The 72,089-nt window shown below is 40.6% G+C and overlaps 1 protein-coding gene across 2 annotated transcripts; it reads right to left on the bottom strand.

Moving 5' to 3' along the window:
- Positions 1-39,671: 39,671 nt before the first annotated feature.
- On the bottom strand, positions 39,672-69,576 carry si:dkey-7k24.5 (somatomedin-B and thrombospondin type-1 domain-containing protein). Of its 2 annotated transcripts, none has more exons than XM_043710370.1 (5): positions 68,977-69,550; positions 60,754-60,948; positions 57,486-57,564; positions 44,696-44,872; positions 39,672-40,611 (listed from the first exon to the last, which is right to left on the bottom strand). In XM_043710370.1, the coding sequence occupies exons 1-5, from the start codon at positions 69,197-69,199 to the stop codon at positions 40,494-40,496; spliced, it is 792 nt and encodes a 263-aa protein (XP_043566305.1). In that variant the 5' UTR covers positions 69,200-69,550; the 3' UTR covers positions 39,672-40,493. The 2 variants fall into 2 exon arrangements, with proteins under 2 accessions (XP_043566305.1, XP_043566306.1); XM_043710371.1 differs by lacking the exon at positions 39,672-40,611 and adding an exon at positions 44,103-44,528 and having other exon boundaries at positions 68,977-69,576.
- Between the last annotated feature and the right edge of the window lie 2,513 nt (positions 69,577-72,089).

Here is a 72,089-nt window from a genome sequence, read left to right as displayed (position 1 = left end):
AGGCATGAGAATACCAGGTAATTCATAGATTCTTAGCTGAAGTAATGGGACTGAACTGTACATATGCCCAAAAGTCTTTTGGCCGGCACGGGACTCGGACCCGGCCAGAGTCCCGGGTTCAATTCCTGTCTCAGGCGACTGACTATGTGGAGTATGCACATTCTCCCCGTGTCTGCGTGGGTTTTCTCTGGGTGCTCCGGTTTCCTCCCACAGCCCAAAAATGTGCAGGTTAGGTGAATTAGCCATGCTAAATTGCCTGTAGTGTTAGGGGGAATGGGTCTGGGTGGATTGCACTTCGGTGGGTCAATGTGGACTTGTTGGGCCAAAGGGCCTGTTTCCATACTGTAAGTAATCTAATATCATGCAAGATCCATGAACACTAGTGAAACATACCTCACACACCAAAATTGGCAATTGATATGTGCCAGTTTCTAAGATGTTAGAGTGTAGATGGTATCTATACTGGTGGAGCAGAAAAGGTCATTGACCTTCTTCCTATATTGCTGTGCATTCCTCCATGCAGCTGAGACCACACCCACCCAGGTGGTGACCTTGGACTAGATTGGTTTGGTCTGATGTTGTCATCTCCTCTGTCATTCCTGCGCCACACTGTGCACCAGGACCTCCAGATCCCTGTCAGCAAAGCGAAGTGCCAAATTTCCCTGGTCAGCCACGTCCAGGACAAATATTAGGAGCTATGCAGGATAGCTCCAGACTTACAGTCCTTCACATCCAGATGCAGAACGGGATTTCAAAGATGTGCCAAAGCCAGGAATGCCAGTCAGTTCTGGGATAACCAGCAGTGACAAGTTGTTCTGGGAATGGTGCATGACAAAATTGGGCTAAAATCAGCTGGGTGTGGGGCATGGAACACACTGCCTGCAACAGTAGTAGACTCGCCAATTTTAAGGGCATTTAAATGGTCATTGGATAGGCATATGGACGAGGATGGAATAGGTTAGAACAGCTTCAGATTGGTTTCACAAGGCGATGCAACATCGAGGACCGAAGGGCCTGTACTGCGCTGTAATGTTCTATGTTCTATGTTCTATCAGCACTTTTCAAATCACTTACCCTGAATTTTCAGACCCCTCAGAACAATGGTTTAATCACCATAGATTAATTCATGATCCCATGTTCCTAACATAGATTTTCCACAAGAAGAAATAGAGATGGGGATAACACCACAATATTAGAAGCATAGTCTTCTGACCCATGCTCCTGCAAGCATGGCTTGCAGGCCTTTACACTTTGATCTCTTTCATGATTTTAAATGCAGCATTCACAATTATTATACAATTCTGTAACAGCCTTATCTAATAGTTCCCACATCTAATTTCTGAAGGCTATATTAGGCTCTTTTTGTTGATCAGCAATCAGTCTCATTATTCCCTTGAACTGAAAGTGGAACATCTTTCCCCTTTTTATTACTAAGACAGTCTTCAAGGAAATTTGGCTGACTTATTTGTATCAAATATTAATTTCCTCAGTAAATTTAAACTTGCTGAAAAGCTCAGGTTCACTCATGGCTTGTATCTTGCCTCAATGTGGTAATACTCCTAAAATTTGGGAGCACTATTCATAGAAAAACTTAAGCTACATTTCCTTTCCAATTTATGACTGCAAATCCTTCTCCCTTTCCCTCTACATTCAACATTTTAATTATTTTATTTAGCCAATACCAGAATAGTTAGAATGCTCAGAATTTTCCATCCTTGTTCATTCCAAATTAGATGTAAAAGAACCCTCATCTGTTCTCCTAGTCTCCAGTATGTTAAAATAAAGATTTATGGCACCGAGTCCTACTCGCACTAATCTTTTCCAGTATCTAAAGTTATTAATCCACTCTGTTTTACCAAACCCCTAAAAGCTTCAGACTTTCAAAATAAACCATGAAACCAAATAAATGCTCCTTTCTGACTTCCCCATACCTTCTAATTGATAAAAAGGAGTCATGAGCATTTTTGTGCTGAATTTGTTGTGGTGTTGGTGGTAGGACAAGGTACGTTTAAGGTGCTTATGAGATGACAATTCCTGGTGAGGTCATTTACCGCCCCTCCCTTGAAGAGAACGTCTCCTGACCATGGACCATCCACCTGTATTAACCTCCCCACTCACTCTCCCCACCTTCCCCTCACCGCCTTCTCAGCCATGTTTTATTGTGTCCTCCCCAAGCAAATCCATTCAAAATTGTACATCACCCTGCACAGAACCTGCTGCCCAATCCCAACTTGCTGGGACATTAAACACACTTGCCACCACTATCACCACCCATACCTTCCTCCTCAGTCTCTGCAGACGGATCCGACTGACTAACTGTGACCCATTCCCTTGACTAACATGGCTGGAGAGCTACAAGCAAGATGTGCCCAGAGGCCTTTCTAGTCCCTGTACCTCTCTTTGATCATGTTAGCTCTACCCAGTGACCTCCCACTATGGAGTAAAGGCCTACTCCCTGGACAGCCGAGGTATGGAGCTTTTGATTGATAAAACCACGACCGGACGTCTGAGTTAAGGCCAATTCCTTGTGAGGTTGCTCTTCACTTACTATGCTGGATCCCCCTGACTAATGGGTGCCTCCATGGACTTCAGTGAGAACTGTTTCCCTAAGACGGCTGCTTTTTTGCGACACATGTAGTGTGTTTGCTGGTAAGTTGTTAGAATCTGATGCAAGTGTGAGACTTGCATATGGCTGCCTGCCATATAACTAGACTGAGGACTGCTGAGGAATAGGGCACATTTCCCATTTTCATGGCTGCATTAATTGGCATGGCAAGTCAAGTCAAACGTAAGTAGACTCTTGCTAGCTTGCAGGTATACTTTAAATGAGCAAGCGAGTATCCCTGAGTTGCGGCCTTGTCTAGTCTGGGTTCTTGTCCCTGTGTCCAAAGTATCCTTATTGCAGCCTTTCAATGCAAGTTGTGTTTGCACCCTGCTATGCAAGTCTGTGCTTCCAGAGTGTACTGCCAGTACATAAGAGAAGTCCCAGGATGGTAAGACTGGGTTGGCAGATACTAGATGCCAATGTCTTTGGAGCAAGAGTACAAGCATCTGTTGCCAATTGATTTTACCTTTGCCACCTTTATTTTCTCAGCCAACATGGATATTGTTCAGAGCAAGCAGCAAGCTGAATCGGCCAGGTGGCCAGCTCTGCTTTTCTTGTTGAGTTCCCGGATGTTGATCTTGTCAAGGTAAAAGGCTGAATATAGATTAAGTGAGTTGCGGTGTTAATAAGACATTAATCTCCATCAGTTGGCATCATGCTGCTATTTAGTGAGAATCTCACAACATCATTTGTGAAAAGTATGAAAGGTGGAGACAGATGATCCCAAAATCGAGATAGCCCTCGCTGGACTTTCTCATCCAATTTTGCCACACATATTGCCATAGGTCAATTCACTGAGACCCCTCTAGTTTCTGTATATTACTTTGGGTTCCCTATCCTTATGATGCCATCCTTGAGGTAACACAGCAGTGGACACTGCATCAACTTCCAACGACCACATGCTGTTCCATGAAAGCATTTTACATCAATACATCCTGTCCAGTTCGCAATATCAATACACAGTTCTGGACAATACTATACTCAAATCCAGATTCCCACATTAAAGGAGGTAAATGAGTCCCTTTGGTAAAATCTTAGCCATGACAATAGTGTGCTGTGTACCACATACTGCCCAGGATGCAGACAGGTGTTCTTATTGATATCCACAGTGGGCACCTCTCATACTGCTGCAGTTATCTTGAGAGTGTCCATCATTTCTGCTACCCACTTGCCGTCATTAATATAATAGTTCACCTGAAAGAAAGCAATTAAGAGATCTGCTTTTCAGACTCCTGTCAGCAGAAATGGAATGCGAGTCATACAGCATTACAGTCATTTGTAGCTGATGTTTACAAGCAGGCTTTAATAACCCATGTGGGCATGTCACTTTCATACAGGGCACTGCATTGCTATCCGCGCAATTAGGAATGGGGGTTTCTTAGGTGGTGACAACTAAACGTCTGAATTCCTAATCTCTATACTCACATACCCCTTGTTTTGTGAATCGATTCCAACAACATATTTTGTTACCTCCTGGTGAATTTTCTTCAACTCTACAACCTCGCCTTCACATACAATTGTACACATTCTCCTACTTACCATCATATCTCGTTCATTCACTCCTGGAGGAATTTTACAGTCCAGTAGATTATAAATATTATACACACAAAAACAAAAACAAAAACAGACATTTTATTTGATTTTACTTCTTGCTCTTTATCATAGATGGCATCTTACTTCTTTTCCTTACCAATAACTTGTTAAATTAAACTATATCTTTTGCACCTCAAAATCATCCCAAATTCAAATAAAAGTGTTCTTGTGCTGACAGGTTCCCTTCAATATTTAATTTATTTCTCTTCCAAAGAAACTGTCTTTTTCATATTCGCTGAAACAACTGACGCTGTGTGTGTTGATGTCTTTATTGTTTTCAGAAAATCTCATTAAACCCAAATGAACTTAATTTAGTTCATTGATTCCAACCCCTTTCAAATGTCTGATCAAATTCTTCAAGCTGCCAGGAAGCTTATTATACATATAGCAAAGGAATAAAAGGTCCAGTGGATAGAATTAACTTCACTTTATCTATTTCGACAAAGGACAGAGCAAAGCAATCTCCAATTCATACACATATGGCATTCTATCTATTTTTTAAAAAACTTTCCTGAACAATAGAGTGCAAGACCCCATTTCAAATGCTGCCTTTTCTTCCCAGCACAAAACTCCACAGTATTTTAGATTAATGCTGAAAATGTGTTGCTGGAACAGCACAGCAGGTCAGGCAGCATCCAGGGAACAGGAGAATCGACGCTTCGGGCATAAGCCCTTCTTCTTGAAGAAGGGCTTATGCCCGAAACGTCGATTCTCCTGTTCCCTGGATGCTGCCTGACCTGCTGCGCTGTTCCAGCAACACATTTTCAGCTCTGATCTCCAGCATCTGCAGACCTCACTTTCTCCTCCTATTTTGGATTAATGTCAATTCTCCCAAAAAGATTTTTTAGATTCTTTCTCAAACCAATATTTGCTTCATTTTAACACTTTGAGCCCACAATTTCAAGCTCAGACACTTGGTTTCAAGTTCCAGGTAGCAGCATCAAAATTTAAAATTCATTTTCCCAAAATTCTCAAATCTTTAATTTTGTAAAGTTTCTGACGCAAGATCAATACAACTCAGGATTAGTCATAATCACCTCAAACTTCTAAATTTACATAATCAAACATGAAAGAAAAATCATTCTAAATGTATGAATTATGAACCCAGATTACAAATCCCCTTATGTTTATCAGCATATCCTGGAAACATCATTGTATCCAGTAACCATATTTCAGGACTCTTGTTACACTTTCATTAATTACTCTTAGAACAAGTAACATTGCTTGTTGATTTTTTTTAAATGTCAGAAATGCCATAAGTTTCACTTCCAAGGGGAACCTTAATCTTTTAGCACAAACATAAGGTAGCCTGTAAGCTTTCACACACACTGCAATGGGTCTACAACTAAGCTTTCCAGAACATTAGACTGAAACTGGATCACTCAATCACTGATAGAATCTTCCTCACACTCACAATGTCTTCAATACTCCTTCAGTTTAACATGTTTGCTTCAAAAAAAATTTTCCAAGCTGATACCTCCTACAAACATTGGGGCAGGAAAGAAAAGGTGTGGTGAAAATAATAGCCTTTGACATCAAGTCTGCATTCAACGAAGTGTAGTGTCCAGGAACTCGAGCAAAACTGGAATGAGTATTGGGGGAAAATCCTCCACTGATTAGAGTCATACCTGGCACATTAGGAAGACATTTGTGGTTGTTGGAGGTCTGTCTTCTCAGATCCAACACATCTTTGCAGAAGTTGCTCAGGTTAGCATTTTAGGCCCAACAATCTTCAGCCGCTTCATCAGTGACCTTCCCTCCATCATAAGGTTCGAAGTGGGGAAGCTTGCTAATTATTGCACAATGTTCAGCACCATTCACGTCTCCACAGATACTGAACTAGATAACATTCAAATGCAACAATGTCCACACAATATCTAGAATTGTGCTGACAAGTAGCAAGCAACATTGGCATCACACAAATGGCAGGTAATGATCATCTCCAATAAAAGACAAACTAACCACTGCCCATTGACATTCAATGGCATTACTATCTCTGAATCCCCCACTAACAATTTTCTTGGGGTTACCATTGACTAGAAACTCAATTGGACTCATCACATAAACACAGTGCCTATAACCACAGTGCAGGTCTGAGGCTAGGAATACTATGGCAAGTAACTCATCTCCTGACTCAACAAAGCCTGTCCATCATCTACAAGGCACAAGTCAGGAGTATGATGGAATACTCCCCACTTGCCTGAATGGATGCTGCTCCAACAACACTTAAAAAGCTTGTCACCATCCAGGACAAGTAACCCATTTGATAGGCACCACATCTACAAACATCCACTCCCTCCATTACCAATGCTCAGTAGCAGCAGTCTGTATTATCTACAAGATGCACTGCAGAAATTCACCAAAGATCCTTAGTTTGCATCTTCCAAACCAACAACCACTTCATCTAAAAGGACAAGGGCAGCAAATGCATGGAAACACCACCACCTGCAAATTCCCCTCCAAGCTACTATCCTGACCTGGAAATATATCATTGTTCCTTTACTGTCGCTGGGTTAAAATCTCAGAATTTCCTCCCTATCGGCATTGTGGGTAAACCTACTGCAGCGATTCAAGAAGCGGTTCAAGGGAGCCTTCAAGAATTCTATTCACATCAAATGAAACAGTTGCTTTTGAACACCTGAAAATTAATTTTATTATGAATATTCCTAGACAATATAATTCTATACCAAGACATCTTACACACATTAAACACCATCAGCTTTTAAACATACAAGACCAGACCACAGAGGGTTAATGAAGGCAGTCAAACAGACAGAAACACACAAAGACAAGATGCATAAGTTTTATTTTAACAGTAATTTATGTTACCATTGTGGTTTTTGTTTGAAAACAATACACAGAGAATAAAAGTTAACTCCAAATTCTCTTTGATCTCTCAACTTTACTTGTGATTTGGTGGGAGTAAAAGTAACAAATTGATTTCTTTGTTGCTAAATGCACAAGCAGCTGGAGAGTTATATGCTGAGAAGATTGCCTCCTCTTAATTCAGCAGTTACCGGTAGCTGTTGCCTGTCCAGTTTCCCTTTCAATTCCAACATCCTCAGCTCACATACAGTGATTTACTTCCCTATGTCAGTCTCTCATTTGTCTTGTTCCTTTTTGCCATGTCTGGTGTTAAACTTCTCATTTGATTGTTTTCTCTCTAGGAAACAGTTCCCACATTTTACCCAGCCAACCTAGAAATAATCTCTCTTGTTTTACCCTGACAGTTCTCTCTCTCGGAAGTGGTCTTCTCCATTTAAATAGTGTTTATATCACGTAAGCTTCTCAAGAACCCTGTGAAAAATTGTTACACTGTGGCCATACATCTCCCACCTGCCTGCTCCCTTACTGGTTCCTGATTCTGTACTGGTTCCTTTTGCTCTAAGTGTCAATTTTCCTGCTCCTCGGATGCTGCCTGATCTGCTGTGCTTTTCCAGCACCACTCGAATCTTGACTTTGACCCCGAGCATCTCACTTTCGACTGCTCCCTTATTTGATCAAGTGTGTTACTCAGCTTTGAGAAAATGTTTTAACAACTTCCATTCTTAGCTAGATTCCCACAGAATTGGCCACAAATCAGATCATCCTTAGAAAATGTGCTCATAGCTACAGTTAGTCTATTCTAAAGCTATTAATATGCATTTAAATATCAATCTTAATCAGTTGTCTCACTTCTCTATGTAATAAAACAACAGTTTAAATCACCAACCCCGTGACTAAAATGCAACAGTTCTATCGACTGAGTGAAACCAAACAGAGATATTTGATTGTACACAGGAGCTTTCCTGCACCTGTATAGACTATGAAACTCTGCAACTGCCCAAAGCCAGAAAATATCAGCAGCCTGATTTTACTTCCAAGGTGACTGACTATGAAGGTGGAAGTGAGAGGGCTGACTGTGCAACTGTGCACTCAATTTAAACACGTCACCAGAGCAATACAATGGCAGCTATTTGACCCTGTGTGGTGATGTATCTCACTGGATGCCTTGATGTCCACATGGATGTAGTCAATGATGTCCTGTAGATGGGCGACTAGAGGAATGAATGCCATCTGGATGGAAGGAGAAAGGCAAAGGGTTGACACAGGAGACCTTGCTTCATTTGCACTGACTGCAATATCTTCTCTGAGACACTGAAGGAGAAAAGGGAGGTCTTCTTTCTTGACCTGGCAGGAGAAGACCATCGTCGCAAAACAAATAGGCATGGATTAAGGATTCTGATTAAAGTGTCAGAAGAAATGTGATCTTGAGAAACTGGTTCCAGCGCCAGAAGTGGTTCAGTTACACATTGTCCAAGGTCCACAGCTGATATTCAGAAGACACCAGAAGACAAGTGATACAAAGTGACAGTTTAATGGCAAGACATGGTGAGCAATGTCACAAGGCCTATTGGCCTGAATAGGTACAGTGTCCTATGGCATTGCCTTTTCAATACATCCAGTTCCTCCATTTTGAGCAGTTGATCCTATGCAGACAGGAGGATGTCCATTGCCTTTGTACCCCTAGTCCCTCTCCTCTGTCTGACCCTGCTGAGGATGTTGATCCTCATGCTCAATAGGCTAAGATCTCAGTCATATTCCTATTGCTGGCTATTGCCTTTTTTGTGCTTAGTTGGCCTCTAAATAATGTTTGCAAGTCAAATCCTTTTCTGTAATGCCCAACATTGTTGGGAGGATCATTACCATACTGCCCAAGTATGTAGATATTTTCTAATCAATCTATTCACAGGTGTTATGACATGCCTTTGGAGATAGTGGGATTTGAACCCGTGTCTCCTGGCTCAGAGGTAGGGACACTACCACAGCACCACAATGTCCATTGCTTGAGCACGTACATATTCTCCTCAAACTCTACTCATCTGATGACATCTGTGGGCCAAAAACTAAGTGTCTCTTTCGGCTGTGCTCTCTTTGAAGGACCTCCTACATTTAATATTACAGCTATGCAGTGTTACCACCTGAACGGAATGGTCTGTCCTCTGATCCAGCAGGCATTCTGTATGCTCCCAAAAAAATCCCAAATTGACCATTAATGACATCACAAAGAATTTGTTAACTAGTTTAATTGGCTTCATTGCAAAATGAGGCAGAGGTTTCCAGGGACCACCTTTCCCTGTCCTGACAAAACTTGCTGGCTGAAGGAATGGTGACAGAAACCTGAAAGGCTTGATAGCAGTGCAATTTTAGATCCCATCTACCTCTCTTCCCAACCCTGACAGCATCTAAAAATCCTGTCCTCAACACCTTCAGATTCACAATGACTCATCACCCCCCCTGCTGGCTTTGATAAATTATACACGCTTTCTGCAGCTCAATGAGCGAAGTAGGAGAGATTTTGGTTTTGAATTGAGATCGATGCAAGTTAAACAGTTTCCAGTCTGTCTGTAAAATTATCTCCATGCCTGTGGGAAAATTTTCTGGAGATGAAGAGCAGTATTGCATGAGGAAGATAGGGAAGTGGGTCATTATAGCAAATTTGTTTGACCTCAGATAGTCTGTGATGGTGCCAATTGGTGAAGGTCACATTTTGCATGGCATCATGAACTAAGTAAAGGAAGACAATGAATGATCAAATTTATGAGGATACTCCATAATACTTCAGATTTGTCAGAGAAGTTCATGAGGTTGGGAAAGGCCATGTACAAAAGTTCCTTGTTATTCATTGGATTTGTTGTGCAGTGATATTTGTTGGGCCTCTCGATGGCTGAGAACCCTAGTCTGATTCCAGAAGGAACTCTTCAGCCACTGGGATGAATTGATTCAGGACAATGCTTGCAATGATCTTCCCTGAGGCAGGCAACAGGGAGAATGCTCTAAACTTACTACATTAGGACTCAAACCTACTCATGAATACAACCATCCTGAGATTTAGATTAGATTACTTACAGTGTGGAAACAGGCCCTTCGGTCCAACAAATCCATACCTACCCGCTGAAGCGCACCCACCCAGACCCATTCCCCTACATTTACCCCTGCACCTAACAATACGGGCAATTTAGCATGGCCACTTCACCTAACCTGCACATTTTTGGATTGTGGGAGGAAATCGGAGCACCCGGAGGAAACCCACGCAGACACGGGGAGAATGTGCAAACTCCACACAGTCAGTCGCCTGAGGCGGGAATTGAACCCAGGTCTCTGGCGCTGTGAGGCAGCAGTGCTAACCACTGTGCCACTATGCCACCCACTGGCATGTAGTTCTCTTCCCTGACATGTGTAGACATGGAGAATATCTCAGCCATCTTTTTGAATTTCAGCAGGAATTCCATCTACTCCAAAGGTTTCATAGTTTCTCACTTATTGAATGGCTTTTAACACATTGCTGTAATTTGGGCAGCACAGAAGCTGAGCCTTACAGGAAAATTGCAACAGAGAACTGCAAGTAACAGAATTCACATTGAAGATTGAGTCTTATTTAAGAAGTTGTTTGAAATGTTCTCTCTACTGAGCACTGACTGCCTTTCTATCGTCAATGAGCCCCTTTTCAAGCTTGGCTATCAATGAGAGGCACTCACAAGAGCTTGACTCATAGATATCCCGAATATGCTGAAGGAACCCAACATGTCACTGGTGATCATAAGCTGTTGGATCTCTTGTGCCTTTCTTGATCTTTAGATGCCTGGAGGCCTTTGTTTTTGTTTGAGGTATGTTGAATTTCTAATCTGCAAAGCTTTTGTGCTTATGCTCAATTAGGACTTGCATAGCTCAGAAATTTTCATCAAAGCAGTTATGATGTTTCCTGATGGAGATGACAAGGTTTTTTAAGATCGACTTTAGGGTCAACTAGGGCCTCTGTGCACACTATGGCTCCTGTCGACTGGAGGGTCAGAGGTTGGCACTGAACTGATCACTGACAAGGGGCATCTTGGTGGAATCTTTGAAGTCTTCGGTGTTTGGTGGAACTTCATCCAGCAGATGACAATTGTGCATCTGGTCAGAAGCTGAGCTCCAGGTCTTTGTGAACCTCTTCTCTGAAGCATATGAAAAAACTGGCTGTCTCCCATAGCTCAAAACCTCCCCCCTTATCAATTAAGGTCAACAGCAAAGACTCTGGAAAATGTGAACTATTTCTGATTCTTAAGGGCCTTGTCCTAATGAAAGTAGAAGACAATGAATTTTATCATCCACTCCGATGTGCCAGCCCAGCTTTGAGAGGGGTTGACTTGGGGAAAGGGTAATTGAGAATCAGGATCTCAAACCCAGCACTGTGGTCATGGTTTCCAGAAAGCAGTGATGTCCAGGCTTCTACATGTTTCAGAGACATGAACAACATAGAGCAGGCATCTCAAAACACCAGTGAATTACTCTCAGTAATGCCTTTGCAAAATTCTCTAATCCTAGTAATGAAGAAAGATTGTTTACCAAATTAATCTGACCGGCATTAAGGCACCAAATACTTAATACCAATTTAACTGGCAGGACATGTCTTTCATATGCCTGAGACTAAACTCTTGAAGCAATTTTTTTCAGAAATGGCAGGGTATTCCCAAATTGATTCTGTAATTGCTTTAGGGATAGCGTCAAAGCATTCTTGAAGAGGTCAAATATACTCAATGACTCATGGAAGTCCCTGGGTTGTGGACAGACCAAAATGGAGAAAGTTTGTTTGGGAATATGAAAAAGTAAAGTAGTGAGGTCAAAGAGAGTACACAAACCTCCAAACAACCCTTCATGCACTGTCTACCCAAAGTGGCAGAGACTGCAGGTCACACATTAGACTTTCTGCCATCGAACTGAAATGGAAGAAAGTCATTCCAAACTTGACAGACTGCCAAAGAAGAGGAAAAAGAATGAATGCATAATAATCCTCCCTCAGTGGGCCACTGATCTACCACACACACAGGGGAGAAGTGTAAAGTCAGAAAAATCCACTTCTGAACTTAACTTGCCCTTTTCCTGATTCAATTGGCACTATTGTTCCTTGAGCCACAGCACCATCTTCTTCAAAGTGAGGACCTGGTGGATTCTGGAAGTAAGTGTTTTCATACTTTCGAATCGAGGTTCTCGCTCAGCATGCTCCATGATGTGTAACCAACCAAGCTTCTCTCCAGACTTCCAATCTCTGCCATAGCCACTTTGGGAATTGCCACAGTCCCAGTCCACTATAGATTTACTTTGTATGTAGACAGAAGCCCAAGCCTTATGTTGGTAGACATTTTTAACGGGGTTTGAGTCAAACAGTAGATTCTGCTGGAACACATTATGATTTATGATGCAGACTATTTACACAAGGACTTTTTCTTGTTTAATAGATTTAGGAAGATCGAGCAGTACTGTTATCATCCACCCAATAGCACATCAATTCCAACCATTTGCACAAAATTTGAAAAATCTGCCATTTGCAATCTGTGTCATAGTGTCACAGGAGCTGAAATGATTAGGAGCAGATCGAATCACTGAGTGAATCATTCATTGTTATGAACGTCAAACACAGGCATTGAACAATGAAAAACTGGTAAATCTATACTAGGCATTGACTGTAAAGTGATCAATAAACCAACCCTTCCAGACAAATGACCATTCAAGAACAGTCAACATCTTTTCATGACTCTACAGTCTTCACAACCTAGACCATCTTCAGATTCATCTCAAAGAATATGCGGGTTACGGCTGTTGTGATTCGTGAGGTGTGTTTCTGAATGCTCTGTGTGCTAAGGTCAGTACCCAGCCCATTCCAGAAGGTTGTTTCTTTCGTTTTGTCAACTGTTGAGGGAATGCACAACCTGTGTAAATACAGATAACATAATTGTTCATGAAACACAATAATGTAGAAAATTGCCCAGGTATGCCCTATCCATAAAAAAAACAGGATAAATCCAACATGGCAAATTATTGCACCATCGGTCCACTGTCAATCATTAGCAAACTGATGGAGGTTATTGTCACACAGTGCTATCAAGCAACATTTACTCAGCATTGAAGCTGCTTTATTTGTTGTCAGTTTGGAATTTCCCAGGACTACATGGTTCCAGACCTTACTCGTGTATTGGTCCAGACATGAACAAAGCAGCTAAATTCCAAAGGGAAGGTGAGAGTGATTGATCTTGACAGCATTTGACTGAGAGTGCATCAAACACTCCTTGTAAAATTGAAATCAGTGGGAATCTGGAGAAACTCTTCACTGGTTAGGGACCTCAAACAAAGGAAGAAAATGGCAAGTGGTATTTGTTTCACATAAATGCCAGTCAATGACTATCTCCAACAAAAGAGAATTGTAATTTCAAACAGTCGTTGGTCACTTTCCTACTTGCATTTGTCAACACATTCCTTTTGAAGACAGAATTCTTATGTCAGCCACACACTGGTTCAAAGAATTGATTGCTATGCTGCCACAAGTTTTCTAATTCTCTCTTTGTGGTCCTCAGTAGTAATTTGCTAAGTGCACTGAAGCTTGTCATTGTACTTTATATTTTAGACACCATACACCACAACAACTTCAGTGTTCCAACTGTGCTTGCTATCTGTGTGACTCATATCTCCCTTACAGATATCATTGACACTGCAGCCTGCATAATAACAGTTCGCAGAGCAGAACAATTTCAAAAAGAGGAATATTCAAGTACAAAGGCAAAAACAGGAGAGTGGAGAATAAACAGTGACATGACTTACTAAAGAAAACTACTGTGGATGATGAAATGTGAAATTAAAGCAGAAATATTGGTATTCTCAACAAATCAGACAGTATCTGAATCAGAGTCATAGAGTTATACAGCACAGAAACAGACCCTGTGGTCCAACTCATCCTTGCCAACCAGATATCCCATATAAATCTCATCTTATTTGCCAGCATTTGTCCCATATCCTTCTACACTCTTACCATTCATATACTCAAGCAAATGCCTATTGAATGCTGTAATTGTACCAACCTCTACCACTTCCTCTGGCAGCTCATTTCATATACAAATCTCCTCTCACCATAAACCTATGTCCTCTAGTTTTGGATACCACCACTCCAGGGAAAAACGTTGCCTATTTATCTGTCCATGCCCCTCATGATTTTATAAACCTCTATTAGATCATCCCTTAGTCATAGAGTCATAGAGATGTACAGCATGGAAACAGACCCTTCGGTCCAATCCGTTCATGCCGACCAGATATCCCAACCCAATCTAGTCCCACCTGCTAGCACTCAGCCCATATCCCTCCAAACCCTTCCTATTCATATACCCATCCAAATGCCTCTTAAATGTTGCAATTGTACCAGCCTCCACCACATCCTCTGGCAGCCCATTCCATACACGTACCACCCTCTGCATGAAAAAGTTGCCCCTTAGGTCTCTTTTATATCTTTCCCCTCTCACCCTAAACCTATGCCCTCTAGTTCTGGAATTCTCAACCCCAGGGAAAAGACTTTGCCTATTTATCCTATCCATGCCCCTCATAATTTTGTGAACCTCTATAAGGTCACCCCTTAGCCTCTGACGCTCCAGGGAAAACAGCCCCAGCCTAATCAGCTTCTCCCTATAGCTCAAACCCTCCACACCTGGCAACATCTTTGTAAATCTTTTCTGAACCCTTTCAAGTTTCACAACATCCTTCCTATAGGAGGGAGACCAGAATTGCACACAATAATCCAAAAGTGGCCGAACCAGTGTTCTGTACAGCACCAGCATGATCGCCCAACTCCTGTATTCAATGCACTGACTAGAGAGAGAAACAGATTTTAAATTTCAGGTCATGGACATTTCATCAAAACTAGAAAAAATATAAGCATAGCAGATTTACGCAAGTACAATGGTGCAAAATTTGGAGGAGAGGGGTGAAGGATGAAGTGCGGTGGATGGAAGAAAGAATAACATGAAAGCTCTGACATAAGGTGAAACACAGGAGAAAATAATTGGGACAATTAATTTAACAAAAGGTGGATATAGTAGCACTGAAAATGGCAGAAGCAGAATAATAGCAACTATTTCTGAAATGGTAGCGGCAATTAGGATCACATATTATCAGATGCCAATGTTGAGTTCAGAAGGCTGCAAAGTGCCTAATTGGAAAGTGGAAGGCAGTTCCTCAGACTAGCATTAAGCTTCACTGAAACAGTACAGGGGAGTGAGGTCAAAATGCTAAGATGGGAGTAGGGCCAAGAATTGAAATGACAAGTGAGTGGTAGCTGAATGTCATGCCAATGTATCAAGCACATGAATTAGAAACAGAAGGAGGCTATTTGGCCTCTCGAGCCCTTTTCACGATTCAAGATCATGGTTGATCTGTTCATATTTTAAATTCCACATTCTCATTAACCCTGATAGGCTTTGATTCCTTTGCCTTACAGCAATCTATCTAACTCCACCTTAAAAATATTCAATTTCCCAGTCTCCACTACCTTCTGACGCAGAGAATTCCAAAGTCACACAAATCTCTGAGAGAAAAAGATCTTATATTCTGTCGTAAAAGTGTGAACCCTAATTTTAAAACAATTTTCCTAATTCTGGACTCATTCGCCAAAAGAAACATTCATTCCACATCTACCTTATCACCACCATTCAGGATCTTACATACTTCAATCAAGTCACTCCTCACATTTCGAAACTCCAGTGGAAACAAGTCCAGCTAGTCCAACCTATTCTCATAAGACACCAATCAAGTTAAGGAGAAAGTGAGGTCTGCAGATGCTGGAGATCAGAGCTGAAAATGTGTTGCTGGAAAAGCACAGCAGGTCAGACAGCATCCAGGGAACAGGAGAATCGACGTTTCGGGCATAATCCCTTCTTCAGGAATCATTCCTGAAGAAGGGCTTATGCCCGAAACGTCGATTCCCCTGTTCCCTGGATGCTGCCTGACCTGCTGCGCTTTTCCAGCAACACATTTTCAGCACCAATCAAGTTAATCATACCAATCAAAGATAGTATTAATCTACTAAAACTCCTCTGAAGTACCTCCAATGTATTTACATTCTTCCTTATATAAGGAGACCAAAACTGTATGCAGCATTCAAGGTGAAGTCTTGTCTGTAAAATTAAAGCATAACAAATTTAGTTTTATGTTTAATTCCTTTCGGAATCAAGGATACCATTCCACTTGCCTTCTCAATTACTTGCTGTACCTGCATACTAAACTTTTGGAACCCATGAACTAGAGCACCTGATTCCCTCAGCCCCTTTGGAAATTTACAATCATTCTCTGTTTAAGTTTTTTTTAATCCTCCTGTCAAAGTGAACAACTTCATATTTTATACTCAGTATGCCAGATATTTGCACATACAGTCAACCTATCCATATCCTTCTGCTCTCTCCTTATGTCCACTTCACAACAAATTTTCCTACTTATCTTTGTGTTACCTGAAAATGTAGTTACAATGCCTTCACTTCTCTCATCCAAGTCACTAATATAAATTGTAAAGATCATTAATGATCTCAGCAAGTTAGTTGAGAAATGCGAAATGAGAAATGGACTTTTCTGACCTCCTGTGCCAAAGTTGATCTTCTCTTAGGATTGTTTTGAGTGGCTTCCAAATTTCTATTTCACTCACCATATGAATGGCTTTCTCGAGAATGAGGCCATCTTTGGATTAAAATAAATCCGGCAATGACTCATTAGCAATTCCTTTGATAATTCAATGTCTTAGGAATTCAGACTTGAAATCACCATTGTCACATTTCTCGACTAACTTGTAGAAATCATTAATGAAATAATCAATGAGTTCCCCAGGATGGAGAACTCTTCTCATTAAATCTTCCTCTTTCAACAATCTTAGTAGTTTGGAAATTGAAGTAATTGCAAAAGGTTTTCAGCATCTCTTCAAAAGTATCTATTGATACTTTTATCCCTTGATGAGCTATAATGTCATCAATTATACTTTCTCGTGCTGTGTAGATGTGTATTTATTTGTTCAGCTTACGATTTAATAATTAATTTGCAAGTTATTCTGAATCGCAGAAATGGTATTTTCCAACATGTCCAATCTTGTATTTTATGTGACCCGTCTCTAAAATTAAGACCTCTTGGCAATATTATTTCTGATGTCATGTCTTACTAATGTCATTATATATTTTCCTAAAATGATTTTATTTCACTTTTTCTGTTTTCTGCTGTCTTAATAGAAGAGTTTTCCTGCATTTTACAACTTAAGAAGATAACTCTTTCCTTATCACACCTAAAATTAAGGATTCCAACTTTAAACAGTGAATGTTCATGGATAAAATAGAGAACTCCCACCTTTATTGTGGCCTCACTGTATGAATCCCCCCCCCCCCCCCCGTTCACATCATTATCAACAGATTCCTGCTTTAATCATGGTTTAACTAAGTGGTTTGGCTCCTCATGGTGCTTGCCACGTCACAAATCTAAATCCACTGGTCAGTTGCAATGTCTCTGACAGCTAATCTCACAGCTTGTCCACATTCCTTACCGTATACATTCCGATTATCATGTGACTACACGAATTCCACTTCCAAAAGGTGTGTGGCTAGAGGAAAGTGGGCATTGCCGACTCGTTGCATCCTGTTTCAGTTTGTTCAAGGGGGGGTATCATTGCAGGTTGGGTAAATTTAGTGGTGGCACAGCAAACAAATAAATAAAAAATATTCTAAGAACTGTTAAGGTTTACAAAATTATGAGGGGCATGGATAGGATAAATAGGCAAAGTCTTTTCCCTGGGATGGGGGAATCCAGAACTAGAGGGCATAGGTTTAGGGTGAGAGGGGAAAGATATAAAAGAGACCTAAGGGGCAACTTATTCACGCAGAGGGTGGTACGAGTATGGAATGGGCTGCCAGACGATGTGGTGGAGGCTGGTACAATTGCAACATTTAAGAGGCATTTGGTTGGGTATATGAATAGGAAGGGTTTGGAGGGATATGGGCCAGGTACTGGCAGGTAGGACTAGATTGGGTTGGGATATCTGTTCGGCATGGACAGGTTGGACTGAAGGGTCTGTTTCCATGCTGTACATCTCTATGACTCTATGTTATGTGAAACCAGCACTCTACAGTACTAGAAATATGGGAGGCTATTCAGCCCAACATGTCCAAGCAGACTCTCTGCAAGAGTGGCTCTTCTAGTCCCATTCTGATGCCCATACTCTACACACCTGCAGTTTTTATCTTCAACTGCATATCTAATAGTTACATGCAGGAGGAAGAAGATTTATGAGGAATGCTGTTGCACCCCACATCCTTTGAGCAATGCACCCTGACCAAGGACCCTGGAAACAAATCATAACCACAGAGGTAACCTCCTCTAACTCTACACTCAAAAGCAGCCAGCAACATTCAGGATGCTCCAGCAGTGGGGTTCCAGAGGTCTACTCGCAGCATGACCAGCAGCAGAATGACATCTCAAACTACAGTGAAGCAATAATATGCAAGCGGTGACCTGGACCATCTAAGAAGAACCAAAATGTACAACATCCATATAGAATGGGAAAATGAATTTTTGTTCACAGTTCTAAATGATAAGAGCATTTGCATTATGTGTCATTGAAGTATATCAATAAATAAAAAAGAGAATTCAGAACAATGCTACACAATGATGCACAATAAATTCAAGGATAGAATTTCTCATTTTTCTATTTTTCAGTCTTTTTTTTAAACTAGTAGCAGAAGGTAAGGTCTGTGTTGAAGCATCATTTCATATTTGCCATCTTCTGGCAAAACATAAAAAATCATTCTAAGACAATAAAATAATGTATAAAGCTATGACTTGTGATATTGCCTCTTTATTCAAACATTTCAAGAGTAAAGGAGAAATAATAACAGCAATCCAGAGCATACTTCCACAGAAGCAGGAAGAATGGAATCATTGTCTGAAGATATCTTTCAGCAACTACAGCAGGACTTGAAGTATCATGAATGCTTCTCACTGCAATCCAATGAATCTATTGACATGATCACCACAGCCCAACTGTCTGTTTTTGTGTGTATGGTTTTTAAGGACATAACAAGTAAAGGGTATCTTCTCACACTTTTGCCTGTTAAAGAGAGAACAAGGATAACGATATCAAATTCAAAACAAATGTACTTGAGAAAAACCTTCCCATCAAAATCCTGGCTTCTATCACAACTGATGATGCTCCAGTCAGGCGTGGTTCAAATACAGACCTTGTTGCATTTTGTCAAAATGATCCTGATTTCCCTTCTTTTGTCAATTAACACTGTATAATCTATCAGCAAGCATTAGCAAGTAACATTATGTTATGTTAAGCTTGTAAATTTGATTTGAATAAATGCCCTCAGCATCACTTGTTTAAAACCTTACTTGATGATCTCAATGGTGCCGATAGAAAGCTAATCCTACATGCTGCTGTAAGATGGTAAAGTCAAGGGAAGGTCCTGCAAAGAAGTTTAGATCTTTTGCCAGAAATCATCACTTTTCTTTAATCAAGGAATAAAGTGTGCAGTGAGCTGTCAGGTAATGCATGGTTACCCAAATTTGGGTTCCTTATAGACTTAAAATCAAAACTGATCAAGCTGCACTGTGAACTGCAAGTACAGAAACTTAGCACATGTGATCAATGTTGTGAATGCATTCAAATTGAAACTGGGTGTGTGGTTTTCTCTGATTAAAAATAACCAAACAACATTACTCGAGACTGAAGAAAAGATGGACAAAATTCAAAGACAAAGATAAATGGTTCCACCCAGAAAACCTCTGTACCCACATGAAGAAGTTAGCAAAGGAATTCAACAAACAATTTCAAGAGTTAGATGTGATGGAACACGTATTCATATTCATCTGAAATCAAATTCAAGATGGCATTGACAGGTTAGCTACCAAATTCCATCAGGTGCTTGATTTACAGAGCAGTGAAGTTGAGAGGGAGATAATTACTATGCAAAATGAGGTCAGAAGTCACATGACACCAGGTTATTGAGCTTAAAGTCAACTCAAGGGACTTCAATTTTAAGATATTTGAAAGCAAAGGGAAATACCCACTCCGACCTTTTTTATTTACTCATGCAACATGGGTATCACTCCCTGGCCAGCTCTAATTGCCGATCCCTAGTTGCTCTTGAGCAGGTGGTAGTGAGCTGCTTTCTTGAACCACTGCAGTACATGTGCTGGAGGTAAACTCACAAAGCCCTTCAGGAGGGAATTCCAGGATTTTGACCCAGCAACAGTAAAGGAACAGCCATGTACTTCCAAGTCAGGATGGTGAGTGGCCTGGAAGGGATCTTGTGCTTTACAGATCAAAGTGCAGTCTCAGGTGTCATGCTCAGACTTGGTGAGTAGAGGACACAATGAATAATTCATATATACATATATTGGTTTCAGATTTATATAGCATCAAACATAAACTGTTCATCCTATGTTTTCTTCTGGCTAGATCCTAGGCTACATTCTCTTCTTACCAGTTTTTCCAGCTACTGTGTGAACCTGCAAGGCCCATGTGTGGCAGTGGCTTCAGGAACCAGAAGCCGCTGCATACTCACACAGATTAACAATGGCTGACCCTCTGACCAGCTGCCTGACTGGATAGCCGCACAACTTAGAGGGAACATTGATCCTGGGTTGCGCTTAAATTCAAAAAGTCATCTTGTACTGATAAAGGTTGGAGGCCACTCATTAAAAGAAATTCTTTCTGTCTTTATTATGACACTTCTTAGAAGAGTTTTCCATGGCCTGAATAAAGTCTATCAAACTTTCTGTCCATGTTAGAGTAGGTATGCTTAGACTTTATAAAGTGTCTAATATTATCACTTTGACTATTGACTTTGTAATGTCACTATGTTTGAGACTTTGGGTTACTGTTTATTTTGTGATCCTGAATTTCCATTTGTATGGCCACATGTTATGTTGTCAGCTCTTTAAGGCAGTGACATGAGATCTGGTCTATGAATGTTTTTTAACTTCTTGCGTTTCCAGTCTGGAATTCTGTACTTTTTTAAAGTTTACCCAGTCCACCAAGGATTTTAAGCTTCACTCTGATGGAAGTTTACTCACCCTGAACTTTCAACTTGGGAACTGTCCCACAGGCCACCACCGTATCGTGCAACCTGTATCTGCAGTATTGTTACCAATACTCTTTTTCTAGGGAGATGCTAACTCTCCTACCAGGTCTGAAATGTTTTTATCATTCACTGGTGTATTCTTTCTTATTAAGGATTGCCACAAGGCTTCTTCTGGAGCGTTCTTAAAGTTTCAGGTCTTCCCTGTATGTTCCCTACTGTGCCAGCAACATCAAGCTATGTATGAAGATCTCATATCGCTGTTCACCATGTGCTGTTTGAGCAGTCAAATCAAAACCTCACTACTGCGTACTATGTTGTATGACTGTTCCAGTTCACTACACTGCTTCTGGTGCTGAGGATTGCTGTTATCATCTTCTTTAAGTCTAGAAAGCTACATAACCTGCTTGCTCTTGTGTCATTGAGGAAAATTACTTCTTGGTCTAACTAGAGATGGCTCTTATAATTATCAAGAAATAATTTTTTGCACGTTAGCAACATATTGCAGATTTCAGTGATGCAATAGACATACTTTCAAAGAGTTTGAGGAGACCAGATATTAGGTATCACTCTGTTGAGATCCTAAACTGTTTTGCCACATGTTCATATGGAAACACCACTGTGCATGGTGCTTATGGCATTACTCAGTATTAACCATTTCAGACTCATAATCAATAGCATTATGTCAGAAGTAGTGAAAATAGCAGAGGATGATGTGACTGTGGAGGTTGCTGGGGTGGATGGAGAGGAAATAATCATGGAAGCAAAAGAGTGAAGGAAAAAGCGTAACAATAGGATAAACACGTTGAGCTTCATGATAAGGAGAAACTTGATTAGGGAAATAGGAGAAACATATCATAAGCACTGGTATGGAAGGTAACATTAACAAACAGATGTGGTAGAGATGGAGAAACAGGGTAAGTGAATTAATTGCTACAAAGAGCAGTGTGGGAGGAATTGGATAAAAAGGATAAGTAGGGTGGTCACTAGGACTTTAAACTTGTGAGTTGGGGGAAGGGAAAGGGAAAGCAACAGGGAGTATGGAGTCAAGTAGAAAGATAAGCAGCAGGTTAGCAGGTGTGCAGGGTTTCAGTTCAAGGCAGACTAGGAATCAAGCAAAAAGAAATGATAACTTAGGACATATTACGAGAGATGTTGGAAATCATGAGGATAAGAAAATTAGCATTAAGGCACTTTATCTAAATGCGCGTAGTATTCATAATAAAGCAGATGAATTAACTGCACAAGTCATCGTGAATGATTATGAGGTGGTAAGCATCACAGAGATGTGGTTGCAGGGGGTTCAGGACTGGCAGTTAAACATCCAAGGATTTACAACTTATCGAAAAGACAGGGAGACAGGCAGAGGGTGCGGGGTTGCCTTTATAGTTAAGAATGAGATTAGATCTATGGCATTGAATGACAAAGGGTCAGATGATGTGGAGTCTGTGTGGGTGGAGTAGAGGAACCACACAGGCAGAAAAACCATAATGGGAGTTATGTACAGACCTCCCAGCAGTGGTCAGGATCAGGGATGCAAGATGTACCAGGAAATGGATAGGGCATGTCAGAAAGACAAGGTCTCGGTGATCATGGGGGACTTCAATATGCAAACGAACTGGGTGAATAATGTTGCCGGTGGATCCAAAGAAAGGGAATTCATGGAATGCTTACACGATGGCTTTTTGGAACAGCTTGTGATGGAGCCCACAAGGGAGCAGGCTATTCTGGACTTAGTTCTATGTAATGAGCCAGACTTTAAAAAATATCTTAAAGTAGGACACTTAGGAGGCAACAATCATAACATGGTAGAGTTCAGTCTGTAGTTTGAAAGAGAGAAGGCAAAATCGGATGTAATGGTGTTACAGTTAAAAAAGGTAATTACAGGGGCATGAGAGAGGAACTGACAAAAATTGACTGGGAGCAGAGCCTAGTGGGGAAAATAGTAGGGCAACAATGTCATGAGTTTCTGGGTGTAATTGAGGACACAGTACAGAGGTTCATCCCAAAGAAAAGAAAGATTATCCAGGGAGGGGTTAGACAGCCAAGGTTGACAAAGGAAGTCAGGAAATATATCAAAGAAAAAGAGAGAGCTTATAAAGTGGCCAAGAGCATTGGAAAATCAGAAGATTGGGAAGACTACAAAAACAAACAGAGGCTAACAAAGAGAGAAATAAGGAAGGAAAGGTTTCTTTCAATATATAAGAAACAAACGAGAGGTAAAAGTAGAAATTGGGCCCCTCCAAACTGATGCAGGAAGGCTAGTGCTGGGAGATAAGGAAATAACTGAAGAACTTAATATATACTTTGTGCCAGCCTTCACAGTGGAAGACATGAGTAATATCCCAACAATGTCAAGGGCAGAATTGAGTATGGTAGCCATTACAAAAGAGAAAGTGCTAGAAAAGCTAAAAGGTCTAAAAATTGATAAATCTTCTGACCCCAATGGGCTACATCCTAAAGTTCTGAGGGAGGTGGCTGAGGAAATAGCGGAGGCGCTGTGATCTTTCAAAAATCACTGGAGTCAGGGAAAGTCCCAGACTACTGGAAAATCTTTGTTATAACCCCCTTGTTCAAGAAAGCATCAAAACAAAAGATGGAAAATGATAGGCTGATTAGCCTAACCTCAATTATAGGTAAAATTTTAGAATCCATCATTAAGGATGAGATTTCTAAATTCTTGGAAGTGCAGGGACGGATAGAACAAGTCAGCATGGATTTAGTAAGGGGAAGTCGTGCCTGACAAACCTGTTAGAATTCTTTGAAGAGGTAACAAGTAGGTTAGACTAGGAAAACCCAGTGGATGTTATCTATCTAATTTCCAAAAGGCCTTTGATAAGGTGCCTCACAGGAGGCTGTTGAGTAAGGTGAGGGCCCATAGTATTCGAGGTGAGCTACTGGCATGGATTGAGGATTGGCTATCTGACAGAAGGCAGAGATTTGGGATAAAAGGTTCTTTTCAGAATGGCAGCCGGTGACAATGGGGTCGTGCAGGGTTCAGTGTTGGGGCCGCAGCTGTTCACTTTATATATTAATGATTTAGATGAAGGGACTGGGGGCATTCTGGCGAAGTTCACCAATGATACGAAGTTAGACAGACAGGCAGGTTGCACTGAGGAAATGGGGAGGCTGCAGAAAGACTTAGACGGTTTAGGAGAGTGTTCCAGGAATACGGCTGATGAAATTCAATGTGAGCAAATGCAAGGTCTTGCACTTTGGAAAAAAGAATACAGGCATGGACTATATTTTAAACAGAAAATTCCTAAAGCCAAAGTACAAAGTGATCTGGGAGTGCTAGTCCAGGATTCTCTAAAGGTTGATTTGCAGGTGGAGTCCGTGATTTAGAAAGCAAATGTAATATTGTCATTTATCTCAAGAGGGTTGGAAATATAAAAGCAGCGATGTGCTTCTGAGACTTTATAAAGCTTTAGTTAGGCCCCATTTAGACTACTGTAATCCAATTTTGTGCCCCACACCTCAGGAAGGACATACTGGCACTGGAGCGTGTCCAGCAGAGATTCACACGGATGATCCCTGGAATGGTAGGCCTAACATACGATTATTGACTGAGGATCCTGGGATTGTATTCATTAGAGTTTAGAAGGTTAAGGGGAGATCTAATAGAAATTTACAAGATAATGCATGCCAAGTTGTTTCCATTAGGCGGGGAGACTAGGACCCATGGGCACAGACTTAGAATTAGACGGGGTCAATTTAGAACAGAAATGAGGAAACATTTCTTCAGCCAGAGAATGGTGGGCCTGTGGAATTCATTGCCATGGAGCGCAGTGGAGGCCAGGCCATTGGGTGTCTTCAAGGCAGAGATTGACAAATTCTTGATCTCGCAAGGAATTAAGGCTATGGGGAGAATGTGGGTAAGTGGAATTGAAACGCCCCTCAGCCATGATTGAACGGCGGAGTGGACTTGATGGGCAAAAAAGGCCTTGCTTCCATTCCTATATCTTATGGTCTTAATTATATTGTAGGTATTTGCGGGAATCATTGAGCCTATAGTGGATACTAGCTGACACCTTACTCACAGAAATAAAGAGAGAGGAGTTGGGAAGGGGAGAGTAGAATATGGGCCATATTAAAGTACAGGAGGGCTAATATCAGCAGCAAAATTGATTATTTTATCAGTTCGGAGCAAGACTAAGGGAATGGCTCTGGTACTATTATCAATGTATTGATGAATGAGAGATCCTGCATCTGGAACAATGAATGTTCCATGTATCCATATAAAAGGCCAAATGCGGTGTCCCAAAAACTGCTCACACCAACACCACTTATTTGAGAAAAGGAAGTGACGTTAAAGCAGATGTTGTTTAATATAAGATTGAGTCAGATTAAGGAGGTTGGTGGCAGGTACTGATTAGGCCTCCATTCAAAAAAGAAGCAGAAAGACCTCAGTCTATGCTAGTGACTGATTAACATATAAAGGAATTGAAGTTCTGTATGAAAATGATGAGGGTTGGGGAGCAGGGAGCAATGTCGAGTTAAGGCCACAAATAGATCAGCCATGATATTATTGAATAGCAAAGCAGGCTTGAAGAACTGAATGACCTCCTCCTGCTCTTAGTCTGGTGAACTTATGATCTAAGGAAACAGTTAGAGCCAACACACTGGAAACAGTTCAAATCACAGAGAGCATTAGAGGTGCTGCAGATGTAGTTGAAAAGAGACTGGACAAGGGAAGGGAAGGAAAAAAAGGCATGATAGAAAGAAAGGTTGCATTTGATGGTTCTTTGGACTGATTGTTGTACTATTCTAAAATTCTATGCACTAGGGAGTAGATCATTTCCCAATTGAGGTTGCAATCAAGACTAATCTGATGATATTCAGACTTCCCAAAAAGCAAATGACTACTGACTGTGTCCTCTGTTTCATAGCTGAATACCTCAATCACAAAGTGACTGGTGACGATAAATCTCCTGATACTAAAAACAAAACCTTTCATGCTCACATGTAAAATAACTGATCAACAATTTCTAAAGTCTGAAATTTTATAAACATGTTTTCCTGAACTCAAGAAACGGAATCATCAAAATTTAAAGCTACCCATTAAGAAAACTTATTCTAATGACCAATTTCAGAGGTCTTTCAAATCTAGAGTACTCAATATTTGATTAGCATACATACATATTCCTGAATTTAGATTGAGTAGCTGACCTTAATTTTCAATTGTTCTGCATTTATATGCTTGGCGACTATTATCAGTGTACAGATACCATCACATTAATAATCAGTTAATCAGTAACAATCCAAGAACTTTTTAAATTTTGCAAGTAGGGAAGAGCTGGAAAAACAATAATTTATCAATACTTGGCACCCAAGACTGATCCATGATAATTTATAATTTGCAGAAGATTCAGTCTTAAAGTTTATTATATCCAATTTAAAACATCCAGTGGAATGTTTAAACATACCTCAAATTTTCATTACATAGCAATCTTAATTTCATAAACCATTATATTCCAGCACAACCAGGCAAAGATTTTTATAAACAAAATTGAACTGGGATAGCTGGTATCTGTGGAAATCCAGCTTCATTAAAGGACTTGACCATTGGTCTTGTCTAGCCTTGCATTTCAATCAATATGTTTATCCTAAATTGCTACTTACACTTCCCCTGAATTGTAAGCATTGTATAAAAATCAATTGAAAAGATTATGCTAACAGATTACGTAAATTATCTTTATAGACAATAATTTTATCCACTATAACTGACTGCATATATGTGCACTCTTACATCTGACCTTTTGTTCTGTTCCAATGACAAACATGGCAAATTGTATTTTTGCATTCAGTACACTTCCACTGTGTCCTGTGATATAGTAGAATTCAAAAATGAGTGTGGAGAAAGCAATGGGTCATGAAGGAAGCAAAACTCCATGCAGTTTCAAATGGAACCTGGAGAAGGTTGAGCTACTGTAACACTGTTGTTACAGCAACTTCTACAATTTCTCATTTTGTTTTCCACAGCAACATTATCTGGTGCTGGGTACTGAGAATTGCAAATTGGTTAATGAGAATCAAGTAAATGATCATTAGCTGGGAATCTTCCAAAATGGACAATAACGTGTGAAACTGGCTCTTAATGGAAACTTGGATCAAATTCAAGAGGCAAATCTTATGAATACAATGAGCAGAGTGTATTAATGGGCGAAGGCAAAAACAAAAGAGCATGCCTTTGGAAACAATAGGTCAAGGATTGAAAGTTCCTTTGGCATTGCAAAGTGTTTGAGTACTTTAGTTTCACAGTAAGGTCAAAGGTTCAATAATTCTTCTAGAAAATAGAACAATTTGTATTTTATAGTGACCAGAGTTCTATTGCAGGTTGAAATGTTAAGAATATAAATTCTACTTCCAGCAAGTTGATAGAAATAAATGTTATTCTGGGGCTCTGAACAATTTCTTTCCTTTGCCTTTTTTAAAAAATGATCATTTCAGATTCAACTTCAAATCAAGTAGATCATTTATAACTTGAAAATTGGTACATAATTGAAAGATGACCTGATATTTTACATATTGGCTTATGTAATATTGTTTCTCAAATCTGTAGCCCAGGAATGAATCATGCCTGAAGTAATAGCTTCCCTGTTCTTGGGTTATAAACGGTCCTATGTGAAATGAATATTGATGATTTTGGACCAGTTCTTTTTTTTGTAAACTGGTTGCCATTCCCATAATCTGAAAAAAAATGACTACCCATATAAATGTTGATATAATATGGATATTAATCTGCAATGAAGAGTGGAAGCAGATATGGAAATGGGTCATCAGAATTTCATCCTTTACACACAAGTACTGTGAGGCAAGTAATTATAAAAAGACAAGGCTTTCAACTTTTATTTTCTACCTACCTCATACCTTCCCTTATCACAATGGGCCATTCTTTCCATCAAACCTTCATGGGTTTGTTCAATAAAAGCAAAATACTGCAGATGCTATAGATCTGAATTAAAAACATAAAATGCTGGAGAAATTCAGCAAGTCTGGCAATATACTTGAAGAGAAACACAGATAATATTTTGAGTCCATCTTCAAGCTGTTTAACCGGGTTGTTAATTTGTCTGATTGTGATAAGATAAAAGAAACTCACACTAAATTTCTCAATGAGCAATAAAACAAAAACATTTTATAATAGGTGATCCTCTAACATGTGGTAAATTGATTATTAATTGCTAACGTTTAAGCTTAAAATATACCCCTTTTTAAAATCTGAACATGCATAAGTTTATTCACAAATAGGACAGACAAGACAGATGAGATAAACAGTTTTGCAGGAATATTGTGGCATAGAACATAGGGGAAAAAATAAGTCTGTGGATTAAGAGTGCAAGCCACTCGGGAAAGAAAGTGATTTTCTCATAGTTCATTTCATTCTTGGTGATGTCATAACATTACAGTTGACCACAGTTATCCTGAATTTAGTAGCTGCTCAGTTTGACCTAAGTTTTGGCTTTAGTGAATAGTTTTTGTCTTTGCAGAGTCTTTAAGTAGTATTTCTTTTCCACACATTGAGGGAGAGAGAGAGAGAGAAGGAGAGAGAGAGAGAGAGAGAAAGAGAGAGAGACTCAGGCTTATGTGCAAGCTTTTGGGCGCCCAAGTCCAACAGCTCTTTTCTCAAATAAAAGCAAAGAAGAACCATATGTAACTTGAAACATTAACGCTGTTTATCGCTCCACAGCTGCCACCAGACCTGCAGAGATTCTCCAGCACTTCCTCTTTTTTTTCTCCCTTCTGTCAGTTTTGTTAGAAAACTGCTGATTAAAATCAATCCAAGGACACCTGGTGCCAATTTATCTCACAAAAGTATCAAATCCAGTTTCAGCAAAAGCTTCAAACTCTTGTGTAACCAATAAGTGACTAGACATGCAATCCCACTTTGGACAATAAAAAGGAAGTTCTTTTTCTGTAGAACAACAGACCAAACTTCCATTTTCCAGCTTATATTTCAGATAAAGTATACATTGTTCTTCCAACATCCTCTTGTCACTATAACATTCTGTGATTTTACAAAATGCGTAAAATGGATGTGGAATTGCTAGCATGGAGAATTTGAGGGGCCATGAGGGGTGCACAGAGGACACAGTGTGACAATGATTATGAAGGGTCATGGGCGATGTTCAGGAAACATTTAGCGAGGGGAGTATGACGAGCCATCAAGGATGATGGGGGGCAGGGGTAGGAGCTGGTGTTGGAAATATGGCATGGACAGGGCTTGAAGAATGCATAGAGGATGAGAGGGTGTGAGGCATAACACTGTCCATCATTATAAACCAGTTTCATAACACTGTCCATCATTATAATCCAATGTTTTGCAATAACATAAAGATTAAACTGCACTTGACCAACACGCAGATTAAAAACTTCCTGAGCATTGCAACAAATCAGAAGTACAGAATGTCACGAACTTCCAAAAACGAATACAAAGGGCCTAAAAATAGTATTTAATATGGGCTGTTCTGATGATTAACTTCCCAAAATATTTTAATAGAAAAGTTATTAATGCCTTTAAGCAATGACCTCAGCCCCAGTACTATACCAATACAAAGTTCACAGAATTCTGTTGAAATGATATGTCATAGCAGTTATAGTTCTACTGAGTTGTAAGATGAGAGCAAACTTCAGCAATGATCAGTAACTAAGCACTTACCTTGCTATAATTACATCTTGTTCCTAAGGACTAAGCTTTATTATTTACAGGTCATAAATTAGGAATTGTAATGAGCAGATTTTTCTTGGTGACAACCCAAGCCTTTGTAAATTGAGATTGATTCTCTGTTTACACTTTTTCTTGAATCACTTCTCTAGATTATCTTTTGAAAACTGATGCAGCCACCACTTCATGAATGCTTCCTAAAGGTTCAGTGGAAGACATGAGGATCAGAAGGGAGCAAGTCTCCTGAAAAAAATACCACAAAGTTTTGTCCAAAATGAAGATGAATTTGGTTTGAACAGAAGTGATTAACAGGCTAATTACCATCAACACAATGGCCAGAAACTGAGTTCATTATAGCACAAAGTTCAGTTACCGACAGAGCAGCAAGCATGATTACAGCTCTCCTCTCCACAACACTACTCTCACTTCCTCCCCCCCCACTACCAATAAGTCTGACCCCTCCCTCATTATACACAAGAGTACACCAGGGCATCTTTTCATCCTACTCCAAATATCATTTACCTCTCCCTTTCCTTTTTTCACATTGTACGTTAACACAATTGTTCTCTCACATACTGGCAAGTCCATGACCATCAACTCATCCCACTACTCAAATAAAAATTGAAAGAACTGTGTATGCTGTAAATCAGAAACAGAAATTGAGATTGCTGGAAAAGTTCAGCAGGTCTGGCAGTATCTGTGGAGAGAAATCAGAGTTAACATTTCGGTCCTATGGCCCTTCTCCATCTCGGTTCACTATTGTCCTTTAGGGAAAAGAAAACTCAACCATCCTCAAACAAAAAAAAAAAATTGCTCAAGAATTTCAGCGGGTCAGACATATCTGTGAAGATAAATTCTCATCTCACGTTCATCTTCATCTGGTCTAGCCTACACATAACTTCAGACCCACACCAATATGATTGACTTTTAACTACCCTCTGAAAAGGCCCAGCAAGCCACTCAGTTCAAGAGCATGTAGGGATGGGCTACAAACACTGGCCTTGCCAGCAATGCCCAAATCCATCAAAGACTTTTAAAAGCTGATGGATTTATTACCTGATGAATCACAATTATATGTAGATCAGTGCTTGCTGATAGACCAGTCACACAAGGTCCTGCTGTATCAACATTATAAATTTCATGAGTCCATCTCCACTGCACTGAAGACAGACAATTACAATGATGGATGTTAGATCAATGCTAAACAGTTAAATTATTGTATGGGAATGTACCACTTTGTTCAGGTTTCCTGAGAACGTCAATTGTAAGATGCTTAAAAGGATAATATTTGCACTTGAACCAATGATATATTTTGCATTTAGTGCATGTTCCTTTTGGGGGTCGAAAGTCAAAGTTTAGCTTTTCTGATGGTACCCAAGCAGTGTGTCAAGTTTACCACATGTACTGATTGCGGTCAGTATGCTGTGACATAGGAAATATATCTTGGAGTTTGTTGATGTGCTTGCTTTCCATGGATAGTCATTTGGAAACATTTTTGGTATTGCTCCTTGATTAATTCTTTTGCACGTCCTGTTTGTTATGTTGCACTTTGGATTTCTATGGCAGCTGAATTTCTTGGACATTTTAGTCCATTTGTTCTTGTAGAACATAGCTTGCATTTATCATAGTATCGTGGAATCCCTACAGCGTGGAAGCAGGCCATTTGGCCCATCGAATCCATGCCTAACCTCCAAAGAGCACCGCACTCTGACCCACCCCACTACCTTATCCCTGTAACCTTACATTTCCCACGGAAAATCCACCTACCCTGCTCATCACTGGACACTATGGGCAAGTTAGCAATTAGCCAATCCACCTAACCTGCACATCTTTGGACTGTAGGAGGAAACTGAAGGACCTGAAGGAAGTCAATGCAGACACAGGAGACTGTGCAACCTCCACACAGACAGTTGCATGAGAGTGGAGTCAAACCCAGGTCTCTGGTGCTGTGAGGCAGTAGTGCTGACCATTGAGCCATCTTGTCCCACTGTATCACTAAGGTTGAACACTTTTGTGGATAGCACAAGCCCCCATACAGGATTTGGGTGTTTTACTGACCCTATTGGTGGCTTCAATTATCATGGTACAGAAAACCACCTGATGATTTTGCTGGCGTGCATTGAGAACTTAACCAAAGATGAAGCAAGCACTTTAAAACCAGAACATTGCATCACGTAACTGTCAAAACGTTCATTAACTATGTGGACTGATATGTAACAATGCAACAAGTAGCTGGTTTGGTGTCAACTTGCAAGGCTTCGTCAGTCTTTATCTGCCTCAAGAGTGTGTCTTAAACTCTATTTGTTCTACAATTGGACATATTGAATTTTTGACTTTTCCCAGCCATTGATTTTCAAGCAAACTGCATGAGAAATTGTTAAAAGCACTAATTGGATCAATTCACTAACGATTTAGGTGACATAAATTTAACAGTTTTTAACCAGACATGTTGCCATGACAGTGGCCTGGTAAAGCAATCAAATGCAGCAATGATAATGCACCAATCTGTACCGTGCCACCTATATTTCAAGAATAGTATGAGCATGCAGCCATGCTTACACTGGCAGCTTTTATCACTATGGAGTGCTTAATGAAGAAATCTAACTGGAATGGGTAAAGGCAGAGCATCATTCACAGATATTCAACACAGAGTTCTGTTAGTTAGACGTCAACTGCAGTTATTATCCACCAAATCAAAATGATTTTAGAGTTCTCACTATAGGTAAAAATCCAAGGAATAATAGTATGAGAAAGCAAGCATTCTCTTGACTGATTGATTTTAAGAATTTGACAAGCGCCTGGCAATCTGCCATGTTGCCTTATCAAATGATAGTCAAACTCGAATTTATCTCTGGAATTACTTTAAACTATTTCTTTACATGCATGTCTTTAAATAATCAAGCCATTTTAGTGACTACAATAAGATTCAAATTTATTTATTCCTTACTTCCACACTGCTGTAACCCTACCCCCACTATCTCAGACCTTCAAGTCTCCTCTTAGTGCTCAGAAACTTCAGCATTGTCCTCAGTGTTTGCTCATTGCTTTATTGATCATAGGACCACTCAATGCTTTTAGACACTATAACCACCACTTGCAATGCCTCAAATTCCAGAAGCCGTCTTCCACGAATCCCTGATCACACTTCTACCTCAGTGCTTCTCTAAACTCCAGCTCCATTGTCCAGAGTGACTTTTACATCAATATAATTTCCTGTCACTCTTCCCAGTATCATCGCCAACTCTGATGGCTGGTAATGAATCTTGTAATTATCCCAATTTCTTAAGAAACTTCTAACTCACCATTTAAGATATGCTCTCCCTGAATGTATACCATATATATGTAGACTACTTATAAACTGTGTTTATTGCACACTGATGAATGCAGTATAGCCATCTTAAAGTAAGTCAAGGACTAAACTTTTAATTATTGATGTTTCCTGAAATGAATGCTCGAGCCAATTCTCTCAAGACTCAGATCAAAAATCTGGCTTTGTTTAATATACCTCAAAATAGCTATGGGGTATTATGGAACCTGTCTGTTCCTGCAAATTTTTTTAATCAACTTATTCAGATGCATGGTGACATGTTTGGGACAGATAGGGCTTGAACCTGCACCATCTGGCCCAGAGCCAGGGACATTATCTTTGCACTGGGGGAGCCCTCTCTGTTTCTGGATCGACATAGCAAAAAGAAAAAAATGGTTGGAAATTATCCTAGACAGCAATATAAAACAGGTGTATGTGAATCAGCAGTCTGTTTTACTTTCTGTCTTACATTCATTCCCACTAACTTCACTGTAAATCTGACTGTCTATTTGCTATCACTATTTTGCTTGAATATGCAAAGTGATATTTTAGTGCATATTCATATTGTTAAACTCCTTGCAGAATACGTATTCGCATGATTTCCCAAGAATAAGCAATAAGCTCACTTATTTGGGGTTTACTGCAGTCACGTCAAAACAAAAAAATGTCCACCATGGATAAGGTCAGTCCAATTGATATTTAAATTAATTGGCCCATCAATTTCTAGCTGGCATTGGTGGGAGAAACTAGAATTGTTGCATTGTGAGGGAAACCATTAAGCTGACAGCTGATATTTATTCAGAATAGCAAGTTTATACCTTATCAAACACATTACATTTTTTAATGTTTAAAAGACCATGAATTTGTAGAGTGATGTAACTTCTAAATCAAATCTCTTCCAAGTAGTGTAATGTGCTTCTTGAACATGCTCTGCCCTCTGCTGGTACCTTCTTTAGCTACAATCAACGCATGCAGTGGCTGACTTATGTCTCAAGCAAATTCCCTTCCACACATCTTGGGGCTTCATTACAAGGTAAATGCTATTTCTGAAATTTGTGCCAGTAGCAGATATTCTAATGGTTTGGAATACACAAATAAACAAGGAGAACATTCAAGTCAGAAGTGCAATTAAGCACCAACTAGGGTGAGACAAAAATTTCCTCAATCTGAAAAATGACCTGTACCAAATAAACTGATTTTTTTTTCCCCCGGTCAATATTGTCACGCTCTCCCTTCATCTCTGTCTATAAGTGGCACTTGCAACCTAGGTCAAGGAGAGGAATGTTGACCAGTGTTCCCACTCTTGATCATCACCCTGTGTACCTGGTTGTAAACGTACCTGCTCTTGTGGCAAAGTGATCATGTCCTAATTTTGAGCCAGAAGGTAAAAATTCAAGTCCTACCTGCTCCAAAGGTGTGTCACAACACTTCTGAACAAATTGTTAAAAAAAATATGTTACAGCTACAGAGCTAGGGTGGAGGGGTGAGTCTGGATGTTATGCACTTCAGAGGGTCAGAACAGACCCAATGGGCTGAATAGCTCCTATTTGCACTGTAGGAATTCTATGATTTGCAGAATCCTTAAAGACACCAATAAATAATTATATGAATGATGCAAAACCTCTGCACAGCAACATGAGCTGCATTTAAAAAAGAACACAATAAACTCAAGTAGCAAAGATATTTCTCTGTCAACAAAATTCAATGGCAAAAGTTATCAGAAACGCAATTTTAACTCAGCTGGCAAGGTCAAGCAAACAAGGTGTGACTTGTAGCAGCAAGTTGTAGAAGTGAGTTGGAATCTTATGACAACTTCTGCTACAATTCTGATAGATACATGTGTGATATGACCCATCAACTACAGACATCTCCTGCACATGTTTGCAAAAGTTATCTAACAGCTTGCTAATTTGAGGAACTCTGCCACTCCTTTAGTCAAGAAGACACATCATTACATTTCAGACAGGTTAGTCTTTACACTGGCAGCAGTTCACTACAGGGAGCAGCAACATCCGGCAGCACCAAGCTTCTGTATTTATTCAACCACTAAATTTGATTCATGAAATATTAATAGAAGAAAATTGTTCCTTTGCCTTTTTTATACCTGAGATCCTCATTGAAATTTTATTTACAAGCTCATGGGAATAATAATGCCATCTTTCACCTTATATAACCTAAAGTGATAAGGAATAAAGACAGAGTGAGACTAAGAATATTTTCTCTTCTGAGGAGTAAGCAATCACTTGCTTTTACTATACTTTACCTTCATTTCAGAAGACCTATGCTAGGTATCCCCTTTAGGTATCCTCTGCAACACTGTCTCCAATGGCTGAAAGTTCTTGCTGTAGCCCAGCAGCTAAATGTGACATATCTCTTTTATCCTTCTGCTCTGAAAACATTGCCCACTTGCCATTTCCTACTATCTCCAGGCACCCTAAGCATTGATGGCTTTATGCGGCTTCAATAACACATCAGTTCGTGCATCTCTATGTTACACTTTCAAAGATAGATGTAAAATTCAAATCAAAACTCCATAAAACTGTATTTGTTTATTGTTTGTTTAATTATTTTCTCCTTGCCTCTCTCAGATTACTGCGAATGCAATAGGTAGATGAAGGTGAGGGAGAAGGTGATAGGTCAGAGAGGATGGTGGAGCTGATAGATGGGAAAGGTGATGGACAGATCAGGAGGGCAGTGCCAAGTTGGAAGCTTGGGACTGGATAATGTGGGGGGAGGGGAAATGAGGAAAGTGTTGAAATCCACATTAATCCTGTGTGGTTGCAGAGTCCCAAGATGGAATATGAGTTGTTCTTCCTCCACCTGGACAATCTCGGACACCTCCTTCCCCTTCCTGGACCTTTCCATCTCCATCTCGGGCAACCAACTAACCACAGACATCTACTACAAGTCCACTGACTCCCACAGCTACCTAGATTATACGTCCTCCCACCTTACCTCCTGTAAAACTGCCATCCCTTATTCCCAATTCCTCTGCCTCTGCCGTATCTGTTCCCAGGATGACCAAATCCATGTTAGAAAATCCCAGATGGCCTCCTTCTCCCAAGATCGCAATTTCCCTTCCCATGTGGTTAATAATGTCCTCCAGCACATCTCCTCCACTTCACGCACCATCGCTCTTAAAACCCCACCCCTCCCAACGCAGCAAGGACAGACCCCCCCTGGTCCTCACCTTCCACCCCACCAAAATCCACATACATCACACCATCCTCTGCCACTTCCGCCACCTACAAACAGACCCCACCACTTTCCCTCCCAACCCCTATCGGCGTTCCAGAGAGACTATTCCTTCCACAACTCCCTCATTAGGTCCATGCACCCCACCAGCTCACACCCCACTCCCAGTACCTTCCCCTGCCACCACAGGAAGTGCAAAACCTGCGCCCACACCACTCCCCTCACTTCCGTCCAAGGCCCCAAAAGATCCTTCCACATTCGACAGAAACTTACCTGTACCTCCACCAATATCATCCACTGTATCCGTTGCACCCGATGTGGTGTCCTCTACATCGGGAGATAGGATACCAACTTGTGGATCATTTCAGAGAACATCTCTAGGAGACCTGGGCCAACCAACCCTACTGCCCTGTGGCTGAACATTTCAGCTCCCCCTCCCACTGCACCAAGTACATGCAGGGCCTGGGCATCCCCCATCGCCAAACACCAACCACCCATCACCTGGAGGATGAATGCCTCATATTCTGCCTTGGGACCCTGCACAACCACAGAGGATCAATGTGGATTTCAACAGTTTCCTCATTTCCCCTCCACTCAGATTATCCTAGTCCCAAGCCTCAACTCTGCAACACCCTCCTGACCTGACAATCACCTTTCCCATCTATCCACTCCACCCTCCTCTCCGACCTATCACCTTCTCCCTCACCTTCATCTACCTAGTGCATTATCAGCTACCTTCCCACCTTCCCCACCCCCTCCCATTTATATCTCAGCCCCCTTGGCTCACAGCTCCTCAGATGCTGCCTGACCTGCTGTGCTTTTCCAGCACCCCACTCTCGACTCTGATCTCCAGAACTGCAGTCCTCACTTTCTACTACTCTTTTAGATGACACAAATATTTTGCAGGGGTTCGTGTTTCGATGGTACTGGTAAGAGTCTGGAAAATTCTTCTAATTACAACATGTCCAATCTTAGTTAAGGGAAATATACACTATCATGGGCAAGGTCCTTGTGCAAAAATCACATAAGCTGGCAAGGTTGGCAGTTTTCTGTTGAAAATTGAGTAAATTTTATTTTAAAATTCCTCTTGATTTTCTGAAAGTTCTCTGGTGGTTGATCGATAAAATCCTTAAAGGAACAATGTTAGCAAACTGTCACATCTAGTGAAAGCATAGGAACAAAAGTAGACCATACCATCTGTCAAGTCTGTCCTGTCATTCAATCTAATTATTGTTGAGACTGTCAGCTATAGTTCTGTTTCCGCTACTGTTATCTGTAAGATAATCGGATGTGTTCAAGCACCATTCTAGAGAACTGAGCAACAAGGTGAGACAGACACTCCAGTGCAACACTAAGGTAATGTTACACTGTTGAAGATTGAATGTTTCCTGCAGATGTCACTTCAGTGGCCATACACCATAGAATAGAGGATTTAGCAGAATTTCCATGCTCAATTTTGTTCTTCATGAGTTTAGGGGATGTGCACATTGATGGGCAGGTCAGCATTTATTCCCCTTCATAACTGTCCCTTGAGAAAATGTTGGTGATCTGCTTTCTTGTGCCGGTGCAATCCATATAGTTTATGCACACCCATAGTGCTGACAGGTAGGGAGCTTCCATTCCTTTTAGACTTGGTAGCAGTTTGATACAATTGAAAGGCTTCCCAGGTCACCTCAATGAACATTTATGACTCAAACACATTGCTGTAGAGCTGGAATCAATTGTAGACCAGGTAACAATGGCAAATGCCATTCCACAAAGGATATCAGTGAACCAGATGGGTTTTTATGACAATTGGCAATCTTGAGGATTTTTATGGCAATGAACAATAGTTTCATGGTCATCTTTAGACTAGCTTTTAATTTCAGATTTATTAATTGAACTCAAATTCCACAAGCTGCCATGATGGAAATTAGACCTGGGCCCCCAAGGGATTATCACTCCAAAACCACCTCACTGGTGCAATGGGGCTTTGGGAATACTTGTGACCCTTTCTTTGGTCACCTCAGATGAGGTGTCCCATCTCAGTTTCCTCACTTTCATGGGCATTTGTATCTGTTTCTCCAGTAAAGACAACATGAAGTAGAAGATAAGGCAGTGCTACATGGAGAAGGAAACCTCATCCAATTGTTCTGGAGCAGCATTTCATCTTCAGCAGGCTTATCCATGAGCACTGAGCATTGTGTCAGTGACTTGCAAGATTGAGGAGCAGCATCTGTTTTCTGCAGATGCTTTGCATGTTGCATCAAGAGGGTAACACTGAATATTAGGAAGGCTCAATCACATTACCAGAATATAACAGGTCACTTAACCTCTTCTGACATTAAAACATTTTCAATGGAAATCCCCCAGGCATTCTCTATCTCTGCAATCTGAAACTAAGCCCTTGTGGTTAGGGGTGAGGACAGTCTCCATGTATCAGCTTCCTAGCCTCGCTGTTGCTGTACAACTTGTGGCATTGCATGAATTGACACAGTATGGTAATACCCTTGAGGGACACACACACTTTGGGATAAAGTAAGACTTGGAGTAACCGAGTGATTACTCAGTCTTTGGCCTCCTGTATCGATGTTATAGGGACAGGCACAGTGTGAGAGGCTGTTGAATTGAAGTCTGAGTTAAGGAAGCTGCTGCCAACTCTGGGCTTCAAAGCACACTTGCATATTGTTCTGTTTTCTTGGCAGAATAGAGGAAGACTGGACTAGAAGACTCTTCGCAGCTAAATGAAGTTATCTGTAAATCAGCAGATGTATTCCTGATGAAAGGTTTTGCCCGAAATGTCGATTTTACTGCTCCTCGGATGCTGCTTGAACTGCTGTGCTTTTCCAGCATTTTCCAGCACCACTCTAATCTAAACTCTGGTTTCCAGCATCTGCAGTCATTGTTTTTACCTTGTAAATCAACAGATGCATTTCCCACATCAGAGGTTACTCTTCAAAAAGTATATCATTGCTCATGATGTCCTGAAGTGGTGTAGAGATATTTGTAGTCAAAGATGAAGCTTTTGAAGTCATTACATTGAGAAACAAGTAGCTTGTGAAAATCAATGGTAATATGAAGTGAACAGGCTGTGATATATTTCACAGAGTGCACAATGAGCTAAACTTTATAGTGGGTAAAATTCAGAACAAGTTGGGTTTGAAGGTTACAAAGGCATGAAATAAAGTTTCAGGGACATTTGAGTGGCTGAAGAATGAAGACAGGCAATAATACAGGTTTACAACTAGGTGGTCTTTTTACACAAGCCGAACATTAGTATGAAGATAAGAACGTACCAAACTATTTTACTGCAAAAGTGTTAACCAGTTTATTTTTAAAATGGCAGTTTCACCTACAGATTCTCCACTTCATAGGCAAATACTTTTCTTCAGTATTTACTCAGGAACAGGGCATTGTCGTCGATGCGAATACCATAGGCAAATATATAATTGGAATATACCATTGATCCTCTGCACAGTGTTCCCCTCAAGTCTCTCATTTGTTTACATTCTTGCCAGGATTTCACATTGAAATTTCGATTTCTCCTAGTAAGTCACAGAGTTGTTACATCGTTACCCATGAGTAAACCGTAATGAGAAATGAAAATTGTTCAGTAGTGAGAGAAAGGTCTGCTGGAATGAACAGTTATCTGCTCTTTCACTGACATGAATTATGATGCTTCCCAGCCACAACTAGATTTTCACCAAGGACCATGGAAATGAATGCTCTGTGTTTCTTCAGCTAGCTACATGTTACAGTGCACTAGATTTGCCAATTAAATATTTATGAATAATAAATGTCAGACTGTACAGGGAACATTATGGACGTCAAACAATCACTCAGCAGTAACTGAGACTTTCTGACATGTAAAGCAACTCCTGTAACCAATCACCAAACTTATTTTGTAACATTTGGCTTGTTATTTTTACTTTTGAAAGTTCTTTGGGAAATCCAGCTTAAAATCTGCCTCTTCATTTGATTTATTGCTTTTCGTGAAAGGTTAAAGATAGTTTTTCTGTCTCACGTACTGTGATGGGATACAATGTATTGAAAATGCTGATAAATAAAACAGTTTAGAGAAAATAACAGTTCAGCCACTTCACCATATGTATATACACAATATTTTGCAGACTTCAGAATATATCATATGTTTAGTCTTAGTATTGTTTCAATTAGATTCCAGGTGACTGATGTCTGTAGTATAAGTGCTTAGCAAGTATTAATAAAATGGATGTTCTCCATGGATGGGATAGGTTGGTTTCAAATGAATAAAAAACTATGAACTGAAGGACAAGAACATGATTCGATCTGTCGAATCCACTTCCATGTTCCTCTGCATTGAGAGTTACCGATTGCATGCCACTGCAGAATCTGATTCCTGTGAGAGAGAGACACACATGCACTTTAACGATTCCATGTGAATAACAATTACCATTCACTGAACTTCAGAATTAGTTTTACTATCTTTTTTTCCACATAAGCTATCTTCTACAGCGTTATCAGTCTCATTCAGTACTTAAAGCAAATTCACAGAATGGTCACTTAAAGAAATTTCAGCGAAAGTGAGGACTGCAGATGCTGGAAATCACAGTCAAGATTAGTGTGGTGCTGGAAAAGCACAGCATGTCAGGCAGCATCCAAGAAGCAAGAAAATCGACATTTCGGGCAAAAGCCCTTCATCAGGAATTCCTGACTTGACTTAACGAGATTTACTGTATGCAGCATGGTAGTTCTACACTTGGCAAAACTGGTGAAATGTACAAACTTCATTCAGTGGAAACATTATAACTATTCATTTAAATACACAAACCTGAATTAATTTTTGGATTTACAATGAACATGAGCATTCACCATGTGTTAGAGAGTTGTTTAAGAAAAACAGAAGGAATTCTATTAATATATCACCTTTCATAAACTATGGATATTTCCAAGTGCTTTAAAGACATATTAAGTATAATCACAGTTGTAATATAGGAAAATATCAGTAACGTGAAATAACACCACATGGAAATGCAAAATGTTCACTGCTGTTCCTGGATTTTAATCTGCTGCAATAGCTCACAGGCTAGATTTTTCCAACAAGTAGTCCTGCCCCTGGAACCAACAGCAGATCTATTAAGAGCAACCTATTGAGGCAATTGTCCAATTAAGCCTTGCCTTTCAGAGTTGCCAACTCCATCAATGGGCTGTCAGCTCATAGGCCCAGCAGTGTTATCAATAGATGTAGCTGCAGAAGGGGCTGAGGCTACAGGAAGTGGGACTTGGTATCTTCAGATTGAAGCAACCAGAAAGACCAGGAAAGATTTTTTTAAAATTCTGAGGCTGGACAGGCAGGTCCCAGAAACCAGAAAGTGACAGCGCCAGTGCGGGGGGTTATCGTTGTGGGGGGCTCTCCATGCACCATGGAGAAGTGGTCATTAGGGAATGGCCCACAGCCCCAGGAACTCCACTGGGAACCTACCAGTATCCACCCGGCAGTCTCCCCATGCATGGGGGCTGGCCAAACATGGATAAAGTGCTCGTGGGCTGAGAAGTAATCACTAACTAGCCACCTGCCTCAGGTCAGTGGACAGCCATTGACAATATCCCATGGCGATGGCAACAGGTCAGCTTGCTCTCACAATAACGTCCACCACCAATTTGTGAAGCTTCATATGTCCTAGGGGAACTGGTAAAATTCAGATCCACCTAAACCTTATAGAAACTGACTCATTTTCATCTCATCAATGTCAGATTCAGGGAGTGAATACAACAACTTACTTCAATATTACTATTTAGAAGAACTGAAAGATTCTTCAGCCCCTGAAAAATTTGGTCAATGGCATGTCAGTTGGAAAAATATGGCGCGATCAGAAAAATGAGATTCTTGACTTTGAAAGAAGTCTGATTTTGTAGGCAAGGTTGAAATGGCAAAATGAAAATCTCACTGGTGAGCATTGAGAGGCTTATTTGCTTGCATTAACATTTTTTTATTACCTGTTCTCACCTCATCTATCTGCAGTTTGCTATTCTCCCGAATGATCAAAACAAGATGGCGACAATTCCTGACATGAAAATCAGAGCAAGTACCTGGGGGCTCACCAATAGCTTCTCTGGGTCTTCATCTTCTCAACAGGATCTCAGGGCATGGTGCATGAAAGTGACCACCTGCAGCCAGCCATCCAGGGAGGTGAGTATTGAACATGCACTAGCCTCACTACATCATCATGTCACATCTTTGATTCATTCCTGATGAAGGGCTCTTGCCCGAAACATCGATTCTCCTGTTCCTTGGATGCTGCCTGACCAGCTGTGCTTTTTGAGCACCACACTCTGATCACCAGCATCTGCAGTCCCCACTTCCTCCTCGCTTAGAATAGAGTTCTCTATGTCAACATAGCACTTTGAAACACACAGGGCACCTTTCAGTTTAATGCTGTTGCCAAATTAACTTGCATTCAGGGACAGGCACCCACATCATGCATGGGAGCAGAGTGTATCTCTGAGCTCTTTGGCTGCTTTCATAGCACTCACTCGCTTTGCAACTATATGAACGCTCTTAGTATCTCTGCACTGCCTTGACTTGTGTTTTTGTACTTTGCAGCCTCATGCAGAGCTTACAAGCTCACTGGACTTCTGTCTTCTCCTGCCTTTTAGCACAGACACAAAGCCAGACAGCTTGTTATCGTTGTCAGCAGTGATCTGTCAAGGGGGTAAACATGTTGTTGGATGGCACCATGCTACATAAATGTCACACCTACAGCATGTGTAAGACACGTGCACAGCATTCACACTGAATGTGCTTCAAACAATTGGCCACCTCTCAAAATATAATAGGAACAGTCTTCTGAAAAGTCAAAGGGGCCTGTCATCAATCAGGGGCTCCCACCACAATCAGTCATAATTATGTCTTATAACAGTCCAGAGGCTTATATACAGTCAGTCAGTCACTTGATGCAGTCTGGGCACTGAGCTACCTTCAGGCCTCCAGCTCCATTGCAACCACTTCAGAGATTAGCGGTAAGTCATTTGGGGACCTTCACAGAGATCAGTTAGGAACCTGGTCACTCATCAGTCAAGGCTGTCATCAGGTTGGTTGGGAAATGGGCTTTGACTAGTCTTTTATTGCTCCCGATCTCCTTTCCTGCAGAAGGAGGTGCAATGCCAGCACTGACTGAAGATGTTCTACGGAACTGTCACAGAACTGTGTCATCTACCGAAATGGTATTGGCAACCTGTAGGGATGAGTGGGTGATCCTATCCCAGAAGTCATCGAGGTGATGGCTGCACTCAATTTTTATGCAATCAACTGCTTCCAAGAATCCACTGGGGACCTGTGCAGGATCCTCAATCTATAAATCTATCAAAGCTGTTCCCATTACAATCTGTACCAGATCACACCACTTCATCTCATTTCCCTCTGACTAGGTCAGTGCTGCAGTTCAGGCAGCAAGCTTTGCCCTCATCGCTGGCTTACCTATATTCAGGTGCTAAAGACTGTACATACATCATGTTGTGAGAACCACATCATAATGCAACTCATTTCATCAATAGAAAAAGGTTCCATTCCATCAATGTACAAGTCATCTGTGATCATCAGTACCACCTTTTAGAAATCTGCATTAAGTACCGTGGGAACTGCCATGATGCCTGTAAGCTTGAGAACTTTCATGTTCCTGCTTCAATATAAAGGTTGGATGCCTTACAAAGATAATTATTGGGAGACAAGAGCTCCAGTCTGCAACTATGGCTGCTGACTCCATTACAGAACACCATGACTGAGGGTGAATCTAGTTACAACACAAACCCATTCTTTCACCAGGGCCAATGTCGAGCAGAACCTCGGCATCCTGAATACAACATTCTGACACTTGAAGCAGTCAGGGGAGCCTTGTGGTACACCCCAATCATTTCATGTCATGCTCTGTATAACGGGAGCAGGCAAAGAGAGGACATGATGGACAGAGAAGAACTGGGACAGTGGGTGCAGTCTTCTGAGGAGGAGGATGGAAACATTGAGCAGGGACCATTACCTTCATTGTGGTAGAGTGGCGTAATGTTGGAAGCATCAAGCAGAAAGGATTTAACTGACAGTGGATCAGACAGACAACTTTGCAAAGGACTTGCCTTGATGCAAATTATGGTCTAGCAAGTCCCATATTAATTTTACCTTGCAAAACTAGCAGACTTACATGATAGGATTCAGCTGTCATTATAACAGACAACTGAATTAATTAGGTCCATCTTACACTGTTGCATACGATCAAGATTACCTCCATGATGTAAATCTTCATGAGCTCTCTATGCTGTTTCTGGCTACAAATGAAATATGACTTAAATAACTGGATAACATTTAACAGCTTTATTACAAAACATACCCAACACCTTTAGGAATAATGAATTCTGTCATCTCTAAGACACAATTCTAGTAAGCAAGAAACTACCTTTGTTATGAAAAACATTTGAAAAAGGTAATTGCTTGCCTTTCAGCTTCAGAGCCATCACCATAACATCTTTGGAACTTCGAGTTCAGAGCGGGAGGCTGGCATTCTACACAAACAGTGAATCCTTCTCGCAGATACTGCATCCACCGAGTGTGTGGACGGTTTTCCAGCAAGCAATGCTGAGTCAATGATTTCACTTTAAATTCTACACAATACCTATGGGGCAAGGGAGAGAGACACAAAATCTAATTTCTGGAAAAGTACACCAGTAAATATAACGGGCGCCAATAAATACAAAGTACAATGGATTTTTCCTAAGAATAAGAATGAAGGAGAAGGTTTGAACAATTCTTTTTGCATTAGTAGCATGGCTTGATTTACTATGTTGTAACTGAGGCACGGACTACAACCATTAAAAGGGGAATTGATTGAGTATTTTGAAAAAGAACACTATAAAAAACATACAGGGAAAGAATATGTAAATTGAATTGATTAAAGTAGACATTTCCAGCTAGGAACTTGCACTGAAAGACTTCCTTTTCATCTGCTTCTAAAATACTGTGCATTGTTAATTATTTTGTGAAATAGCTGTGACAATGACCAGCAACAAAACAAAATAATCTGCATCGCATTGATGTGGAATCACCTGTCATTTGGATCCTGCTCATGATGGTTAGCTGCTAAGATATAATTGTTGTTAACATCACTCACAGGCTTGTATGGTTAGAAGATGTGGTCATTGTTGCAACCTCTCTTCACAGCAACAAACGTGAAACGATAAAAGGAATGAGTGCCAATCGATGGAGGATTTCTTACTTTATGAGCTAATTTATTGGTTACAGATTACAGCTAAAGTATTACTGTGGAAAAATAATGCAGTTAGGCAGATCCAGAAAAGTGTACTGATTTTAAATTTCTGCCTCGAGGTCAGATGAACCCAACATTAAAAAGCCTGTTTTTGTTGTCAATATTAATTTGTGTCTGTAACTAAATGCAACAAGCTAGACGTAAGTTTACACACAATTATTATAATTTATCAATGGGAAAATTGACTTGTCTTAATTTAACAATGCAAAATAAATGGCAAACAGTGGATCATGGAGATAATTTCTTAGATGACAGTTTCAGATGTATCTCAGAGAGGATGTTGTTGTATATAGTAATGGTTCTGAAGACATTAATGTTAATGTTACATTGGCTCCAGCTATGCGACAGATGACACACTCAGACATGGATTTCACCCCTAGCTTTCAGAGGGAGCAGATGTATTAGTAACAACTCCCTAAGGTCCTAGTAATGATGCCTGACCAAACATAGTTGGGACTTATTGCCATTAATCAATAAACCTTCTTATTATCTGAGAATTGTTCCTCTTTTGAGGACTGTATGGTGATGTATCCTCCAATATTAATCACCATATAGACCCGAGACAATGCAAAGCCAAAGGAGGGTTGATGGTCAAAAACTATCTCGAAACCCCTTCCACACACTAGTGGGAGGTGGCAAATACTAAATGGTCCCAGGAATGATCATCTATGGAAATAGCACCAAAGTGGTAACCCCCCAGTAGATCTCACATGCAGCTTTCTGCATGCTGTTTAACCCAGTGTTGCAAATCCACTTATTTTGCATATTTTAAAGGCAGAGGACAGTGGGATGAGAATGTAACAGGGTGTTAGTTACTTTAAAGTTCAGAATCAAACTCAGAGTCTCATGCTGTGAGTGGCCAGAACAATACTAAAAGGAACTTAGGCTAATTCTATCTTCAGTATTAAGTCAGGGGAATAGAGTACATGAAGTCTTGTGATTTATTTGCTATTGAGGGTCAGCTGAATCAAAGTAAGTGCCAGCAAAGTGATTTTTTGCAGTTGAGGATCTCTGTATTCATGGGTTCATGAAGGGCAGGTCATCCTAAACTAAAATTATGGACACAGTGGACAATGGGGACCCAGTAGATGTGTGTACCTGGATTTCCAAAAGGCTTTCGACAAGGTGCCAAACAAAAGGCTGCTGCATAATATAAAGATGCATTGTGCTATGGGCAATGTATTAGCATGGACAGAGGATTGGTTGACTAAGAGGAAGCAAACCATGAGGATAAATAAGTGCTGTTCTGGCTGGCAATCTATAACTAGTGGTGTGCCTGAGGATCAGGATTGGGACCACAATTATTCACAATTTAGAGAGGAACCTCAATTATCCGAATATCAATTATCTGAATTTTGGATTATCCGAAGAAGATCTCAAGGTCCCAATAGAAACATACAAAGTTGGGGGGCGGATGGGGATGCGGACAGGGGTGAGGTTGGATGGGGGGATGGGGGGGGGGGGGGCTTGCACACGCTGAGCTGCTGCCTAGTATCCTGAACGGGGAGCAGACTTAACAAAAAACTCGGAGCCCCAGAGGAAAGGCATTGAATCAATTAACCGAATAATCAATTCTCCGAATGAAATAGTCCCCGCCCATCTCATTCGGATAATCGAGACTCTTCTGTACATAGATCATTTGGAGTTGGTAACAACATGTAGTATACCAAAGTTTGCAGATGACACTAAGATGAGTGGCAGAGTAAAGGGCTGTGAAACTTTGCTGGAGAACGTAGATACTTTAAGCGATTGGGCAAAGGTCTGGCAGATGGAACACAACGTTAATAAATTTGTAGTCATCCATTTTGTTAGGAATAACAGTAAAAAGGACTATTACATGAATGGTAAAAGGTTGCAGCATGCTGCTGTGCAGAGAAACCTGGTTGTCCTTGTGCATGAATCACAGAAGATTAGTCTACAGGTACAGCAGGTAATTAGGAAGGCAAAGGGAATTTTGTCCTTCATTGCTAAAGGGATTGAGTTTAAAAGCAGGGAGATCATGTTGTCGCTATATCGGGTGCTGGTGAGGCCATACCTGGGGTACTGCGCAGTTTTGGTCTCCTTACTTGAGAAAGGATGTGCTAGCACTAGAGGGGGTGCAGAGGAGGTTTGCTAGGTCAATTCTGGAGTTGAGGGGATTGTCTTACGAGGAGAGACTGAGCAGACTGGGATTATTAGATTAGATTCCCTACAGTGTGGAAACAGGCCCTTCAGCCCAACATTATGGGTAATTTAACATGGCCAATTCACCTGACCTGCACATCTTTGGACTGTGGGAGGAAACTGGAGCACCCGGAGGAAACCCACATAGACACAGGGAGAACGTGCACCCAAGGCTGGAATCGAACCTGGAACCCTCATGCTGTGAGGCAGCAGTGCTAACCACCGAGCCACCGTGCCGCCCCAGCATTGGAATTTAGAAGAATGAAGGGGGAGCCTTATAAAAACATATTAAATTATGAACGATAGATAAGATAGATGTAGAGAGGGTGTTTCAACTGGCAAGTGAAATTAGGACCAGAGGGCACAGCCTCAAAATTCGGGGGAGCAGATTTAGGACTGAACTGTGAAGGAACTTCTTCACCCAGAGGCTTGTGAATCTATGGAATTTCCTGCCCAGTGAAGTGGTTGACGCTACTTTAGTAAATGTTTTTAAGGCTAAGATAAATATGTTTTGAACAATAAAGGAATTTAGGGTTACTGTGAGAGGAGGGATAAGTACAGCTGAGACCACAAAAAGATCAGCCATGATTTTATTGAATGGTGGAGCAGGCTCGAAGGGCCAGATGGCCTACTCCTGCTGCTGGTTCTGATGTGCTTATGGATTCAAGCAGCAACTGGGCAGAATCTCCCTAAAATTGGTGAAGGCATTGTGTTTCTGGATCACACTGTTCAGTTTGTGGTGAACTAACAGGCAGTATGAGATTGGCTCAAAACACAGGATACTATCCAAAACATGACAGGACAAAGAGCGAGAGAATGGAAGATGAACACAAGATAGTGAGCGGCTACCTCAAAAATAAGCATAGAACCATCTAATTCACTGCCACAGACCATATAGCACATACACATCAATAGAATGGAAACCCTTATGATTCACAAGATCAGTGAGCTTGTCTGCGATAGCCTGTGGGACCATAGATTAGGTGCTTAGGACATCTTAACTCTGCATCTGCAAGAATCCTACAGCTGTATCAGCTATAATTTGAATGTATTAACATGGCTTCAGACAGTTGTGTAATGTAAGCATGAACTGATGAAGGGTCCAGCCTGAAATGTCAGTTCTCCTGCTCCTCAGCTGCATTCTGACATTCTGTGCTTTTCCCAGTGCCACACCTTATTATACAGTCATAGAATCATGGAGATATACAGCACAGAAACAGAACCTTCGGTCCAACCCGTCCATGCCGACCAGATATCCCAACACAATCTAGTCCCATCTGCCAGTACCCGGTCCAAATCCATCCAAACCCTTCCTATTCATATACCCATCCAGATGCCTCTTAAATGTTGCAATTGTACCAGCCTCCACCACTTCCTCTGGCAGTTCATTCCATACGCGTACCACCCTCTGTGTTGCCCCTTAGGTCTCTTTTATATCTTTCCCCTCTCACCCTAAACCTATGCCCTCTAGTTCTGGATTACCCCAACCCAGGGAAAAGACTTTGTCTACTGATCCTATCCATGCCCCTCATGATTTTATAAACCTCTATAAGGTCACCACTCACCCTCTGACGTTCCAGGGAAAACTGCCTTAACCTATTCAACCTTTCCCTATAGCTCAAATCCTCCAACCCTGGCAACATCCTTGTAAATCTTTTCTGAACCCTTTCAAGTTTCACAACATCTTTCTGATAGGAAGGAGATCAAAATTGCACGCAATATTCCAACAGTGGCCTAACCAATGTCCTGTACAGCCGCAACATGACCTCCCAACTCCTGTACTCAATACTCTGAACAATAAAGGAAAGCATACCAAACGCCTTCTTCACTATCCTATCTACCTGCGACTCCACTTTCAAGGAAGTATGAACCTGCACTCCAAGGTCTCTTTGTTCAGCAACACGCCATAGGACCTTACCATTAAGTGTATAAGTCCTCCTAAGATTTGCTTTTCCAAATGCAGCACCTCACATTTATCTAAATTAAACTTCATCTGCCACTTCTCAGCCTATTGGCCCATCTGATCAAGATTCCATTGCAATCTGAGGTAACCTTCTTCGCTGTCCACTACACCTCCAATTTTGGTGTCATCTGCAAAGTTACTAACTAAATCTCTTATGCTTACATCAAAATCATTTATACCAATGATAAAAAGTAGTTGACCCAGCACCGATCCTTGTGGCACTCCACTGGTCACAGGCCTACAGTCTGAAAAGGAACCCTCCACCACCTTCTGTCTTCTACCTTTGAGCCAGTTCTGTATCCAAATGGCTAGTTCTCCCTGTATTCCATGAGATCTGACCTTGTTAACCAGTCTCCCATGGGGAACCTTGTTGAATGCCTTACTGAAGTCCATATAGATCACATCTACCGCTCTGCCCTCATCAATCCTCTTTGTTACTTCTTCAAAAAACTCAGTCAAGTTTGTGAGACATGATTTCCCACGCACAAAGCCATGTTAACTATCCCTAATCAGTCCTTGCCTTTCCAAATACATGTACATCCTGTCCCTCAGGATTCCCTCCAACAACTTGCCTACCACCAATGTCAGGCTCACTGGTCTACAGTGCCCTGGCTTGTCCTTACCACCTTTCTTAAACAGTGGCACCACATTAGCCAACTTCTAGTCTCCCGGCACCTCACCTGTGACTATCAATGATACAAATATCTCCGTAAGAGGCCCAGCAATCACCTCCCTAGATTCCCACAGAGTTCTCGGGTACACCCAATCAGGTCCTGGGGATTTATCTGCTTTTATGCATTTCAAGAAATCCAGCACTTCCTCCTCTGTAACATGGACATTTTTAAAGATGTCACCATCTATTTTGCAATATTCTATATCTTCCATGTCCTTTTCCACAGTAAATACTGATGCAAAATACTTGTTTAGTATCTCCCCCAACTCCTATGGCTCCATAGCAACTTTGCTGATCTTTGAGGGGCCCTATTCTCTCTCTAGTTACCCTTTTTGTTCTTAATGTATTTGTAAAAACTCTTTGGATTCTCCTTAGCTCTATTTGTTAAAGCTATCTCGTGTTCCATTTTTTCCCTCCTGATTTCTCTCTTAAGTATACTCCTCCTGCCTTCATACTATTCTAAAAATTTACTCAATCTATCCTGTCTATCCCTGACATATGCTTCTTTCTTCTTCTTAACCAAACCCTCAATTTCTTTAGTCATCCACCATTACCTTTACCTACCAGCCTTTCCTTTCACCCGAACAGGAATTTACTGTCTCTGGACTCTTGTTATCTCATTTCTGAAGACTTCCCATTTTACCTGCGAACATCTGCCCCCAGTCAGCATTTGAAAGCTCTTGCCTAATATGATCAAAATTGGCCTTTGTCCAAATTAGAACTTCAACTTTTAGATCTGCTCTATCCTTTTCCATCACTATTTTAAAACTAATAGAATTATGGTCGCTGGCCCTAAAGTCATCTGCCCTGCCTTATTTCCCAAGAGTAGGGCAAGTTTTGCACCTTCTCTAGTAGGTACATCCACATACTGAATCAGAAACTTTTCTTGTACACACTTAACAAATTCCTCACCATCTAAACCCTTAACACTATGGCAGTTCCAGTCTATGTTTGGTAAGTTAAAATCCCTTACCATAACCACCCTATTATTCTTACAGATAACTGAGATCTCCTTACAAATTTGTTTCTCAATTTCCCCCTGACTATTCGGGGGTCTACAAATACAATCCCAATAAGGTGATCATCTCTTTCTTATTTTTCAGTTCCACCCAAATAATTTCCCTGGATATATTTCTGGGAATATCCTCCCTACGTACAGCTGTAATGTTATCCCTTATCAAAAACGCCATTCCCCCTCCTCTCTTGCCTCCCTTTCTGTCCTTCCTGTAGGAATATTAAGCTGCCAATCCTGTCCATCCCTGAGCCATGTTTCTGTAATTGCTATGATATCCCAGTCCCCTGTTCCTAACCATGCCCTGAGTTCATCTGCCTTCCCTGTTAGGCCTCTTGCATTGCAATAAATGCAGTTTAATTTATCAGTCCTAACTTGTTTTCTACCTTGTCCCTGCCTGCCCTGACTGTTTGACTCGTCTTTGTTCTCAACTGTACCAGTCTCAGATTGAAATCTTTCCTCACTATCTCCCTGCCACCCTCCCACCCTCACCCCACCCAATTCACCCACCTTACCAGTTTAAATGCTCCCAAGCAGCTCTCGCAAACCTCCCTGCCAGTATATTAGTCCCCCTCCAATTTAGGTGCAATCCGTCCTTCTGGTACAGGTCATTTCTACCCCAAAAACAGTTTACAATGATCCAAAAAGGTGAATCCTTCTCCCACACACCACAGCACGGTGGCTCAGTGGTTAGTACTGCTGCTCACAGTGCCAGGGACGCAGATTCAATTCCAGCCTCAGGCGACTGTCTGTGTGGAGTTTGCACATTCTCCCCATGTCTGCATGGGTTTCCTCCGGGTGCTCTCATTTCCTCCCACAGTCGAAAGATGTGCAGGTTAGGTGAATTGGTCATGCTAAATTGCCTGTGGATTTAAGTGCGTTAGTTAGGAGGAATGGGTCTGGGTGGGTTACTCTTTGGAGGTCGATGTGGACTAGTTGGGCTGAAGGGCCTGTTTCCACACTAAATCTAATCTAATCTGCTCTATCTTCATATTCCTGCCCCCACTAGCTCGTAGCACCGGGAGTAATCCAGATATTACGACTCTCAAGGACCTCCTTTTTAAATTCTTGTGTTACTCTCTGTAATCTCCCTTAAGAATCTCAACCTTTTCCCTTCCTATGTCGTTGGTTCCAATGTGTACAATGACCTCCTGCTGGCCTCTCTCCTCCTTAAGAACATTGTGCAACTTCTCTGACATATCCTTGATCCTGTCACCAGGGAAGCAACACGTCATTTTGATTTTTCGCTGCTGGCCACAGAAATGTCTGTCTGAACCTTGGACTAAAGAGTCCCCTAACAGAATCAATCTCTTGTAACCTGACGTACCCCTCATTGCATTAGAGCCGGTCTCAATACCAGAAACTTGTCTGTTCGTGCCACGTTCCCCTGTGAATCCATCACCCCTTACATTTTCCAAAACAGCATACATGTTTGAAGTGGGGATAGCCACAGAAGACTCATGCACTAATTGCCTACCTCTCTTACCTTTCCTGGAGTTAACCCATCTATGTGACTGTATCTGCAACTTTTCCCCCTTCCTATAACTGCCATCCATCACATCCCCTTGCTCTTGTAAATTCCTCATTGCCTCTAACTGCCTCTCCAACCGATCCATTCGATCTGATAGGATTTGCAACGAATGGCATTTATTACAGATATAATCCTCAGTAACCCATAAACTCTCCCTAAACTCCCACATCCGACAAGAAGAGCATATCACTCTACTAACGGCCATTTTTGCTTCTTTCAATCTACAGACCCAGAAAATAACACTGCTTTATTCCTTTACAAAACACTGTTCCAGGCTAAGTTAATACATGGCTTATATTTTAAGTTTAATCAAGAGACAGATCTCAATAAAACATATGATCAAGAAAGAGCCCACTCTACTCACTATTGCAGACTCACTGTAAGACCACATTTAAAATATCCACTTATTTGGCTCTGTGCTGTGACCTCTCCCAAACAGGTTCCTCCAAGGTTAGTTGCAAATTTCACTGTTTGTTAATTTTCCCAGACACACTCTGATGTCCAGCAATACATGAATTCAAACAGCAAAGGTAGTAACTGTGTAGGTTCACTGTTGTATCGGTTAGCAAAGTGGGTTTCTTTCTCTCTCTCTCTCTCCTACACTGACCTCACCATGTGCTTCCTTTGTGTGTTCCTCTCCCTTTTAAAAGTGCTGTTGTTTTGACTTTTTTCTCTCCAAAGTTCCAAAACAATGCAACAGCATATAAACCAGTTATTGCTGCTCCTGGAATTCAAGGAAATCACCTCCAACACCCAAAATATCTCAAAAAGGAGCAGCTGTTACAGCCAGAAATGTTTCTCATCCTCCATCTTGGATTACCCAGAATCCTCTTGACTCTGACTCTCCAGTATCTGCAATCCTCACTATCTCCTAGTTGCTGCAAACTTGAACTACAGACTGTCATATCTTGGACATATCCTGATTGCACTTGGGAAGGAGTCAGAGACAAAGGTGTTGAAGCAATAAGACTACAAGAGTCAATAAATGCAATGCCAGTTGCAGCTGTGAACTGCAGAAGATAACATGGAGCTTTAACTGTAGAAACTTATAACACCGGAGACCATTCAGCCTGCTGTGCCAATACTGGCTCTGAAAGAACAGCTGTGTTTCGAATTCCGCTGCAGGTTCCTCATTTATATGCATCCATGTAATGTCTTTTTGAAAGTATTTATTACAACCTCTTCTACCACCACCAAGACCATCAGGCTCCTTAGAGAAGTAAAACTTCCTTATGCACTTTTCCTATATTAAGTGAGTTAGGAAGCTTTATGCTTCCTCCTTTGTGATTTCTAAGCAGTTATCACTCTATGGGGTTTCTGTAGCTCCATGGAGCTTTTCCATCAGTTATTACTCTTTCTCCAGCAAAGGTTGAATGTCCAAAAGGATTCCTGTTTTCAAAATAAAACATTACCCCATACAGCAGTGATACCTAAACTATTTATCCCCAAGATGATCCCATCTTTACTGTTCAAAATTAACATGACTCCAAATGCGAACAAAATAAAAACAAAACATTGTGGTAACAGTCAAATTTCAATAATTAAAATTGTATATAATAGATCAATATATCATGCATCATGGTAACATGAAAATCTGTTTTTTAATCTATTTTTTAAAAATATGATTCCATGTCTTTGGAGGTTTCAGTCATGCTGTCCATATTCCCCAGTAATGGAAAACAGAATGAAGGTCCAATTGTATTTCCTTGCTGCATATGTGTCCTACAGGTTGCAGCACTGTAAAGGTGCAACCTGTGATTGTCAGTAGGAAAACCCCACTAGACGCAACTGCAGGACCTGTACCTTCTTATTCAACGTTTGCAACCTACACAAGATGTTTATGAAGTCACATACACATGCTCCCACCCACAAGGCTCATTGCACTCCTCTGTCATCCCTTGGATAAAGATTGATAAAGGAGCAGTGCAAAACAGAACAGGACACTGCCTGGGCCTAAGGGCTGATGCAGAGCGAATTCTCAGAGAAGGAAGGGTTCACAATGCATCTGCTGTTTTCGTGACCCCAATGAGGGTTGTGAACCAAAGCTTGGGAAGCAGTGCTAGAAGGTTTCCTGTAATCATAGTTGTATTGTTCAAGATTTGTGACAGAGTTTAAAGAATAGTGGTACCATGCATTTACAATATGGCCAATTTACTACTGTAAGGAATATGGTAAATAATATGGGACACTGAATTAGTGGGGAGCATTTAGGATGAACATTTAAATGAAAAGAAGTGTTTGAGAAAGGCCAAAGAAATATAGTGAAACAGAGGATGACAGGATGCCCAAGACTGAGCAATCACAAACTAAAAACAGCAGAGAGAAAAGAAATCTGGAGAGGTGGCAGAGATGGTGCAAAATCTTTGGAGAGATGTGAATATGGTATTAGTTTTAATATATTAGCAATGGGAAGACACTGTATGTCTGCAAGAAAAAAGCGGATGAAAAAGAAGGGCACATTGTGGGACAGAAATAAGCAGCCATTTTTGAGAAGGTGGAATTTATAGATGGTGGTCAAAGGATGGCCTGTGAGGACAGAATTAGAGTGATCAGATCTGAAGGTGATAAATAAATTGTTAAGATTTTCAGTTTGGAGGAACTAAGGTGAGCTGTGAATTTGAGATATGTTGACTTGGTGGAGAGAATATAGCGGTTGAAATGTGTTAGAAGTCAGGGTGAAACTCACCTTAGGATCACATAACTCAAGATTCTGGATGGTCTTTCAGCCTTAGTAGTGTCAAAGTATGGAGCTAGGTTTAAAAATGTGGGAGTGGAGTTTGTGGTGATTTCCATGAAAGATGCCGAAGGAAGTTATGATTCATCCAAAACTTCACGATAGACAAGACAGATTGGGTAGGAAATTCATTTATGTGGTTGAATGATAGAGCTGAAAATGTGTTGCTGGAGAAGCGCAGCAGGTCAGGCAGCATCCAGGGCACAGGAGGATCGACGTTTCGGGCATAAGCCCTTCTGAGGGTTCCTAGGCGGAAGATGAGGCGCTCTTCCTCCAACCGTCGTGTTGTTGTGGTCTGGCGATGGAGGAGTCCAAAGACCTCCATATCCTTGGTGGAGTGGGAGGGGGAGTTGAAGCGTTGAGCCACAGGGTGGTTGGGTTGGTTGGTCCGGGTGTCCCAGAGGTGTTCTCTGAAACGCTCCGCAAATAGGCGGCCTGTCTCCCCAATATAGAGCCCAGTAACTTCAACAAACATAGAAAGCTAATCATATTGGGAAAAGATCAATTCAGTTGTCAGTTTTAGTCAAAGAGGTTACAGGTTAAAGAATTAGGCTACAATGTTAGAGCCGTATCCTTCACACACAACTGAAAGCACAACTTTAAGGCCTTTAAGCACAACTTCCTACTTGATTAGAAGAATATATCAACTTACTCTTATACTTCAAATTCTAATATTTGGAATATTACAAATCAGCGTGCACTCTGTCGATCGAATAACATACTTTCACATTCTGTTCACTTCAACAACAGTTTTGCATTTTGAAATTAGTTTCAATATTTAATCACTTGTTTTACATAACTATGGCTGTCTAAGTAGAACTGCTTCTTTAACAATGGCCTTATCCTGCTCAGACATAAATTATAAAAGTTTGGAACATAAAAAGAATTATATTTAAGAGAGTTTGGCCAATGACTTGACCAATGTATATCATATAAATCCGACAGAATATCACTAAATCAGGATCAACGAATTGTCATTTAAGTCAATATAGCAATTTCATTTGTGCCTTTTAGGTTAGTCAGGAACAAATGCTGAGAAAGCTATAATATGAAGCAGTACTGTTTCTCCACAAAGGAACATTTAGCATTTTAACAAATACTGGTTCTATGGCAATGCAAGGTTTAACTTTTACATTTTTACTTTTGTTCGAATTTGTAGCACACATTGCTATTATGCCATTAATTTCTATTATTCTTAATTCTCCTTTAGAAAATATTGGGGCAATTCCAATGTCACCATGTACATAGTACGATTTCGGACATATAGGGAGTTTTGGTCAAAGAATAGAGCTAAAAGAGTAGCAATGATTGTCTAACCTCTATTCCCTTTTGAATGCAGGTCTCACTGGGAGAACAGGGTTACTGAATTTATTGCATTACATTTGCATTTAGTGTGGAATTAATTGATGATAACTCGATAATTGCAGTTTACATATACTTCATTCAAAATAAGTGCACTTACTGTAAAGATTATACATTAGAGAATTCATACACATATTGCTTCATACAGGACATGTTTTAGTTCTGAGAATGTTATTTGAGGTAATGAGCAGCTGAAGTTGGTAATGAAACATTTTTCCAATTCTCCAATCTACACCAAGCACTCCTAGCAGGCCGAATACAACAAGGATTAGCCACTGGGCAGACATCCTTCCTTCCTTCCTTCCTGCTTTGAACTAACAGTCGCAAACGCATTTCATTTTGAACTCCTTTGACAACCAGAATATGAATGTTCAATTTATATAATGATGATCCAACTAGATTTGATTGAGAAAACACTTTTATTAATATGTCTCTTTTCATTGTTTTAGATCTAAAGTGTAATTATGCATAACTAAATCCATTTCAACACACTGTGACAGACATATTTGTGACTTTTTACTTACGCTGGTGCCTCAGATTCAATGAATACATCTCGTTTTCTCCTGGCTTTTCCATATCCCCCTGTGGTAATCAAGGCAGGGACTGTACAAATTAAAATACAAAGATGTAAATCATGAGTGACAACGCTAGGCAGATGTCCAGCAAGACTACAAACAAAGGTTTGTACAACCTAGCAACACACAAAGATTGCCAGTGATGAAAAATTAAATGTATATCATGAATGATATTAGAAGTGCATTATTCATCAACGTTCTATTTATTTATATGGCCAAATATAAATGCACTTAGCATTGTAAAGGATGCAAATTTCCCCATGCAATTTTTCTTACTATTAGGTGGCAAAGTAAATCATGATTTAACTAAAATTCTTGACTTGTGATACAATATTCATATAAATAAAAATCCTACAGTGAGAGGAAAGTGTCAATGAAAATGCTCCTTGGTGAATACTATAATGCTATAATGGATTCAATACGTAAGTTGTTATATTTTTGTTATTTTTCATGTAGAAAATCTCATGCCACTGCTCATTGCAACTTGAAAGATACACTGTTTCATAAGGATGTAATCCAAAAGAATAGGGATAATATATATATATATATATATATATTAAGCTTTATAAGATAAATGCCAGACAGAGTAAACATGATGTATAAATCAGCAAAAGTCAGTTGTGCCTCTGAGCACACTTCACTGAAAAGTGCACATAGCTGGCTTCACAATCAGACAAGGCAAATCAGATGTGTCAGATCTATACATGGATCTAATTCACAAACCATACAAGGGCATGGATTTAGGTTTAGCAGAGATTTATGGTTAAGTGTACTTTTGCTGTAAGGACATGAGACAAAGGTCTGAATTGTATCAGGATGTTCATGGCCTAGTTTTTACACTGAGTGCTGGATCACCGGCATTAGTTGTTCATTATACTTGCACTTTCCCACAAACTTTCCGTGGGCTTCTGTGCTGGCTTTTAGAATGGAAAATGGGTCACTGGACCCAAAACATTAACACTGTTTTCTCTCCACAGATGCTGCCAGACCTACTAAGTTCTTTTTCAGCAACTTCTGATTTTGTTTATGATTTCCAGCATCCACAGTTCTTTGGTGTTTTTGTTTAGAGAAATTGTTGTGCAGGTTAAAATGTGATGCCTGAAGAGCAATGGATCCCCAAGAATTTTTCATCTAAGCATGTAGAAATGTTTGATACATAGTGGGCTGGATTTTGTATCATAGAAGTTGTATCATGTTTTAAAATGTGAGGTTAGCCACTTTGGCAGGAAGAATAGAAAAACAAAATGTTCTTTAAAAGATGAAAAAGTACAATCTGTGAGACAAATGTATCTGGATGTCCTTGCAAATGATTCATGAACATTTAGCATGCAGATACTCATCACTGTACAGGGCATGGTGAGGCAATAACTCAGGTACTATGTACTGTTTTCATCCATTGACTTAGGGAGAGACATACTTAGATTATAAACACATCCATTAGGTTCACTAAGCTGAATTCTGGGATGAAGGGGGATTGTCTTATGAGGAAAGGTTAAGCAGGTCTTTGGACTTCAGAACAATGATAGCTGATATTATTGAGACACATTAAGATTCTGAAGTAGCCTGACAGGGTAAATGCTGATATGGATATTTTTTCTCCCCCTCATGGGGGAGTTTAGAACTGGGAGCATAGTTTCAAAATAAGGAGTCTCAAATTTAAGACAGAGATCAGGAGGAATTTCTTCTCTCGGAATGGGGTCAATCTTTGGGCTTCTCTTCTATGGATAGCAGTGGAGATTGTGTCATTGAATACATTCACGGCTGTATTGGTCAGGTTTTTTGTTCACTAGGTTCAAAGATTGTTATCTTTCATGCTTTTGATGTGAAAGTTAATTTTTGTTTTTCAAAGATGAAAGAATTATCTACAGACCCATTCCCCTCCCTTCCACAATGCTCACCATAAAACAGTAACCCAGAGTGAAGTTATTCCACAGAGACTGGTATCCCATCACAAAGTCACACGTTATTTACACATGGAGTGTCCTTGACACTGATCCAGCTCCCTCAGAGGCAGCTCTCAGAGCCTACAGAACCTCTGACACTGACCAATCAGTGGACTCATTGTGATTCCCAATCTATGTACAGGATGCTATGTGGACCCAAATCAAGCACACTGGAAACCCCTTGAAAGTATTAGAAAATAGAAAATAGAATAGAAATAGAAAATAGAAAATAGAAAATAGAAAATAGAAAAATACAGCGCAGTACAGGCCCTTTGGCCCTCGATGTTGCGCCGATCCAAGCCCACCTAACCTACACTAGCCCACTATCCTCCATATGCTTATCCAATGCCCGTTTAAATGCCCATAAAGAGGGAGAGTCCACCACTGCTACTGGCAGGGCATTCCATGAACTCACGACTCGCTGAGTAAAGAATCTACCCCTAACATCTGTCCTATACCTACCACCCCTTAATTTAAAGCTATGCCCCCTCGTAATAGCTGACTCCATTCGTGGAATTTTGTGTATTGTGTATTATGTATGTACAAGTCCATATTGTGTATGTACAAGTCAACCCTTAAATGTTTGCATGAAAGATTGTCTCAAAAATTTAACTTTTGCATGCTATATACACACACAAACAAAGCTTAAACATTACACTTTCTGCTATGATTTGGTTGGCTAATTAGGGACTTGCTTGTTCTCAACATACTTACTGTAGACACTGGACAGTCTGAAAATCAGAAGGTTCTGAGCATGTATGTTGTGCACAATAGATATGAACAGGGTAAACTTACAAATTAAATTTACTTCTAATCTTAGACCAATGGTGAGTAACCACTATCTTGAAATTAAGCCTCCTACAATTAATTTTGCCTCCTGCTCTGGGTTGAAACTTATTCATGTTTATAACCTTGCTAATTTTCTTCAAAAATTAATCCTAAAATTGACATAATAATTGTCTGTTAACTTGTTTGATTAAATTCTGATACACAAATTGTGTCTTAAGTGAACTTTTCAGTAAAAATATCTTTCGAAACAAATAGAAACTCCTTACTTACATAGTGCAAATGTATTTGGATACATTAAACATCACATCACAAAATCATAAAAGGTTCACTCAGTCAAAGTTAATTATCCTCAGTCCAAAGGGCTAAGTCCCTTTAGTTAAATAAGCATTCAGCTATCGCTGAAAGTTAAGTGTTTACAGTGTCAATATTCTTCACTTATGAACAGTAGTGTAAACAGATCCCACCAATAAATTTAATTTACTTACCCAAGGATTGCCTGCACATTGTATCCTCATCACTATGATATTCCACACAGCCTGCCCTTTCTTCCAAGGGAGGACATGGCTTTCCACCATTTCGTGGCTCTTGTGTGATGTATCGTTGACGAACACGGTAAGTATTTTTGCATTGTTCAGCACAGCCACTCCAGAAACTCCATTCAGTCACTTTGCAAGAAACAGCTAATAAATCAAGAGAAAGATTAATACCACATACTACACATGTGGGAAAGATTCAAGCACTTCTTAAAAAAAATAGCCCAAAGCATAGCATCCCAATCATTTTCATCTTGAAAGTTAATTTGTTTTGGTGCTTTGCATTCATATTAGGGCATGCACTCAGAGCCAATGAGAATATTCAAGTACATCACTTTTGGAGATTATGCCACCTGCTTGAAACTGGGCAATGGATACTAACAATTATTAGCTATAGAGAGCATGGATGTACAAAAGGGAAATCATTCTCAGTGAATCTACTGGAATTCTTTGATGATGTAACTCATAGAATTGATAAGGGGGAGCAGTAAATGTGGTTTATTTTGACTTTCAAAAGGCTTTCCACATAGAGGATTAGTGTAAAATTAATGCACATGGGATTGGGGTGGTGTATTAAAATTGACAGAAAACTTGTTAGCAGACAGGAAAAGAAGAGCAGAAATAAACTGGTCTTTTTCCCAATGGCAGGCTAGTGGATACCACAGGGATCAGTGCTAGAACCCCAGCTATTCACAATATATAATAATGAATTAGATAAGAAAACTAAATGTGATATCTCCAAATTTACACATGACACAAAGTTGGGTGGGTGAGTGAATTGTGAGAAGGATGCAAAAGATGCTTCAGTATGATTTGGACAAGTTGAACACGAGGGCAAATGCATGGTAGAGCAATATAATGTTGATAAATGTGAGGTTATCAACTTTGGGAGCAAAACAGGAAGGTGGATTGTTATCTGAATGGCTATAAATTGTGAGGAGAAATGTGCAGTAAGACCTGAGTGGCTTCATATTGTCACTGAAGATATGCATGCAGGTGCAGGAGGCAGTCAAGGAGGCAATGTAGTGTGTAGTGTGTTAGCCTTTGTAGTGAAAGGATTGGAGCATAGGAGCAGGCATGTCTTGCTGAATTATACAAGGCTTTGCTGAGACCACACCTCGAATATTGTGCGCATTTTAGTATTCTTATATTGAGGAAGAATGTTCTTGCTGTAGAAAAAGTACAGTGAAGATGAATCAGACTGATTCCTGGGATGGCAGAGCTGACATATAAGGAGAGGCTGAATTGGTTAGAATTATATTCGCTAGAGTCCAGAAGAATGAGGAAGGATCTTGTAGAAAACTATAAAATTCTAATAGGACTACACAGGATGGATGCAGGAAGGATGTTCCCAATGATGGGAGAGTCCAGAACCAGGTATCACAATCTAAGGATACGGGTTAAACCATTTAGTACTGAGCTGAGGAGAAATTACTATACCCAGAGAGTGGTGAGCTTTTGGAATTCCTTAGCACAGAAAGCAGTCAAGGCGAAAACATTGTATGATTGCAAGAAAAGAGTTGGATATAGCACTTGGGTCAAAAGGATCAAAGGAGATGGGAGAAGCTGGATGATCAGCCATTCCTAATAAATTGGTGGAGCAGACTGGAAGGGTTGAAAGGCCTACTCCTGCTCCTCCTTTTTATATTCCTATGAAAACTTGCATAATCCTTCTGAATGTATCAAAATATGAACATTTCAAATTCCATTGGTTGAGAGCAACTCTTTGTCCAATATTCACATTAGAAAAATAACAAATGTGAAATGCTTTAGCATTAGCAAAAGTGAAACCATGGGTTTTAGCTCAATGTAAGTGTAAACTGTAGCTGACACAAAAATGGGGAAGCAATGCATCAGGAGGTTACAGAATCTGTAAATAGATACAGATAGATTAAGGAAGTGGGCAAAGATTTGGGAGTTAAGAGTATAACATGGGAAAATGTGAGCTTATCCATATTGGCAAGAAGAATAGGGAAGTATTATTGAAACGGAGAGACGCTGCAAAGTGCTGCAGTACAGTTTGAACTGGGCATCCTGATCCATGAATTAAAGACAAAAATGCAGGTATAACAAGCAATTAGGAAGGCAAATGTAATGTTGGAATTTATTGCAAGGCAGATGAAGTATAAGATTCGAATATCTTGCCACATCTTTACAGGGCACTGGTGAGATCTAGTTTTGGTCACAATACTTAAGGAGCGATATTCTTGCACTGGATGTAATTTAGAGAAGATTCACGGGGCAGATTCCAGGAATGAAGACATGGTTTTATGAAGAAAGGTTGAGTAGGTTGTGCTTATATTTGTTAGACCGTAGAAGAAAGAAAAATAGAGTCATAGAGATTTACAGCATGGAAACAGACCCTTCGGTCCAACTCGTCCATGCCAACCAGATATCCTAAATAAATCTAATCCCATTTGCCAGCACTTAGTTCAAATCTCTCTAAACCCTTCCTACTCATATACCCATCCAATTGCCTTTTAAATGTTGTAATTGTATGAGCCTCCACCACTTCTGGCAGCTCATTCCATACAAACACCACCCTTTGCACGAAAAGGTTGCCCCTTAGGTCCCTTTTAAAGTTTTCCCTGATCTATTTGAAACTTAATTTCGAAGGGCGATTGAGAGGTAGATGCAGTGAGGATGCTTCCTTTCAAGGGATCATCCAGAAATCGGGGGGATCAATGTTCAGCGCTATTTGTGACTTCTCAGATATTAAAGTTCATGTTAATATGCAGCAAGACCTCGACAAAATCTAGGCTTTTGGTGATAAGTGGCAAGTAACATTTGTGCCACACAGGTATCAAGTAATGACTTTCTTCAACAAGACAAAATCTCATCATTGCCGTTGATATAATGCCAATAGCTTTACCATATCTGAATTCCCACTATCAATAACCAGTGGGTTACCATTGACCAGACACTGACTGGATCAATCATGTAATTATAGAGACTACAAGAGCAGATCGTGGGCTCAGAATGGTAGCTCATTCTTTGTCTCCCCATTGCCTGTCCACCATATACAAGATACAAGTCAGGAGTGTGAAAGAATACCCTCCATTTGGCTAGATGGATGCACTTCAAACAACATTCAAAAGCCTTGACACCGTTTAGAATGAAGGGATTTATTTGACTGGCACCCCAGTCACCACCTTCAGCATTCATTCCTTTCACCACTCACACATGTTGGTAGCAGTACATCCCATCCACAAGATGTGCTGCAGTAACATATCACAGCTCCTCTGACAGAACCTCCCAAACCCAAAACTTCCACCATCTAGGAGAACACGGACACAACTGCGTGGGAACACCACCTTTATTCAGATCATGCACTATCCTGACTTGGAATTATTTCACTGTTTCTTCACTGTCATTGTGTCAAAGTCCTTGAACTCCCTTCCTAAAAGCATTATGGGTGTCCTTATACTCCAAGGATTCAGTGATTCAAGAGGACAGCCAATTTCTCCAGGGCAATTAAAGATGGACAATAAATGCTGGCCTGGCCACATCTCATAAACCAATTACAAACCAGTTTAAAATAACGAGTCTTATAATTAGAATGCAGATATAAAGAATTATTTCCATCACTCATAGGTTATTATTTTTTGACATTCTATTTCATAGACAGCATAGAGAATGGGTCATGGAATATATTCAAGACTGAGCTAAACAGATTATTGATTGACAATGGAGTTGAGGGTGCTGGCAACAGGTATGAGAGTGGAGTTAAGGCTACCATCAGATCAGCCACATCAATATAGAATGGCAGAACAGGCACTTATGACTGAATAATGTACTCAGGCTCCTATTTTGTATAATTCTTTAATCTTCTACTCAGTTATTACTAATCTCCCCACACAGTCAAAATGTTGCAACATTTCAGGACATAAATCCAAAACACTAATACTCAAATGTAGTATCTTTAGTTCTGCCAACCTAAGTCAGTAGAAAAGCATATGAATGTCTTGGGCTTTTACATCGGGGAACAAAAACATAACAGCAGAGATCATGTTAGAACTTCAACAATCATTGGCTGAGCCTCAGCTTGACTACTAAGGGCAATTCTCACCATCACACTTCTGAAAGTTTTGACATCTCTCGAGTTATGACCAGACCACGGATAAGGTTCTACAAGTTATTATAAATCCAGACGGGATACTAGAAGTTGTCAAGTGCCCAGGTGAAAAGTGTTGAAGTGTCTCCTCTTTTTTATTCATTATCCCCCTTGGTCATTGGTAACAAGATTAATTTACAAAGGATTCTACCACCTCTCATGGATACCTTTCTCCCAGATCAAATTAATTTATGGTTTAAAAGGAGTCAATTTAAACAGCTATTTTTGAGTTGACAAAAGAGTGAGTCCATCAGCTACTGAACTCAAGAAGAAGTAAGAATGCAATAAACATACACATTGATTAAAAATAAGAGTTGATTCCAAAAGAAAAGGCATCTGGATGGATATATGAATAAGAAGGGTTTAGAGGGATATGGGTCAAGTACTGTCAAATGTGACTAGATTAATTTAGGATACCTTTCGGCATGGATGAGTTGTAATTAAGATCTGATTCCCTGCTCTATAACTCTATGATTATTTGACTCTAAATAAAAGTTCACAGAATCACAGAAGTGTTACAGTGCAGAAGGAGGCCATTCGGCCCAATCTGCCCACACGAGCCCATGAAAAGACCATCATTATCTAGTACCAATTGTTATGGACTAGGCCAGACCACTCAAAACATTCTTAAGCAGGCAGCCCAGACCATAACTTTGGAATTTGTTTCAGTAAGTGTACAGTGAAAATTACTCAGAGTAAGTTAGCGAGGTTGACTACCAGCTTTTAAAACAGACAAAAATTTATTCACAAAATTACACAATGAAACACAAAGAACAAAGAACCCCTACAGAACTCAGTCGATCCAAACTAGACTTAATTATGCTGTCCCGAAAATATACAACAGTCCCAATAAGCAAACCCCCTTTAAAACACAGTACAAAGGGAACAAATGCTTACAGGTTGAAGTTAGAAGGGAAGAAAGAGAGAGAGCCTGTTCACACAGTCCACTGTGGAACTCCCGACTAGTCCTGGACTGAACTTTTCAGCTAGAGAGCTGACCACTCCCATTTCATTATACAGGTCACTTCTAAAACATGACTACTTTGGCCTGAAGTTTCATCTGTTTACATTGAAACAATACCCTTTAATCTCTGTACCAAACCTGTCTAACTGGAACCAGGAGCTGGCTTACAACCTCTCCAAAAAAATCCAAGGACACAGTATCCTTGAAAGAAATGAACAGCTTTTAGTAAAAAGGGACCAGCTTTGTGACAAAATCTCCTGCTTTTCTCCATACCCATGTGCATTGTTTTTAACCAAAATATCATCCACTGCCTTCTTGAATGCCTCAATTGAACCAGCCTCCACTTCATTTTCAGACATTGCTTTCCATACCCTAATTATTCGCTATGTGAAAATCTTTAATCCCCTTTACTGTCTTACTTCGTTTGCAGATCATTTTAAACCTATGCCCTCTTGTTCTTGTTCCTTTCAGTTAAATGGGAACAGATAAAAGATAGAGACCAATTTGTACAGTTTATTCATGATGAATAGAAAATCAAATGTTGTGGCCATTACAGTGGATATTACTGGCAGCATTGCCATTGATAGTGAACAGTTGATTTAGAGAATCTTTGCTTGGTAGGTTGATTGAAACTCCTTTATTCTGGCTCTTTTTGATGGAAGCTGGCTGGAAGCATGCAGAGTGAGAAAAATGTTTTTCTTTACCTGAGGTGCAGAAGTGTTTGACGATTGGTCTCATAATTGTGACTTTCACAACACACTGGTTCATATGGAAGGATGTCAAACCAGCAAGACACCCAAATCAAGATTGAGGCTCACTTTTAATCCCTGTCCCTATTTATTCTTAAAGGGGGAAAACACAACTATGCCCAGATGGCTATGTTTTTTTATCAGCATGTTCATAATCTGAGATATATACAAGGATTACAGTTCAGTTTGTAGTATACTTCTCTCATTGAAGCCTCTTTGACATCTGAAGGTGTGACATTCCAGAGCTTCTGTCCAGCTAGCCACTGAATTTACATCTGCAGTCATTTTGGCCTGTATTAGTCCTCATGTGAAAAAGACGTATTAGAATTTCATAGTTTGATATGTCCGTAGGTGATACAGTGTTATGATTGGTAGTCATGACATTAAGAAAAGTGCAGAGGAAATTTATTGCAATGATGCCAGAGATGAAGGGCCTGAGTTGTGAGGAGGGGTTGAAAAAGCTCCAATTGTTCTCCTTGACACAGAGCAAGTTAACAAGTGACCAAACAAAGGTTTACAGATGATAAGAGATTTTGATAGAGAGAAATATTATTTCCTCTGGCAAGTGATCAATTGGTAGAGGTCATAGGTACAAAATCATTGGTTAAAATCTCCAGAGGGCAAATGAGGAAAATTGTTCCACTCAGAGATAGAATATTCGGCCTGAAGTTGGGGTGGAAACTGGTTGTAAAGATAAGTATCAAAGTGGGGGGGGGGGGGGGTTGAGCAGATATTTCAGCCTGCCGAGCTTGCAGAGCTGTATGTAATAATCAGGCATGTGGGTCTAAGTACAACTACCTTTTCAATAAGACAGGACAGGAATAGTGTCCTGAATAGTCACCTTCTGTGCTGTATTATTTCATGAATATAATGACTGCCTTCTCACGTACACAGGTCTGCAGCAATCCCTTCCATCATTAACAGAGATGCAAAATGTTCAGTTACTCCACAGCCTTCAGGTGGAGATCTCTTTTTAGTCATATTTTGGCCCTATCTTTTCTTTAACTATATGTTTCTTAAAAGCTGAGTTTGACAGCTGCTAATCTGTTATTTTACTGTTGACCCTCTTATTCTTTATGTTTTTATATTGATCTCCATATTTTCTATATACAGTTTCTGATCCCTTCTTTTCATTTTTCCCTCTTCTGAAATACCTTTAAGGTATCAACTAATTACTTCTAACATCAATAAAAGAGGATCTGCACTGAACAAAATGGATATTATACTTGCATTTCCAACAGGGCTGCTAATTAGTATTATTTCTCATAGCAATATTGTGATTAACTTACCAGTCATGCTGACCTTAGTTACCTGAATCCGTTTGCCAGGTAAGTTTAAATGATTTCATCGTATTTATCTTTGGCTGAGTAATGAACAGGGCGATTCTTTCTTGTATGTTGGCACCTGTCCCCATGTGAATTGCTAAATAACTAATACATTCCACCCCAACCCAACAGCAAAACCAAACAACTGCCACAAATTGTGGTCTTTCCACAATTAGTCCCAGTTCTATGTTCAAAGATTCCTGATGAAGGGCTTATGCACGAAATGTCGATTCTCCTGCTCGGGGATGCTGCCTGACCTGCTGTGCTTTTCCAGCACCACACTCTCGACTAAGTTCAAATATTAAAATTGCATTTGAGATTAGTCCAGACTGACGTAAAGCAAAACACGGAACAAGGAACTGCGGATGCTGAAAATCCGAAACAAAAACTAATTGCTAGAGAAGCTCAGCAGATCTGGCAGCATCTGTGGAGAGAAAGCAGAGTTAACGTTTGAGACGCTGCCACGCTTCTCCGCCAATATCTGGTTCTGTGACAAAGATAAACGTTTTATCCCATCAGGTTATGGATTGACTGACAATTTATAGTTTGCTGGCTGTGCACTTACCGCCTCCCCCTTCCTCTGAACCGAGGTTCCTCTTTTAGGGACATGAATCTGCCAGGCGCTTTCTGCTTCTTTCCTCGGAGTGGGAAAATGTTTTTGGGGTATCTTTAACACCGCGCCGCTCTGATTAACGTTGGCATATAATGCGGGCATCTTTTTCATTGGCATTTCTAGTGAATTCAGATGACCTATTGCGTCCAGTGAATTCCCTATCACCTGCCACTATTAACTGCCACTATTTTGATAAACATCGCTAAGTTTCTCAACCCACAGTCTCGCCCCACTGCAACCGTCTCTATTTGTGACTAGTTATTTACTGCTTAGACTGGCGCCGATCTGATGATTTGGTTGAAGGCGTGGGGACGGATTTCTCACCCAGTCGAAACAGAACACGCAGCAACATCCCAGATTTCCGTTTTTCAATAGAAAGCAGGTGTTTAAGTAGAAAGGAGCCCGCTTACCTGGGCAGGCGAGTTGGTAATCATGGCAGCAATCCAGGGTGTGCGTACAAGCCTGGTCACAGTAACAGGTTCCGTGGGAGCGATCGGGGCGCCAGCCAGTGCTGTGACATGTAGGTTCTCTCCCGTTACAACACCGGCCCAGCTGCAAACAGGCACCTTCAGCAGCCGCTTCCAACAAAACCAGCCCCAATGCAACAACCCACAACACGCTTCTCAACTCCATTTCACCCGATCCAGACCATCAGTGGGTCTCTCCTGGTGCTTTCTGGTTTGAAATGGTTTCCCAGCCTCTCGCTCCCGCCCCCTTTCCAGTCTCAGGCGGTCAGGCTCCCTGCTCAAACCTCAGCAGTAAATCGGCGGCGGGGACATTGTCAACCACACGGCCGCTCTCATTTCCCAATCAGTTTCAGCCTCCCTGACCTTTAGCCTCCACTTTGGTGCCATCAATCTACCGTATTACAGAGTGAAAGCGACACAATCTCAACAAACATGGGCTGCTCACTGATGAGTTATTATTCAGTTCAGTGTGATTGGGAGAAAATCCTTCCCAATTCAATCCGAACCAGGCTGAGGTAACGACCAAGCGGCCGTCGACCTTTTAAAGAAATGAAAACAAAGTTGAAAGAAGCTCAAATGGTTCGCCGTTGTTCGGGATTCAGTTAGATCCGCGAGTTTCGTGGGAGACAATTTACTTTGTACACCAGAGATAGTTAAACATTTTAAAAAACACACACATTATTCATTGACCCTTGGCTCTAAGACCTTGGGAACTTTGCCATCCACTTTGTGTTTTTGTTTTGAAAATTAGATCTTTCTTAATGAGTGTGAAACGTTTGAGATTCCGCTGTCAATCCAGCCGGAATTTCCAGCGATTTAAGGTCATACCTGTCTGATGGTATTAATACTGATTTCGCACATCAGAGACCCCGAGACTTCATTCTACTTAATCCCCCCAGTGACTTCTTGCTTTAGTTAAGGTGCGTTGAGGTCCTTTCTTAACGTCACATTAGGTTTTAATTCAACAAATGATCCCGCCCGCGGAAATTACTGTTTATTCACAGATAGAGGTAGCTGTATCCTTCAGTCCAGCTAAAATCCAATACCAACACAACCCTAAATTGTCAGCGGAATTGTCATTTTTTAAAAGGATTGCAACGCGACTAATTTAGAGACAGATCACACGCTTGTTGTTCATGTCATAACAATGGAGGAACTCTAAAGTACTTCAATATTTTTGTTTAAAAGCCGTGGGTCAAAAGATGACAGTCTGTATAAATCCAATACTGTCTAGAGAGAGAGGGAGAGATCCAAGGATGTGACAGCCGACATGTGTCAAGGAAACTTCAAAGTGATGGAGTTAAAAGGGCAGAAATGTACTGCAAATTGAATTGAAAACTTCTAAGAGGTATCTGAGACGGTGATCATGAGTGGGGGTGAGAGAGCCTGGATGAGATACCTGTCTTGTTTCTTCCCCTTTCAAGAATACACAAGGAGAGAAACCAGACAAAGAAGAAATGGCAGTAAAGCTGAGGTTAGAGTATGTGCCCGTTGTGTGCACTAGTCTAAGCTGTGGAGGAGACAGTGTTGGACTGGGGTGGGCAAAGTTAAAAATCACACAAAATAGTCCAACAGGTCTATTTGGAAGCACTAGTTTTCGGAGCACTGCTCCTTCATCAGGTAGCTGTGAAGCAGGACCATAAGACACAGAATTTAAAGATTACAGTGTCATGCAACTGAAATGGTATATTGAACAATCCTAGATTGGTATTTTTCTTTCATATTTTAGGATGGGTTGCAGGTTTTGGTTCATTGGGGTAACTTAAGGTTTTATTTTTAAAAAGGTGACAGCTCAGACAATGCATTAAAGGTATGAGTTTAGAGTCTGTATGTAACCCAATTTTGAGTCACACTACGGACAAGCCCTAAGCATACATATGATCTGTTCAGATGAGGAGGAGTATGACGGACACCTGAAGGTACACAGGGATGCCCTCATAAAACAGGATACGATGCTTAACTTATCAATCGCCAGTTTCAATGTGTCACAGCGAGAAACCAAAATGACCTCCTCAGGAGACAGGCACAGAATGCAAACAATAGGATACCCTTCGTTGTCCGGTATCTCTCGGGAGCAGAGAAACTACGCCATGTTCTTCGCAGCCTGCAACACATTATCGATGAGAATGAGCACCTCGCCAGTACCTTCCCTTTAAAAAAAACAACCGCCAAACCTTAAAACAGACCATTGTTCACAGCAAACTGTCCAGCCTTCAGGACGACAATGTCCACAACACTGTACAATCCTGTCATGGCAATCATTAAAAGACGTGTCAGAGTGTCGACATGGATACCACCATTACATGCGGGAACACCATGTACGTGGCAGGTACTCATGTGACTCGGCCAACATTGTCTATCTCATATGCTGCAGGCAAGGATGCCTTGAGGCATGGTACATTGGCGAGACCAAGCAGATGCTATGATAACGGATGAACGGACACTATGCAACAATCACCAGACAGGGATGTTCCCTCTCAGTCAGGGAACACGTCTGCAGTCAGGGACATTCAGCCTCGGATCTTCGGGTGACCATCCTCCAAGGCAAACTTCGGGACAGGCAACGATGCAGAGTAGCTGAGCAGAGGCTGATAGTCAAGTTTGGTAACCATGAGGATGGCCTCAACTGGTGTCCTAGGATTCATGTCACACTGCGGGTGATGCTACTACGCTATACACTCTCTCTCACACACACACAAGCACACATATACACACTCTCTCACATACTCTCCATCGTGCAGACCATCTCTCATACACACGCTCTCTCTCATATAATACATATACAGCGCCCACAGTCACACCCACACACACCCTCTCACAGGCTTATACTCCATCACACTCACACACAACTTTACCAAGCATGCAGACATACAAACACACACTCTCTCATGTGCACTCATGCTCACATGCACACACTCACATGCAGACATTCACTCTCTCTCTCTCTTTCTCTCACATGAATGCACACATACATAAATGCCTATGGGCGAATTTGCATTTGCAGAATTATATTTGCAGAATTCTATTTCGCTCAAAAAGTGCACAATCTGCAGGCA

The sequence above is a fragment of the Chiloscyllium plagiosum genome, chromosome 20 (assembly GCF_004010195.1).
Source record: "Chiloscyllium plagiosum isolate BGI_BamShark_2017 chromosome 20, ASM401019v2, whole genome shotgun sequence".
In the NCBI taxonomy this organism is placed as follows: Eukaryota; Metazoa; Chordata; class Chondrichthyes; order Orectolobiformes; family Hemiscylliidae; genus Chiloscyllium; species Chiloscyllium plagiosum.
The sequence above is the reverse complement of the archived record's forward strand: the minus strand, read 5'-3'. Positions and strand labels throughout refer to the sequence as shown.

What these genes read in the sequence shown, in the direction of transcription:
- si:dkey-7k24.5 (XM_043710370.1), bottom strand. Translation starts at nt 69,199, where the DNA reads ATGGAGTTGAGAAGCGTGTTGTGGGTTGTTGCATTGGGGCTGGTTTTG. An exon ending in TTACCAACTCGCCTGCCCAG is followed by an intron (nt 60,949 to 68,976) that starts GTAAGCGGGCTC and finishes TTGATTTATTAG; the next exon opens with CTGTTTCTTGCAAAGTGACT. An exon ending in GATGGCTCTGAAGCTGAAAG is followed by an intron (nt 40,612 to 44,695) that starts GCAAGCAATTAC and finishes TCTCTCTCACAG; the next exon opens with GAATCAGATTCTGCAGTGGC.